At 37.0% G+C, this 63,810-nt stretch overlaps 5 protein-coding genes across 7 annotated transcripts; 1 reads left to right on the top strand and 4 right to left on the bottom strand.

Annotated features, from left to right (window-relative positions):
* Positions 1–4,246: 4,246 nt before the first annotated feature.
* Positions 4,247–8,992, bottom strand: LOC148584219 (uncharacterized). Its single transcript, XM_088518803.1, has 4 exons — positions 8,924–8,992; positions 8,468–8,841; positions 4,588–4,884; positions 4,247–4,493 (listed from the first exon to the last, which is right to left on the bottom strand). The coding sequence occupies exons 2-4, from the start codon at positions 8,836–8,838 to the stop codon at positions 4,247–4,249; spliced, it is 915 nt and encodes a 304-aa protein (XP_088374929.1). The 5' UTR covers positions 8,839–8,841; positions 8,924–8,992.
* A 60-nt stretch (positions 8,993–9,052) lies between these two features.
* Positions 9,053–16,662, bottom strand: LOC132163471 (uncharacterized). The gene is made up of 11 exons (XM_059573770.2): positions 16,352–16,662; positions 15,589–15,795; positions 15,206–15,474; positions 14,956–15,041; positions 14,687–14,850; positions 14,333–14,514; positions 13,901–14,170; positions 10,635–13,798; positions 10,411–10,519; positions 9,698–9,778; positions 9,053–9,346 (listed from the first exon to the last, which is right to left on the bottom strand). Exons 1-11 carry the CDS (start codon positions 16,551–16,553, stop codon positions 9,266–9,268), a joined length of 4,815 nt encoding a protein of 1,604 aa, XP_059429753.2. The 5' UTR covers positions 16,554–16,662; the 3' UTR covers positions 9,053–9,265.
* Positions 16,663–18,264: 1,602 nt separating this feature from the next.
* LOC132163472 (Transducin/WD40 repeat-like superfamily protein) lies at positions 18,265–21,481 on the bottom strand. Of its 3 annotated transcripts, none has more exons than XM_059573771.2 (6): positions 21,196–21,481; positions 20,334–20,585; positions 19,770–19,913; positions 18,987–19,676; positions 18,631–18,897; positions 18,265–18,470 (listed from the first exon to the last, which is right to left on the bottom strand). In XM_059573771.2, exons 1-5 carry the CDS (start codon positions 21,301–21,303, stop codon positions 18,649–18,651), a joined length of 1,443 nt encoding a protein of 480 aa, XP_059429754.2. In that variant the 5' UTR covers positions 21,304–21,481; the 3' UTR covers positions 18,265–18,470; positions 18,631–18,648. The 3 variants fall into 3 exon arrangements, with proteins under 3 accessions (XP_059429754.2, XP_059429756.2, XP_059429755.2); XM_059573773.2 differs by having other exon boundaries at positions 18,265–18,534; positions 18,647–18,897; XM_059573772.2 differs by having other exon boundaries at positions 18,647–18,897.
* Positions 21,482–24,493: 3,012 nt separating this feature from the next.
* Positions 24,494–48,270, bottom strand: VHA-A1 (vacuolar proton ATPase A1). The gene is made up of 18 exons (XM_059574317.2): positions 47,892–48,270; positions 46,575–46,619; positions 38,535–38,657; positions 38,234–38,341; positions 37,225–37,335; positions 36,954–37,127; positions 36,604–36,741; positions 36,218–36,325; positions 35,971–36,078; positions 35,690–35,838; positions 35,417–35,570; positions 34,526–34,686; positions 33,102–33,308; positions 32,808–32,991; positions 32,631–32,714; positions 25,922–26,115; positions 25,772–25,831; positions 24,494–25,087 (listed from the first exon to the last, which is right to left on the bottom strand). The coding sequence occupies exons 1-18, from the start codon at positions 48,033–48,035 to the stop codon at positions 24,883–24,885; spliced, it is 2,457 nt and encodes an 818-aa protein (XP_059430300.2). The 5' UTR covers positions 48,036–48,270; the 3' UTR covers positions 24,494–24,882.
* An 8,779-nt stretch (positions 48,271–57,049) lies between these two features.
* LOC132164127 (Cysteine proteinases superfamily protein) lies at positions 57,050–62,116 on the top strand. Its single transcript, XM_059574554.2, has 3 exons — positions 57,050–57,151; positions 59,162–59,255; positions 60,997–62,116. Exon 3 carries the CDS (start codon positions 61,018–61,020, stop codon positions 61,702–61,704), a length of 687 nt encoding a protein of 228 aa, XP_059430537.1. The 5' UTR covers positions 57,050–57,151; positions 59,162–59,255; positions 60,997–61,017; the 3' UTR covers positions 61,705–62,116.
* Positions 62,117–63,810: the final 1,694 nt, after the last annotated feature.

The raw sequence follows: 63,810 nt of genomic DNA, 5'->3' as shown, positions 1-63,810 counted from the left end.
ATCAATTAACATTTCTTCATGTTTACTTAATACATTTATTTTTAGTTTTGTTTTGCAGCATGAATCTTTACATCTTAATTCTATTTCTGAATAAGCCATTAAGATTCCATCCATATAGCTTATCAAAAGAGACAGAGAATTGGTTAAAAACATTTCTTTCTTCATATTGGATATCTGGAGGTGTAGGTCTAGGTACCAATTTTGTGTGTGACTTGTAGATCTAATGATTATATTTACTTGAAATTTACTGAATTATTGCTCAATTTTTTGTATTTCATTATCAGTGGTTTGTTCAGATTATGAACTTTGGGTTTCACTTGTTGTTTCATACATGATTATTTGTTTATCTTTTTTAATGACTTGGATAGTTTTAGAGGCGGAGGCTTCATGTTTGACATTTTCAAGGGTTTTTAGCATGTTATTGACCTTTTCAAGAAAGGTTTCTTTATTTTTGAGATTTAACGCTTTGGGTTGTAAAATTTTCAAGAGGGGTTGTTCATAATGGGTTTTTTTCTTTTGAGTTTTAGTTGGAGTTGTAGTTACCTTAATTTTGTCTTCTATTCAGTCTAATTGTTTTCCTATGGTTATAAGACTTTGGTTTGTATAATTGTTTTGTTCCATTAGTTTTTTTTATTTCTTCATCTTTAGAAGTTTTAAAATGAGAGGCGAAAATTTGTGATCCTTTAAAATTCACAAAGATCGGTTCTTTTGGAGGGTAACTTACTTCTGTTATGGTTTTATCTTCTTTTTCCCACTGAGTTAACATGTTTAATTTTTTATTTTCATAAATTTTGAAAAATTCAAATAATTTTATATGTAACATATGTTCATTCATAAATTTTTCTCATTCCACAAAAATTTTTATTTTTTGTTCTTTTGTATATTTTAACTTATATTTTTCTCTTTTTTTCTGCATTCTTGGTAGAGTTGTAGTTTTTTATTAAGGGTTGGAGCTTTAAAGTAAATGGTTTACTTATAATCATTAATTGTGGGTGTAAAGGGGGTTCTTCTATATCTGTTTGTGTTGGGGAATTTTCTCCTTCTTTTTCAAAATTTTCTTGATTAGCTGTATAACATGGAGAGCTTATTTGCGATTCTATTTTTATACCTTTTAACTTTAAATTTTTATTTCTTCTCAAAAATTCAGTATAAATAGAGGACGATGTAGAATTTCTATCGCTTGTTACTGTATCTTGGCAAGTTGTTTCTTTTATCATGAAGAGTGTTTTATTGAGTTTCGATCTGTCAAAACTTAACCTAACAGTACGATCTAAGTATTGTTGTAAACAATTTAAATCAAATGCCGTATTTTCCATTTTTGTTGGAATGTTTTCATTTTCTAATAGCCACTCATATGTGAGTTCTATTTCAAACCAAACTACTAATTTTGGTACTCTAATGTTTGCTTCACAAGAATGTGTCTGTATCAGTAAAGTTCTATCTTTGGGACTTTTAACAAGAGCATGAATATTAAGATTTGTTTTCATTGACTTGTAATAAAATCTGTAAATTAATGTTAAATGTTAGCTTCCTTCTAACATATCATAACATGTTGTTTTAATGTTCAATGTTAAAGCTTTTAAGATCTGTAGATCGATTAAACTTAAAGTGAAGTCAGGGAAACAATCAAAATGAATTGGCCCTTTATGAAGACTTGATTCAACGATTCCTAACATGCTAGTGCTGTAATCTTTATGTCTTGCATCTCTTAAACACAAAAGTACAAAGGCATTAATTCCTAGACAGATTAAGAGTTTTACTGCAACTTGAATTAATCCTATGTGAAGGAATTCATTTTCTTTTCTCTGAGTTTTTTAATTACTTCTTTAGAAAGTAATTGACATGTATTATGATGTTTATTTAAAGCATAGACTTGTTCAACTGTTTTTACGCTGTAATCATTAGTAAATGGCAATGGTGAAAAACTTGATTTATAGATTTCTCTGGTTGGGACCTTGGGTATGTTCCAGTCATGTGAATCTATATTTGCTTCAGAAATGTTGTATTCTCCTTCATTAACTATATCAAGTAAAGAAGGTAAACTAGATCTAAAGCTCATAGAGGAAGTGGATCTAAACAACCTAAACAAAATTCAAAATATTTTTAAGAACAAGACAACAAGATTAAAAACTTTCTACTTCCAAATGTTTTTCCCTAACGGGTCTTTAAGGGTTCTGGAATATGTATATTGTGTGTCCTACTGTGTGTCCTCCCGACTTACAAGCCTATCCGGCCTAACTGCGCTGACAGCACATTGACGACACAATATCGTACATCCCATAGAACTTAAAGATTAGCTAAAGATAACACCTGAAAATATACTTGTTTGAACACTGTTTTCTGGCTTACAGAATTCTATCCATGTATTACAGAATGTTTCACCTGAAAATATATTTGTTAAACCCAGAAAATACAGCTTTGATACTAGAAGGCCGGGGACTCACCAAGTGAGTTAGCATAAGCGGAAGAATTAAAGACATAGTGTTGAATTTAAATAGAGACTGCTTGAAAGAATCTAGTTGAATATGAACATAATATGTAGAAGGAGACGCAAAGATATAAACATAAAAATGAATATGAAATATTGAAGATACTTCAATTGGAATTATAAATTCATAAATCGACATAACGAAAATAGGATATATGAAAATAAGTACTTACGGAAATATGATGCTTTAATGTGCCACAAAAACTTGTGTATAGGAAGTTGGGCATACTAGATCGAAATATATGCCTGAACAATATACTAGATCAAAAGAAAAAGCGGAAAATATACTTTAGTCCTGAACTACTATCACATTTTCATTTAAACAGGTTTTCAAATTTTAAAAAGTGATATTACAACTCCCATATATACTACCATCGCTAATCACATTTTCATTTAAACCGGTTTTCAAATCTTAAAAAGTGACACTACGGCTCCCATATATACTACCATCACTATGGAATTAAATAGTACTTTTGCATTTGTTTTTTTTTTCTCCTAAATACTCTTAAAGTTATTAAAAACATAAAAAAATAACTATTTAAAAAAAAAAAAAAAAAAATTAAAGGGGCTAAAATGAAAAGGGCCACTTTTTTTTTTTGTTTTTGTTTTTTTTTTGATATTTTTCAGTTTCTCTTTCTTTTTGTTTAATTTTTTTAATATTATTTTTCTTAAGGGTAATTTGGGAAAAAGAATGTAAAAGCATATAGCTTGATACGTACGTGCAAGTGGTGGTAGTATAAGGGGCTCGATGTAACATTTAAAAGTTTGGAGGTGCAAATAAAAGGTGATGATAGTTAAAGAGACTAAAATATATTTTCTAAAGAAAAACTGAAATTTTTAGTGTCGCGTCCATTAACCACACACCATACACAAACAATATTATCTTAAAAAAAAAAGCAGACAAAGGAATCAATGCCATTGAATTTCATCATTCTCCCTTCAAATTCTCCACAATTGTCACTTCAAAATAAATGAAAAGGTTGTCAAATAATAATTAGTGGCACAAGGTTGTATTTTCTTTTCTTATATATTCAAGCATCTAATTCTATAAAGAGAGAGTTGCTCATATGATTAATCCTGCGTACATACATAATGACAAAGTGGAGATGCCTACTACAAGTTTCAGGTATAAATTTTGGTGACTTGCGTAAAAACTTATATTATAAGAGAAAAGAAACAAAAGAAAAAGCGGAAAATATTATATATACTTTAACCCTTTGAACTATTATTCCATTTTCATTTACGCTGGCTTTCAAGCTTTAAAAATTGACATTTGGACCGTCATCACTATCATATTAGACATTTGCATTTTGTTTTTTCCAAAATACTTTTACAGTTATTAAAAGTCACTCGAAAAGTGGCACTAATATATAACTGTACTAACCGTTTTTAAAGGCGGTTACAGTTAGTAGTTTTAAGTTTTGAAAAAACCGCTAATCGTTAACTGCCCATATATATATATATATATATATATATGTATGAAACGGTGTCGTTTTTGTATTTAAATATATATACAAATGTATAAAAATTTAGAAACAAGTCAAACTTAACTATCTAATACTAAGAATACTAAGAACGGGGAAAGTTTCTATCTAAATTGTAAGATTGCAATCAGTTTGGAACGACAATTAATACATATTCCCGGGAAAATCACTAGTTATCCAGAACGTGGAAAAATAGTCGATTATTATCCTTTATTTCATCAATACAGGTAAAGAAGAATTTGGACTATTCTGTTGAAGAAAAAGAAAATAAAACCTATCTGCTGCTGCTGCCGCTGCCGCCGTTGTTGGTAGAGCGATGAACCGGATGAGAAGAATGAGTCAAGCCGGAAAGGAGTTTCATCCAAACATCTTTTCCATTAACTGAGAATTTAGCAGCACTACTTTTGTTTCCTCCAAGAATTCGTTCAACGTCTGAAGGGGAGCGAACCACGAGACATGCATACACGTGGAGCATCTTCGGCGGCTCATCCATATACGTTGTCTCTAAACAATTCTTATACCTACAATATTCAAGAAATTAAGCATAAATAAATAAACTGAAAACCGTTGATCTGTTTTGACAGAGTGAGAGATAATTGTACCGTACGTACGTACCTTGCAATGAACTCTTGAACTTCTGATGGTGAAAGAGGATTGTCCGGAGAGCCGGTAAGCAAGAAAGTAGTGTCTCTAGGGAGACCCCCACAGCCACTAGGCTTCGCCGGAGAGAAACGGCCGGCCCCGGGAGCTTTTGGAACAAGATCGGGGGCCTGAATAAATTGCCTTGGATTGCTCGAATTTGGCGGAAGCATATGATGATCGGTGGTACTGGTGAAGAGTGTTTCGCACACATAGTACTTGTTGAATGCTGTCATCTTGGATTGGCCGCTCTTTCGCTCCTCATAAAGGTTCCTAAAAGACAAAGTTCCTCTAAAAACAGCAAGCGTTAATGGGATACATCGATCAATCTGATCAAAAGGTGGTGGTGAGGATCCTTCTTTACGCAAGTTAAATAAGCACGTAACTGCCTCTTTGCATACCAATTTGAGATTGGCATCTGGCCAGGATATGATCCTAAAGAGAAAATGGTGGTTTCCGGGCCGAAGTTCAAGCCAATTCCAAAAGGAGATGGCATCATAGGATTGAGTAGGGTGAATTCTCAGGTCCGTCACTAACCGACCGTATATTGTGTTAGAGGCTAAGAGTGTTTGAGCGCTAAACATGGAAGCCATTAATGTGCTTAATTGGAGTTGCTGAGTTTTTGGAGCGGGAAAGAGCCCAAGGAGAAGATGAGAAACCCAATCTTTAAACTACAACTGCCTTTACCTCCGCTTTTTATACCGCTCAACAATATTAACTGAAATGCTGACACGTACGTGCACATTAATCATCAATATATATATATAAATCAATCGACGTGTTACATATTCATAGTAATTATACGATACAAAAATGAATGGAAAATTAATGCTCAGAGTAATTAAGAAAGAGTATTATGAAAAACAGTATTATGAATAGTCACAACTCCAAGCATATAGTTGTAGCTCTAATCACTGGATTAAAGTCGGATTAAGTGTTTAATTAACCATTTTATTTGAAAATTAATTGGTGTTTAGAGAGCCAGAACATTTTATGACATTTGAAATCGTACCATGTAAGGCATGTTCTAAGAGTTGCTTCCCCGACTCGAGCCCATGACCCTGACTTCGATGTTATTTGTTGGATCGGGCTTTTAATTATCTCATCTGAAATCCAACTGATGTCTAGTGAGGGAAGCAAAAGCTTTTTCTATGGCATTCGAAATCGCACTCCACATAGCATTTTCTAAGAGCTGTCCACGTCATCAATAGACCGACACTATTCCATATAACAGTAATATGAAATATTTTCATGTGATTGTTGAATGTAATGCATGGCTTCTCTAATCACTGTTTGCCTCACAAACATGACTAATGTGGAGCTCACAAGTTTGGACTCCATGCAACATAATATATACGGTGATTTATACGAGTGAAAATGAGGTTACAGTTAGTGGTTATTGGCTAAAACCGTTAATCGTAACCGGCGGTTAGCGGTTTTAAAGAAAAAATTAAAAATTAAAAAATTTGTGCTTGACTCGGCTTGCCATTCTCCATGGCTAGCCGAGCTCGCTTGCCAGGCAAACCGAATACTCGAAGCTTAGCTCTTGGCTCACCCAGCTCAAGTGCTTGACTAAGACAATATTTAGAGGATTAGGGAAGGACATGTGCTATATAGATGAGTGAAGGTGGAAGTGGTGGGTTTTTTTTTTTTATGTGGGACAAACAAGAGGCAATTGAAAACACTTGTAGACTTGTAGTTGTCCGTGTGGGAGTCTGAGACAAGGCCAAGAGGCAAATTAAAAACTTCACTCCCCATGCGTCCGTGTTCTTAGCTTCATGCCCAACTCATCTTTTTAAAAACTTAATATTATATTATATAACATACAAACAATTAATGCATATTCACTAATGTTACTTAATAAGTAATATATATATATAAAGTGGTTACGGTTTTGAAAACACCACTAACCACTTTTAAAAGCAGTTAGAAGTTAGTGTAATTAGTGGTTTTGGCGATTAACCACCCATCTTTTCACCCTTGGTGATTTAGCTTGCGAGAATTGCATGTGGTTGTAATTTATGTTGTATTTAAACCTACTTATTGCAAAATTCAAACTCAATTTATATTCTAAATTAAGTTTTCCTTGGTGTATGACCTTTGAAGATAATCTGTGTTATCAAAATATTTCTTTAATTTTTTTGATATTTTTCAGTTTCTCTTTCTTTTTGTTTAATTTTTTAAAATTATTTTTTCTTCAGGGTAATTTGGGAAAAAGAATGTAAAAGCATATAGCTTATAGGTGGTGATAGTATAGGGGGCTCAATGTAACTTTTAAAAGTTTAAAGGTGCAAATGAAAAGGTGATTAAAATATATTTTCTCTAAAGAAAAACTGAAATTTTTAGTGGCGCCCATTAACCACACACCATTCACAGACAATATTATCTAAAAAAAAAGGAATCAATACCATTGAATTTCATCATTCTCACTTCAAATTCTCCACAATTGTCACTTGAAAATAAATGAAAAGGTTGTCAAATAATTAAATTAGTAGGTTGTCAAATAATTAAATTAGTGGCACAAGGTTGTATTTTCTTTTCTTATATATACAAGCATCTAATTCTATAAAGAGAGAGTTGCTCCTATGATTAATCCTACGTATATACCTAATGAGCTTGACGAGATCTCTCAACTGATCAACTAAGGTTCCTGAACCACGCAGCACTAAAAACTCAAGGAGACACCAACTCAGACAGCTCCATTGCAAAACCTTGGAGGCTATAACTCGGCCACGGGTACAATGCACTAGCCACCGGGGCATGGTTGTGGCAGCTCCCATAAATTTTAGGTGGCTCAGACTCTGGCTCGGCATGGCTCAAACCCAGTGGCGGATCGATCTACTTGAGGACCTGAAGGGGCTGTAAATTAAAAATTTTGAAACCAAATAAAGAATGAATTTCTTACAAATAATTTAGTTGTTTATATTGAAAGTAAAATTGTGAAGATGTTCAATTCAGATTTGATATTTTATGATTTTGTTTCTCTAAAAGAGTGCAATTGCAATTTTATATAAGAAAATACTAAGTGTTATCTTGGGCCGAAGCCATGCCTCAGGGTAGTTTGACAGTGGATAGGGTTTGTTTGGGTTGTGGGAATGTGTAGTACAACCCAAACAAACCCTATCCTGGAAAATGGTCGCTTATTATCCTTTATTTCATCAATACAGCTAGAAGAATTTAGATTCTGTTCAAGAAACAAAAAAAAATAAAAATAAAAATAAAAACTAAGAAAGAAACTAAAAGTATCTTGTCATGTAGAATTTTGGTCTCTATAATTGAAAATTTTTCGATGAAGAGACTTGCTTATCTGCTGCCGCAGCTGCTGGCAGGGATCAAACGGCTGTGATGAATCAAGGCGTCTCACCCAATAAAATTTTCCATTAGCTGAGAATTTAACTAGTAATTTCTTGCCTCCAAAAATCTCGTCAACATATGAAGTATAGCGAAAGACAACACTTGCAGACAGAGGGTGCGCCAGTGGCGGCTGATATTCCATATAAACTGCCTCTACACAATTCCCAAATTCCCTAACATTCAAGAAAACACAAAGATCAACCAACAAAAGTAATTAAAATGGCTGCATGCATGCATGCATGCATGCATGAGATCAACTACGTACCTTGCAATGAGATCTTCAAGTTCTTCTTGGTCCATATTGGCGGAAAGCAAGAAAGCTCTGTCTCTAGGAAGAACAGTAAGTATATAATGTGAGGAATATTGGGGACAAAATGCGGATTCTTGGGGCTGAAAACAATATTGCCTTGTAATATCGGTCAAATTTGGTTCAACTATATCGCAGAACGCTATTTCGCACACATTCTGTATGATTCCTTCGATGCTGCTTATCGCGCTTTGCCGTTTCTCATAAAGAGAAGTAAAAGAAAAATCTTTGCTTAAAAGCTGACGCATTAATGGGATATATTTGTCATCAGTAGTAATTAATGGCGGTCCAAGTCCTTCTTGCAACAAAAATAAGCACCCCATTGCCTCTATGGCTAATAAATGGAGCGATGAATCTGGAAGAGCAAGCAAATTATAGACAAAATGGCTGAAGCCATCTCTTTCAAGCCAAATCCAAAAGGCTATGACTTGCTTGGATCGAGAATGGTCAAACCCCATGTTGATGACCAACCGAGCGTATATTGTGCGATCGATTGTGTGAAAGGCTTGAAGCTCTTGAAGCGTAAGCCCGGACTCCATTGCATGCAGGTTGGAAGGTTTTTGCATGTTCTGTAAAAGTTCTTTGATAAATATCGGGAAAGGCAAATTAAGCTTGAAAATATAATTTGGAAATAATGGAAGCTGCCTTTACCTCCGCTTTTTATACCGGCCAGTTGTTCCGCAGCAAAGCCCGCCACAGAACAGATACGATAACTGAAATGCTGACACGTACACAAAAAAAAAAAATATATATATATATATATTAATCTAATTGCCAGCCATTTATTGAATGTTAATATGTAAAATTCTGTAGATGAATCATCAAACAATGAACTACAGATCAATTGTGCTGAATTTACATTCAATTAGACGTTGTACAAAAGGAATTTCTTTGACGCATTTTTTCAAGGCAATTATTTTTGCCCAAAATTAATATTGTGAGATTCTAAATCAGTCAAGTGGTGTTAGTGAACCATGCATCGTACCCCTTGAATTATTGGGAGCTAGAAGATGGGATATTGGTGTGTTTAGTACAATCAAATGGTCCGATCCCCTGGTTATTTTTCTTTTTCACCTGCAAAACACCAATAAGAGTGATATATGTAAGTGAAATTAATTCCATATATCAAATAAGTTTCCTCCTCATTGTAAATTAATAGGAAAATGCAAAGTAGAATATGCTTGCTTGAGCTTAACATATTTCAAACTCAAATTATATTCTAAATTAAGTTTTCCTTGGTGTGTGATCTTTGAAGATAATTAATCTCGATCTGTTATCAAAAATATTTCTTTAATTTTTTTCATCTAAAACAATGTAATTATGATTGTAAACAAATCCTTGTGATTTGATTATATGGGAAATATATTGTAACAAATCCATGTATGTGACACAAAAACAACTGGTATCAAGTAAGTTGGACCATACCGGGGACCAAGGGCCAGGTTCATGTGGACACTTGTCAGGGGGTGAATTTTGTACAGCACCACTTTTCATTGTTAGAATTTCCTGCAGAGAACTCTGTATGAGACGACCATTATGAATAAGATCACAAGCAATGAATAATATGAATTTTCAGACAATGGAAATTCTTCAACTGCATGCATCGCTCTTTAGACAAGTTAGCGTCACTAATACTATTCAAAGACAGAAACTATTATCTGAGACTACTCTTAATTTGGCACACCAGCTGGTAAAGAGCAATAAATAACTTTAAAATTTCATGTCAGGGAAACAACCAACTTCAATTTTATGGTCCTTCACAACCTGGTAATAAAATGATCAAGCATTCTTGGTGATAGAATGCTTTGACTTTGATCACTTCTCATTTCAACAAATTTACACTAAAAGAAAATTGAACACATGATGAGATTATTATATAAAAGTCAAGTATCAAACAACAATAAGAAAATAATAATGGCCTAATTTAATTAGGCAAACTTTGCACTTTTTGGATCCAATTTTTCAAAGCAACACGATAATAGTGGAACTAATAAGCCCATGTACATTTAATTTCAGTTGAGTGCTATTCATCAGTTTTAAGATACAAAACAACTGAAAACAAGGTAATCGAAATAAAAGAATCATAAATAAATGTAGTCAGTTTATCTGTGCGTGTGCATGGAAGAGAACTAGTATACCTCTCCGGCAGCTTCGAATGCAGCCAACCATTCATCAGAGAACGGAACAGCATGAGGCGGAGGTTTTACCACAAGAGCTTCTTCCTTCTCATAATCCTCAGGTTTCCTCCTGCCATTAAAACCCGTCACATTAAATCTTCTTGCTGGGTTTTGAATGAAGGTATTAAAGAAAATAAGAAAACAGAGAAAACAGATAAAAATTAATTCAACCATACGAGACTTACAGCTGTACTGTTGCATCCTTATCTTCTGTGGCGTATGTGGCCTGGTCCAAGTCTTGCTGCATCTCACAGCTCTGGGAGATACTAGTTTCAGCTTCCCTTTCTGATGCATGAACACTTATGACAGATAAACCTGATTCTTCATTCAAAGAACAAAAGGGCTTAGAGTTGCAAGTGGCCAATGCCCCTGAAATTTGATCTTTACTCAATCTTGCAGCTTCCAAAGAAGATGCTTGACCGCTGAGGCCATTGTCATGCCAGAACTTTTCATCACTATAATGTTCAGGATTCTCAACTAATGGCTCAAGGTTAACAGAACCTGTCACTGCATCGTCCATGTGTAAGCACTCAGCCTCCTGATCTGCATCCAGACCATTGTCTTGCAAAGCAGGAGTCACATGAGAAAAAAGCTTGACACTTTTTGATTCACTTCCATAAACATCAGATTGTTCTGAGACACCAAAATCATTTTCCTTGTTGAGTTCCCCGGAAGTGGTGTTTGCAAGCAACAAGGCATCCTGCTGGAAAACTCGCTCTGCTACAAGGATAGAATTTGGAAGCTCAGGATGTCCAGATTGGTCATTGACATCATCAACCACCATTTGACTCTGACTATTTACTTCTAAAATACTTGCACCACTGTTGCAAGAATCGACTAATATACTGCCATCTGGGGACTGCACTACATGTGATTCCACTTCTTTAGTTGCTTGATCCACGTGTTTATGTTGAGATAGACCATGAGGACTTTTCAATCCACTTCCACCAGAACCATTGACTTTTGAATTATCTGCCATAGTCCTGCTATTGAGTTTCATGGACCCTCCAAAAGACTGGCTCTTCGCAAACAAAAGGCTATGATATGTCTCCGGACTCGTATTCTCCTCATAAGACATTGTATCAGCTTCACAAGGGCAAGGCAAAATCACTTTTGCTCGTTCCACAGAGTCTTCGTTGGTGCTGTGCTTGCTACTCAACAGATCAATGTGCATAATTGAAGTGTCAAGATAACTGCTACCACTGTCATCTCCAGTCTGAAACTCAGAGATGGAATGGGGATTTTTAGTTGACAAAGTGCATTTTTTCTCTTCCATATCTTCTCGCTGAATTACATCATCTATCCCAGAACCACTCTCAATGTGCAATGCAGGGCTCGTTTGAGGATTTTCCACTTCACTGGCGCTATAATCTCCACTTTTTGGACAATCATTACCAGGCATATGATTTTCAACCGTCATATCCAATTCCATTGAGCAAACTTGACCGTGGAGCTCCATGTCATGTCTAAACTGTGTATCAATAGAAGAATTATAATTTTCAACCACTGGCTCGCAGTCCACAGAAATTGATGGAGCATCGTCCGCATATTGGCACTCCACTGTCTTAGCCATGTCATGACCACAAGTTTGCATTGCAGCTGGTATCAGACAAAGACCACCTGAACTTTTTGAATTACTTTCACAAGCACCACTTGCCTCCAGTTTAACAGACTCAATACTCTGGTGGAGCTCCAGTTCCTCTCCAAATCTTTTATTTGCTTCATCAACAACCACTATTACCTGATTATCCCCTGTTGAAGTGCTCAGGCGACTTCTGCTGATAGCATCTGACATATCACCATCTAAAGACTCTGCATGCACATCTCCCACAGGTGATTTCCTGCTGGTTTTATCATCTTTACTACCATCATCTTTTGCCTGCTCCATATGCATATAGAGAGACTGACCATGAGATCTTTCCACTTCAGTTTCAATACAATCTTGGACTTTTGGGCTGACATCTGCCATACAACTGAATTTCTGGGACTCTTCGGGAGCTCCACTATCCTCCAGGAGACTAGCATCATTTGCCCAAAACCTCTGAGTCTCACTAGACATTTTGTCATCTTTACAGGTGAAAGGCTTCTTCAGCTCAGCTTGTTCCCCAGATTGTTCCTTGACCTTATGGGAACCGCTTGACCAATCATCATTTGCTTTTAAAGTACTCCATGTATTGTAACTGGCAGCTCCAGAGTTTGACCCTGAAAAGGCACCACCGTTCGTAATTGCCAAATTATATGGTTGGTCTTCTACAGCTTGGTGATCAATCAAGCCATTTGTCCCAGAAACACCTATATCTTGTACTGCGGGACTAAGACAAGAAATTGAAGGGTGATTTGCCAATTCCGTCCCACTTGAATCTCTATTTCTCAGGAAAACATCAGCGACCTTCTTGTTGTCATCAGATTTGTCCAACTGTCCACAGGTTGCTCCCTGTAAGGGAAATTTGTCATCAATTTTCTGTAATTCTATATCCTCACCATGAGAAATCATTTCAGTTTTATATGGTTCTGCGCATTCCAGAACTGGCTGATCAACATTATCAATAATGTTATGAAGCTGTTGCTGATTTTTTACTGCTTGACATGGGACCTTTTCTTCTGAAGTACTCCATGTATTGTAACAGGCAGCTCCAGAGTTTGACCCTGAAAGGTCACCACCGTTCTTAATTTCCAAATTATATGGTTGGTGTTCTAAAGTTTGGTGGTCGATCAAGTCATTTGTCCCAGAAATACCTTTATCTTGTACTGCAGGACTAAGACAAGAAATTGAAGGGTGATTTTCCAATTCTGTCTCACTTAAATCTCTATTCCTCAGGCAAACATCAGAGACCTTGCTGTCATCAGATTTGCCCAACTGTCCACAGGGTGCTCCCTCCTGTAAGGGAAATTTGTCATCAATTTTCTGCAATTCCATATCCATAGTATGAGAAATCATTTCAGTTTTATATGGTTCTGCACGTTCCAGAACTTGCTGCTCAACATCATCAATAATGCTATGAAGCTGTTGCTGATATTTTAATGCTTGACATGGCACCTTCACTTCCACCTTCTGCCTATTATTCATTTTCAAGACAGATTTCATCTTTTCATCTTGCCTATTATGTGAAGCAGGGTTAACAGTAGATGGATCCGAGCATTCCAAACTTGAGCATAAGACCTCCTCCATATTTCCTCCGATTGTTCTCACATTGTTGATCACATTGGGAATTTTCCCTGGGTGAGTTGGGGGCCTCAGATCATGAATGTGGTTTATGGCATCAGGTTTTCTGAAATTAGGAATATTAGACTCAGACTTGTGTGGTTGAGAACTTCTCTGTAATGGGCTACGCAAAGAAGAAGCTTTTGACTGCAAACATAAAGAATAATCAACAAGATAACTTCAATGGAACACTTCAAAACCACTTGCCTTGCATCCAATTTACCAATTACAGTAATCCTAGTGACATACCTGGCCAAAAAAACCCAGTGATGGTGATGGCATACGTAAACCTGAGGGTTTTGCTGTCTGCAGTTGTGGGTGATGCATGTTTCCACCAGAATAGCAAGCATTTTGAGGGAGAGAAACTGCAGTTTTATTGCCTCCACTATCATGACTGTTTGGCTTATGACTAGTGGAAGGACCTAATGGATCTCGAATGACCTCTAAACCTTTAGTTACTGCAGTAACCGAAGGACATTGTAAATTAGTTGATGGATGTCTTTCCGATGCTGAACTGACCTGTTCTTGTTTTAATAAAGAAAAGAGGGAACATAGTTAATAAGAAAATGATGATGGAGTATAAGAGATTATTAGCCTAGTCCCACAAGTTTCTACTATGCCATAGATTGGTACTATGTTGAATAATAAATGCCACTACTTCTAAGAACTTCAGGTTCTCACCACATTTCTCCTAGGTTGTCTAATCGAAGTTCCAACAGTTGAAGACGTGTTAGCAGGGCGAGCTTTTGAATTCTTTTGAGCACTTCTGGTATTGCCCGAAGAAGCCTTTGATTCAATCTTCCTCTGAACACTAACTGCTGCACCTGAGAATTCAATCTTCCTCTGAACATTAACTGCTGCACCTGAGAAGGAAAAAACAAGATACAGCGAGTGAAAATTAGAAAATTTATATAAATGCTTCGAACACAACAAATTTATCTGAAGAGGGTGAGAAATTTAATTGTACAATTATTCTATAAACACACATCACACATGTCCAAACTCCATCAGAAGAAAAAAAGAGTCCAAAACTACCTGGTTGAGCAATCTGATTACGCTTTGAGCCGCTTGCATTTAGTGAAGTACCCTTTGTAGTCCTAGAAAGCACAGAGGAATCTGGCTTTGGAACAGGTATTTTAGAAACCTTAGATGCTTTAGTTGCTGCTTTAGTTGTGCTCAGATTAGCAGGCCTTTTCAGAGTTCAAAGAAGTTAAGGCCAACTCTACTACAAACTAAAATAGGTAAAGGACATATTTACTCAACTAAAACACTGAAAACAATCGAATTTCTATTAGCAAGGATATGAAGAGGAAACCACCGGTCGCGGGCATCCACTGCGTTTAGACCCACTTCTATTAATCTCATGGGCTGAAAGCACCTTTGCCTTGGCCTGGAGATCACATAGTCAACACAACTGCAATAATTAACTTCCCCCTAGGTTTCATCCAGTAAGAATATGTCAAAACAGCAAACATCCAACAGCTTAAGCTATTAATCAACATGCCCATAAAAAGATGAAAAGAATACTAATGTTCAAACTCGAGAAAAACTAACTTCAGCTGCTGGGGACACATTATCTCTAGCACTTGAACCATGCTTCGGCAACAAGCAACCACCTCTCTTTCTATCTTTTTTCATAGAACTTGACGACAATTCCTTGAACAAGTTTTCTTCAAGTGCTTGCAGATCTGCGGAATCATGTGTACAATCCAATATACCAGACAACGATTCTCTCCCTTCTTCAGGGATACAAGGCAACATTTCCTCACCAACCTTGCTAAAACCTCCACTAATCATAGATAGCTCTACGGGATCCAAAACACCTGGACATAAAGCAATGAATACGTTCATCTACAAGTATCCGAGCACCAACTTTTCCAAGTAAAAATAAAAAATAAAAAAATATCAACACATCTAGTCAGAGAAATTAGAAACACCTTTTTCAGTAAAAAAGGCTCGGTCCCATGCTAAACTTTTCCGCAAATTGTATCCTCCACCCTTTTTCCTCCTCTTCATTTGCTGCGGCTCCATACTGAGTTTTGGAGCTTCTGATTTGTTTGCGTTAATGTTCTCTTTGTTAATACCATCTGTTAGCAATGAAGAGCAGGGTTTTTCAGCATTCTCACCGCCTACCTTACTCTCCACTGTAAAACAAGCCACTACTAATTATCACAAGGGTCAGTAGAATCTTAATCACTGTGTTACAACAAAATAATTTCCTTCTCGAGTAGTATTAACCAAAAAAGTTTCTTCAATTATAGATTAGAAACTAAAAATTTAAGAGCAAAATTCGGTTATATTTGACTAGATTTTCTCAAATATGAAGAAGTCCAAATTATTCGAACAGATTTTAAGCCCACAAATTTAAACAAACTTGCTCATACGAAAGGAGTAAATGCCAAAGCCACAACAACGGAACCATATAAAAATCAACCAATAATTACGGAGCACAATTGGAAGTAAAAAAAAAAAATTGAGAAACCCGCATTCTGAGTAAAATTGCTCGAATCTTCTAAATCTTTATGAATAAGAAGAAAACAAAGCTCTAAATGGTTAACAACCAAATGCAGATAGCAAAGCTATATAAACCTGGGCGAAATTATAGCCTAGAGAGAAAAAATGCTATGAAAAAGAAAATTTAGAGAAAAAAGAAAAATCAATCGTTTGAATCAAACTTGAAGAAAGAGTGAAAAGCCAAACCAAGTGGAGGGCCAAGAGGAGGAGGATGAACGGAACGCTTGGATCCGTGGATTTGGAGAGGCGAGCACAAGAAATAGTTGTTGTTATTGCCTTTGTTGTTGTTGTTGTTGGTGCTAAGCATCGAAGCGTCGTCGTTTGGAATCTGTAGCAGCAGAGAATCGTCTTCGTCCGAGATCTCCAGGAGCGAGAGATCCGGATCCATCTCTGAAACTCTCTCTCTCTCTCAAAAGTTTTTTTCTAGAAGAATCCAATGGTGGGGTTCCAGTAGAAAATGAGGAAGTTTAAACGGTTGCTTTGGACCTCGTTTTGATTTTCGCTTTTGCTTTTGTGCATTGTGTTTGTGTGTTTGTGCGTGTAAATATTTGAAAAGATTGGCAAGCGGGAAGTGTTGGTGGATGAAGACAATGACCACGTGATCGGATTTGGGCCGCGAAAGTGTAATTACAATAGTATCCATGTGATAGTTACATATTTACAATAGTAGCCATGGCCGCCGACATACAATACTACGGGCCTGGCCCAGACAGTTCAGGAGGTTGGACGGGCTTGACAATGGCCTTAATTCAAGGAATTGGATCTTCTCCAGTCCAGTCATGGCTAAGATTTTTTCTTAGAAATCCTATAGTCACAAATAAGACACGTCTCACTACAAAAATATAATAAAAAAACAATATTTCAGATTAAAAAATAAAAAAATTAATTAATTAATAGAAAAATAAGGGGTGGCTGGTCACCCCATTTTGGCCATAGGAGGTGGCCGGACCACCCCATTTTAGATTTTAGATGGGGGCGGCTTGAGAGCCACCCTAATGGCTGGTCAGGGGTGGCTGGGCCACCCCATGGCCCTTGGAGGTCGTTCAGCCACCCCCTAAAATAAAATAAATAAATAAATAAAAAAATAAAAAATCGTTTGGCCCTTGGGGGTGGTATGGAGGGCCAAACATTTTTTTTTTTTTTTTTTTTTTTTTAGATCTGGCCCTTGGGGGTGGTCTAGCCATCCCCAAGGGCCAAACAAATTTTTTATTTTTTTTTTAGATTTGACCCTTGGAGGTGGTCCGGCCACCCCCAATGAGGTTGGACGGGCTTGACAATGGCCTTAATTCAACGAGTGCCTCTCTTGGTGCTTGTCAACATTTAATTAATGGAGCCAATCGAATCTCAACCATTGGATCCGAAATTGCTGTGGTATCGCTTAAGAGATATGATAAAATTCATTCTATTTTTAACTATCTTTATAATAAATGAATAAACCCACTATTAAATTTGTATAGGATTCACATGAATCCACAAATTTAATAGTTTATATATTAAATTTATAAGATGAGATGGAGAAAAGATAAAAAAAATACTAGCTTGAATCATTTCTCTTTGCATAAAGTAGCTTTAGAAATAACCATGCAAACCCATTTCGAGGAAATTAGTGCTACTTGCTTTAGTAATCATTCTTACAAAAAAAATAAAAAATAAAAAATAAAAAATAAAAGGGTAAAATTGCAAAACAATTAGTTTAGCTTATTTACAATTAGCTCATTGTACTATCAAAATGAACTCAAAAATCCCTTATGTATGCCAAAAAAAAATTTACTCTCTACAATCAAATTTCATTCACTAATTTAACATATTCTATTAGTATGACACTTACTTAAATCGGACGTGTGTCATAATTTTATTAGTTCTAACATTTTGTGTTATTAGAATCTATTAAGCCAGTTGACATAAATTGCTTGTAAAGATTAAATAATTTTTTTAGCATATCTCGGGAACCTATGAGTTTATTTTGATACCACATGAAGCTAATTGCAAATTTGATAAACTATAGGGACTAGTTTTGCTTTCTCCCCCACACCACCCCCCCCCCCCCCCCCCCCCCCCAAAAAAAAAAAAAACGAGTGAAACTTGCACTACATTGTACAAAGAGTGAAATATCATCGCCATATATAGAATGCAGTTGGTGTACATATTCAGGACATTTGGACCGAAAATTGTGTTACACCAGCTCTTGCCCCATAAATTGGGCATTCAGAAAGTAGAAAACAAATATGTACACCCCTTTAACCTCATCCATCACAGCAAAAGTCAGCTTCTTGACTTCATGGTACTTCCGAGATCGCTAGATTTCCTGTCACATATAATGAAAAGGTCTTACCATTAACCTCAAAGAAGATGATACATAGCCAAAATTCCTACTTTTTTTGGGCAATGTATCATCTTCATTGCCCAAATCCTTGCTAAAACCTCACCATGACAGATTGCTTGATGAATATGGTAAGTTTGCTTACTTAGTAAGTTACAGACCTCTAGCTTATGTTGCAGTCCGTGGAATTTGCTGTAGAACCCTCGCCGGAAGATGTGTTACCGTCTGAGAATATCGAGGCATAATAAGACTCTCCATCTTCTTCATCGCTCTCAATATCAGCTCTGCTGTATCTCCTTTCAACATAGGCCAATGTTTGTCGCCTCTGCAGGCGCAAGACATGCATGATAACATCAGGGCTAAGAGTTACCCGTCTATGATCTTCTCTGCCTTGTCTATTAGACTCCATAATCTATTCACAGCCACAAGTATCAGACAATTTATGAGTAACAACAACATAAGGAAACGGAAGACGACGTTGGTAGACGTTAAAGATTGTACCTTTTCTACATTGTCAGGCAGTGGAGGAGCATCAGTCGCCATAGGAGACCAGACCTTTATATTTGTTTCAATCCCACAAGTAGCAAGAATAGGTATATGTGGATGTGGCTCAAGATGATTTACAATATGGCGATCGCCTTCCATTAAACGCACTAATTTAGCTGTCTTCTTCTTCCAAATAAATATATGGCCGCAATCAGACCCGCTCATGATATATTCATCACTGGGGCCAAAGAAACTCACTCCTTTAACTGTCTGCGAATTTCTATGGCCCATGAAAACCTGTGGCTCTTCAACTTTCAATAATTCCTCAGGTGGAGCAGATGATGGTAAGGGACCCAACCCCATGTTCTTCTGAAACAGATAAATGAGTTCGTCGCTGTAAGAGACAAGCAATTCACTTGTGTTAGAGTAAGCCAATCCCGTGATGTGAACATTGTTGGCCCTGATCAGGTGATGGGGACAAAATGTGTTAACATGTCTATCTAGATTACTTGATGCTTCAAATTGGCATTTTCTCAAGTCGTAAACACGTGCATATTCGTCAGATCCTCCAACAGCAATGTAATTTGGATTTCTTGGGTCAATTACGATGGTATTCAACATTATGCTCTTCAAAGGCTGCTTACTATTTTCTGTCAATGAGGAGCAACAGAAAAGTTTTCTAGCAGAACTACTTCGCAAATCAAACTGAAAAAACAAAAACAAAAACAAAAAATAGCTCACAAAATAGAAGGGAGAAAAGAGAGCACCAACAAGGAGCATATTATAAATTTAACCCACATGTTGAACAAAACCATCTTCACCACAGCTATATAGTATGTGTGGACTTCCTGGCTCCACAGCAAGCTTGTGTACAGGGCCTTGGTGCCTCCCCAACCTTGTTGTATCAACTCGGCCATCCTCCCAGACCTGCCCAAGCCTTACCTGCAAAAGGGAAAAACAGTTCAGAATGGTTGGAAAATAAGCCAAATAGAGACAGGATATCTGAAATCCAAACTGATAAGATGGAAAACTTCTAAAATTCATTTACTTCGGCGCCAGAAAATAGCAGACAAAATGATTAAGAACAATCACAATCAGAAAAAACTTCTGCAGGCAAACAACTTTCACATTTTAAGGCTTAGTTTCTTTAAACTATTTTCCAAACAACAGCCTATCACATTGGACGTGCATTTAGACAAAGAGCTTGGAGCATTTTTTTTTTCCAACTAAAAAGCAAATTGATAAAGAGACCTCAATTGACTGGCAGAAGCATTGCAGCTAAAAAGACATAAATGGGAGAAGCAATTCATGCAAAATGTATAACAAAATGGAGGAGATCGAACAATTTATTTACAATTTCACCTTGCCATCACGGGAAGAAGTCACTATTCTCCTATCATCAGTGAATGGCATAATTCTGGTCTGGAATATGTTCTCCAAGTGGCCAGAAGCATATGAGAACCGCTTAGTTTTAGTTGCCCAATTCCAAAATATAACTTCTTTGTCATCAGAACCCGATACAAGGAGGTCACCAGTGGAGTTGAATTCTAGGTCGTTTACACAACCTCTATGACCATTTAACTTCCCATAAAGATTTAATTGCTTTACAAGGACCTGCACTGATAAGCAAACTCATGTAAAGGCAAATCAACCATCATAATGGTTGCATACCAGTCTTTCTACATAGAAGACTATGACATGAAGGATGGATGAAGATGATTACCTCTCAATTGACTCAAAAATCAGATGTTAACAGAAAAAATAAGATTAGTATACAATATTCCCCACGGAACAAAATTCAAAAAAAATAAAATAATAAGGAAATATGGAAACAAAATTCCAGATTTTAACAACATAAACTTCAAAACAAATTACTTATGATTTTAAAATATTGTATTCCTCACGTCCCTCAATAATTAATATAATTATAAAAGATATGTTAAGTAAGTCTTCTCATATTATCACACCCTTTGAATCAAGAAATATGGCTTAACATTTCTCCTTTGAAAATGTAACTCTTCCATGGTTTCTTAAAAAGATACTAAATTTACTAAGTCTTAATCTGTACACCGATTGGTTTTATCCAGCTACAGTTGCGGTGCTCTTCACATAACCTAATAACAGTAGAATTAAAGCATAGAAAGAAGCATCAACAGTAGCACCGTTGTCAATCGATTACTATATATGGGGGAAATAAAGAAGAAGAGGACCAAGAATTGAAAACCTCAGAAGCAGAGAGTCGGCGAGCGAAGCATCTGGGTCGAGTGAAACCCATCTCTCTCCTGCAAATCTCTGCAAACCCATCCTGGATCAGCTTATTCCGATTCTCCATTTTTTGGCAGAATTGTCACGCTATGCATTCAGAGCTTCAAAACTTTTGGCGGAGGATCTCTAGTGACTGATAAATTCAAGGTCGAGGAATGAGATTGTTGTTGTATTTGCCATTTTGGAACGTCAATGGAATCCAATTAATTTTATGTCTTCTGCAATTCCCAAAAAATACTTGAGAGTAAAACAATAGGTCGGATTTTAAATGAAATCCAAAAAATGTATTGTTTCTTTAAATGCTTCCAACGATTAGCTATATTTTTATTTATATTATTTAAATGTTATTTTTTTATTTTTTATAAGGATTATATTTTTCTAAATACCCTATTTTTCAGAGAAAAAAGAAATGTGAAGAGAGAAATAATAAAAAAAAAATTGGAAAAAGAGAGATGTAGAAGTAAAATACCAGGAGAAAATTTTAGAAAAAGAGAAGACAGGTGAGAAATAAAAAAAAAAAAAAAAATAGTTCCTGAGAAAAGTGCCGCTACATGTAACATTTTTTTTGGCTAATCTAATAAAATATCTATTTTGCATTATTTTTGGCTAATCCAATTTGGGCGGTTTTTTACAAATCTAATTAGCTACTTTAAATAAAAGTACAATTTGGCTTCTCCATTGGAAATGCTCTTCGTTTTTAAAAAATTGTGATTTGAAAAGGTTTTATAATGGTACATTTAAAAAAAAAAAACATAATTTTAAAGGTTAAACTGCAATTTTAACAAATATTTAATTACTTTTTTTAAATCATGTTTTCAAATAATATGTTTTAAAATCGTTTTTTTTTAATAGCATGTTTCAAAATTTAGAACCCAAATGGACCCTAACTCTTTTACAACCGGCTTATTTGTGTCACTTCAATCACAAATAATAATAATAATAATAATAATAATAATAATACCTCCAATCACATGATTACACATGTAAACAGATAAAAAAGTTATAGGTCTAACATCTTTTAATTATACATATGTGACTTTTTTCTTGGACAACCTTTAGTGAATATTGAGTCACCCTACACTTATATAGTTATATAACTTATATACCCTCCCAAAAGGGGTGAGCAAATCCTTCTCAATTTTGCCAACCAATAAGGATAATGGGTGAATTTTTTTCCTATTGCCTCGGCGTGAGCAGAAAGGATTTAAAAAATCTAAAATTCCATGTATTAAATTAATATTTTTCCTTAAAGCATGTAATATTTAGGACAAAGTTTTCCTCCAAACTAGGTTGGAGGAAATTCCTCCAACCTAGTCTCTAAAATTGACATGTGTCCTCAAACATGTACTTCTCACATGTTTTTTTTAATACCCTAATTTCCACAAATTATAGTTAACTCCACCGTTAGTTTCTCTCTCTCTCGCGTTCTCTCTCTCTCTCTCTCTCTCTCTCTCTCTCTCTCTCACGTTCTCTCTCTCTCCTTCCCCTCCCACACGAGACCAAGCTGTCTTTCCAACCCAAAAAATCTCTCCGTCTTTAAGGAAGAGTGTTTTTTAAAAAAAAGAAAAGATTTTTAAGAGGGTTGATTGGGTTTTCTTAAAAATTTAACAAAAAATAACAATTGTACTTTCTCTTTTTTTAGTCGGAAAAGATAACAAAAAATGCTCAGATTGAAGGGATCATCAAAGATTGAAACTTTTCTGGAAATTTCATAAATTTTTTTTACCATGCTCAGATTGAAGGGATCATCAAAAAATGCTCAGATTGAAGAATAATCTTTATTTGTTAAATAGATGGTTTTGAAAATTTAAGAAAAACCCAATCGCCCCTCTTAAAAATCTTTTCTTTTTTTAAAAAAAAACCTCTTGGCAAAGTTTCAATGAAGAGATTTTTTTGGTTGGAAAGACAGCTTGGTCTCGTGTGGGAGGGGAAGGAGAGAGAGAGGACGTGAGAGAGAGAGGGAGAGAACGTGAGAGAAAGAAACTGACGGTGGAGTTAACTATAATTTGTAGAAATTAGGGTATTAAAAAAAACATGTGAGAAGCACATGTTTGAGGACACATGTCAATTTTAGAGACAAGTTTGGAGGAATTTCCTCCAACCTAGTTTGGAGGAAAACTTTATCCTAATATTTATATGTTTTTTTTTAATAGAATATGTAATTCTCACGTGTATTTTTTAATCATATGCTCTAAAAATGAATATAAGTTTAACAATTTGAAAGAAAACTTTGTCCAGTAAATCCAATGGTTTCTAGGTCATTAAGTTTTATAAAAGTATTCGACCAATTTTTTATAAAACTAATTATGATCTTGTAGTCCATCGTTATTTTACAAGGATGAGAGAGAGAGAGAGAGAGAGAGAGAACCATCTACAAAGGAAAAGATGTCATCCACCGAGAAAAGTAGTAAAAGTCTGGAGCTCAATGAGTTATAGAAAGAAATTTGGTGGGTCAAGAGATTATTCAAATGTTTCAAGCCATCAAATTCTAGGGTTTTTATTGGTTTTTTTTTTTTTTTTTTTTTTTTTTTTTTTTTTTTAAATCCTTTTTATCCCAAGAACATTTTAGATTTTGGGATTATTTCAATGAAAATTCCTGAACTTCCACTCGATTTGATAAACCTCCTCAAACTTCAAAATCTCTCAATTTAGTCCCCTGAATTTTCAATTGCTATTAATTTGGACATATCCGTTAGATTTTAAACGTTAAATGATATTTATACCCCTAACTTTTTTATAAAATTCTAATTTTAACCTTAATTTCAAAACTTTCTTTATTTAAAAAAAAAAAACAAAAATCAAGAATATTTTTGTCTTTTTTGGTATTTCTAACCGCTAAATTTAACGGAGAAGTTCAAATTGAAAGCAATTGAAAGTTCAGGAAACTAAATTAAAAGATTTTGAAGTTTAAGGGGAATTTGTCAAATCAAATAGAAGTTCAAATGGTCTTCAATAAAGTTACCCCTTAGATTTTAGATGCCACATGTAAATGTCCAAATTTAAGATGACTTTATTTAAAAAAACGAAGCCCTTCTTATCACGAGATTAAAGTTGAGACCACAATTATGATTGATCGGCAGAAGATGGTAATATCCCGTCAGTATCAAGCAGGTTGAGACGCTGATGGAATTAACTTGGAATTCTCTAAGTAACACACCCTTACAAAAATGGAACACTGTAGAACTTTGATTAGCCATTAAATAATAATAATAATAATAAATTACAAAACAAAAAAAAAAAAACAAAAAAGAGGCCCAATTCCTAGTAAAACCCACACTAGCTTTTGTACGTGTGTAAAATTTTGTATCCAGAAATGCTACATGTATTACCCAGCTCCTCTTTACAAAAACGCTTCTCCCTCAACCCCCACCCCACCCCACAAAAAAAATAAATAATCTTGTTATTTGAAAAAAGAAGAGAGAACGCATAATTTATCTCTTCAAGGTAAGGTTACCCCTTTATACCCAATACATCAAAAAGAATAGGAGCCAGGATTTATATATATTTCTACGTCAAAATTGAGCAGTGTGGAAAAGCAAAGCAGCAGCGCCAATTCTTTGCCTGCCTCTGTCTCTCTCTCGTTCTATACTATATTTCTTTCTTTCTGGAAACTGAAGCCAGTTTCATATATGAGTGAGTGGGTGGACTAATCCTCATCCTCAGTCAAGGAGGCAAAAGAGAAAGGTTTGAACTTGTAGCCATCGCCCTGATAGAACTTGTTTTGAAATTCCACCCAATGAAGACGCAGGGAATGAAGAAAAGCACTCAGAGACTCCATCATGAGCAGTATAAAGGCAGTTGCAAAGGCAAAAACTGTTAGCCCCACTAACCGGACGACGAGGTTGTCGTACCTGTCATAACCATATCCTTAAAAGTAACATCACTGATAAAAAGAACAAGTAACACTAGTTGTGCCAAGGACAATAGATGGGTATGCAAGTTGTTCAACATGAATGTTAACATGAAAATGTTGTGGATCAATTAGATGCTATAAAGTAACTTGTATAGGAATTTTGAAGCTCTGTCCATTTCAGAAAAGACATAAATCAACAAATCCAAAACTACCTTTAACTATACAACAAGGAATTGGTTTAAGTTATTCAATCAATCCTACAACGAAATGAAACCTGTACTGAGGCTACCGTTTTGTCTATGCCATATTTTGTATTTTACATATGGCCTGAGTAAACCGGGAGACTGATTTGCAATATAATCATGCAATAGCTCAAGGGTTGTAATTAGTCGGAGGAAATGAGTACAATCAGGGACAGCAAAAAAACTAAATGTTGGGGACCATGTAGACCTGAAACTCCCTTATCCCATGAATTGCAAATAACCCCCCAGGCAAAGCCCCCAAAAATATAAATTTTAGCTACATAGGATATGCGTATATACTATGTCGAATTAGCATAGTATACAATAAAGAATTAGCACAGTATAAGTGAGTCTAATGAAGGATTAGCATGTGTGTATATAATAAAGAGAAAGGCAAAAGAATAGTGTGTTATGCAACAGTATTAAGACTTGAAACTCACCCCCAGGCAAGGAGAAGAACTTTCTCATAGAAAACAGTTGACAATTCCGAGTGGGCTAAGCTGTAATAGCAGTAACAGACATCAGTTACACAATTGTAGTTATAGAGAAGAAAGAAACTAATGAAGATGTGAGGAAAATCATGGCTGCACCTTAAAGCCCAAAGTCGAAGATATGATGCCGTATTTGAAACTGCACCCAGAACAAACTCTATGGAGTGTATCATTTGGTGCACAAAGACCTCACTGAAATTAAAATCCTCATGATGTTGCCTTGCAGAATCGGGTTCCACCTCAAGATCCATCTCAGATGTACCAAGCATCCCATAGGTCCGACCTTGAAATCTCTGGCAATGTCATCAATAAAACTCATTATGTAATCTCTCCTTAATTACAGCTATTGTCTACACATACGAGTTAAAACTAGAATAAATATTGTAACATGCTTCAAATTTTTGAATTTGTATTTTGATGATTGTAATTTTCTTTACTGAATTGAATTGGAAATAACAAGTATCAACACTAACCCTAATTGTCTATCTAGCACTGCTCCTCCCAATTACCACTCTCTCATTAAAGTGCGAGGCATGTTAACTTACACCTGGCGTAAAATAAGCTATTCTTACAGCCCCTCAACAATTTATCAATTCACATACCGCCATAACTTAAAATAAGTACTTGTCTCATACTTATCATGCACAATATTGAACCAAGCAAAGAGCTCCAAAATCAGAATCTCATGTACGACTTACGAGTTCGTGGACAAATGTCAATTCATATCCTACATGTATGATACTGAGCACGCGATGAGCATGATATAGGTATCTAATACAAAAGCGGGAGATGAAGTAGGCCCAATAGTTGCAGGATGCAAGAACAACTTCCTTTTACATCAGAGAAATGAGCTCCAAAATCAGAATGACATACAAGTTTTTTTTTTTTTGATAAGTAAATGAATTATAAAGAAAAGGCGCAAAGGGGCGCAACCCATTTACACGGGCGGTATAAAAAGAGAGCGCCTAAGAGGGAGAGAAATGAAAAAGAAAATCAGAAAAGCTAATCTCTATAGGAGCTAGCCAAGCGGCCGTCCAAGAGTAAAGAGTAAAGAGGAAAAAATGGGTCAGTTCCTCTATAGTCCTAGTGGAATTATCAAAACATCTAGCATTTCTTTCATTCCATATACACCACATAAGACACAGAGGGATCATCTTCCACACAACTGCGCTCCGGGATCGTCCTCCCGACCACCAACTCTCGAACAAAGCTCTCACCCTGCAAGGCATGACCCAATGCAAGCCAAACCGACTAAAAATCGAATGCCATAGAGCACTAGCGAGCTCACAATGTAGAAGAAGATGATCGACTGTCTCTCCGGACTTCTTGCACATACAACACCACTCCATAACCACTATATTCCTCTTACGCAAATTATCATGTGTCAAGATTTTGCCTAGAGCCGCTGTCCACCCAAAAAAAGCCACTCGCAAAGGAGCTTTAGTGCGCCAAATGCTTTTCCAAGGAAACACCTCTTGACTGGATTGGGACAAAGCCTTGTAGAGCGACTTAACCTCAAACTTTCCTTTCTTAGATGAAATCCAGCACATACGATCTGCCACTACTATGGAAATCTTGCAAGAATACAACCGATCAAAGAAAGGAGAAACCATATCCATCTCCCAATCTTGGACGGGCCGAACAAAAATGACATTCCATTCAACTCTCCCACTCCTCCAAGTAAAATTATCCTTCACCCAAGCTTCTTTGTGTCTGGCGATATTAAATAAGGACGGAAAAGTTTGCTTCAAGGGACTCTCCCCACACCAAATATCATGCCAAAAACGAACTTTCGAACCCTCCCCCACCTCGAAACGAATCTCTTTGGCAAAAAGATTCCAACCTTGACGAATGTGCTTCCATAGGCCCACACCATGGGCACCCGACACCTCCTTAGTGCACCACCCTCCTTCCTTGTCTTCATATTTAGCTTTGATAACCTTACTCCAAAGAGCTTCACTCTCATTCGCATATCTCCAAAGCCATTTTCCCAAGAGAGCTTGATTAAAAAGGTGTAACTTCCGAATGCCAAGGCCACCATAGCGAAGGGGACGACACACTTGATTCCAACTTACAAGATGCATCTTAGACTCCTCTCCCATTCCTCCCCACAAGAAATCTCTTTGGACTTTCTCAATCCTTTTAGCTACACTTATAGGAAGCGGAAACAGAGACAAAAAGTAAGTCGGAAGATTAGCCAAAGTGCTCTTAATAAGAGTTAGGCGACCTCCTTTAGAGAGGTACATCCTCTTCCAACCCGCCATCTGGCGCTCCAACTTTTCAATCACTTCATTCCACATAACCGTATCCTTGTACGACGCCCCAAGAGGGAGACCCAAATACTTCATAGGCAGCTCGGCAACACTACACCCAAGGATACTAGCTAAAACCCCCATATTCTCCACCTCTCCAATAGCCACAATCTTTGATTTTCCCAAATTTACTCTCAAACCCGATACAGCTTCAAAACATAAGAGGATGAGACGTACATACCGGACTTGCTCAATGGACGCTTCACAAAATATCAAGGTATCATCCGCAAATAAAGAGTGGGAGACCATCAGCTCCGATAACACCCTATTTCCCACCGAGAACCCAGTCAAGAGGCCTTGTTCTACCGTCGTATTCACCATTTTACTCAAAGCCTCCATCACTAGCACAAACAACAAAGGAGAAAGAGGATCCCCTTGCCGGATTCCCCTCGAACTATTGAAGAAGCCTTCCGGAGAACCATTCACAAGGATGGAGAATCTTACCGACTTAATACACCACTCTATCCACGCCCTCCACCTCTCTCCAAAACCACACCTATGCAGCAAATACAAAACAAAATCCCAATTGACATGGTCATAGGCCTTTTCCAAATCCAATTTACAAAGAATACCCGGCAATCCTGATTTCATGCGACTATCCACGCATTCATTGGCAATGAGAATGGAATCAAGGATTTGCCGACCCCCGATAAAAGCATTTTGAGAATAGGAAATAACCTTTCCCAAAACAGTTTTCATCCTATTGGCAAGCACCTTAGAAACAATTTTATACACCCCTCCCACCAAACTGATAGGCCTAAAGTCCTTCATCTCCACCGCTTCCGCCTTCTTCGGAATCAAGGAAATAAAAGTTGCATTCAAACTCTTCACCAGATGACGTCTTCGGTAGAATTCAGCAAAGACCGCCATAACATCTTGTTTAATAACCCCCCAACAAGCTTGAAAGAAAGCCATAGAAAAGCCATCTGGACCCGGGGCCTTATCACCATCCATGCCCTTAACCACCTCCCACACCTCCTTTTCCTCAAAATCTCTTTCTAACCACCTATTGTCCTCCTCCTCAATAGACAAAAAGGGCTGGTTATCCATTCTCGGACGCCAAGTGCATTGTTCCGAGTATAAACCTTGATAGTACTGAACTATGTGATCTTTTATTACAACTGGATCCTCGGATAATTCCCCATTTATACGAAGCACTTCTACCCGATTGCCCCTACGATGAGAATTAGCCATCTTGTGGAAGAAACGAGTATTTCGGTCCCCCTCCTTGAGCCACAAAGCTCTCGATTTTTGTCTCCAATGAATTTCCTCACATAGCAAGGTGTTCTCCAATTCTTTCACCAAGTCTGCCTTCCGAATCTTCTCCTCCTGACCTAAACCTCTCGACTCTGCCACCTCATCCAACTCTTCAATACCTCCCAACAACTCCTTCTTCTTCCTCCCAATATCCCCAAACACCTCCTCATTCCATTTTTTCAAGTCCACTTTAAGTGATTTCAATTTATTAGCAAGCACATAACTAGGTAAACCCTCAAACGAATACGTCCCCCACCAAGAAGAGACCTTCTCCACAAAACCCTCTGCTTTAAGCCACATATTTTCAAATTTAAAAGACTTATTACCTCCGCAAGGGGTCCCACAATCCAATAATAAAGGAAAGTGATCGGAAAGCAAGCGCTGAAGTCGCCTTTGTGACACTGCTGGGTAATGATCTTCCCATTCCGGGGAAAGCAAGAACCGGTCAATCCTCGACCAACTCTCATTTTCTTGATTATTAGACCAAGTAAATTGACCCCCCATCATCGGAATATCCACCAAATTGTTCTCTGAGATGAAATCTGAAAAATCCATCATGCCCGAGGAGTAATACGAAGCGCTAGATCGCTCGCTTGGAAAGCGTACAATATTGAAATCCCCACCCAAGCACCAAGGGACCTCCCACACACTCATTAAACCAGCCAACTCTTCCCAAAGATCCCTTCTCTCTCCTTCCTCATTTGGCCCATACACCCCCCCAAACGCCCAAACCCAATTATCCTCCACATTTTGAAAAGAACAAGCCAAAGTGAAATTCCCCACCCACTCCTCCTTACACTCCACTACCCTCCTATCCCACATCATTAACATCCCTCCCGACAAACCATTTGAGCCTTTGTGCTTCCACCCTACATGTTGACCTCCCCAAAGACTATGAATCACCTCCCGGGACAAAACCTCCATCTTAGTCTCAATCAAACACACTATATCCACTTTCCATTCTTTCAAGAGCCCCCTTATTCGTAACCTTTTTTTGAGGGCATTCAACCCTCTCACATTCCATACTACAATGTTAAGCTTCATGATCCACCAAGTCTCCCCTCTCACCTTCCTCTACCTCCTCTCTTCCATTGGATTCAGAAACACTGTCCGAAATGTCTCCCAAATCAGAATCCTGCTGCAATCTAGAAGCTTCAATGGCGTTAAACAAAGCCTCCAGCTCCTCCTTTCTCCCCTCATCCGAGATACCAATTTTAGGACAAAACCTTATACAATTATTCACTACCCAACTGGATGAAATCGAGTCTGACCCTAAATCCTCCAGCCCTCCTATATCAGAGCAATTGTCCTCAATCCTGCCTGGGTTCTGCCTCACAATCTCCAATTCCTGAAATTGATCCAGCCTGCCCTGACCCACTTGGCTCTTCTGACCCAACTTCATGGCCTCCCCCCGACAATCCTCCTGATCATCACCCCCCACTACCGTTCCTGCCTTCCGGCGAGAGGAACTTCCCCTCAGAATCTGACCAGTGGCCAAACCCATGACTTCCCCAGCCTCGCCGATCTCCAGAGGGTTCTTCGGCGACCTCTGACCATTTCCCTCCGACGGCAGCGTCTCCGGCACCCTCTGCGAGACTTCCGGTGTCGGGCCCAGGATCCCTTTCGTCTGCCCAATTGCCGAAATTGCAGCTTCTAGCGCATCCACCTGTGCCACGTTCCATTTCCGCAGCCCCACCTTCCTCCTTCTATAGGTCATCAGGTTCTGCCCATTACCAGAAAGCTGAAACTTCCTCACCGGACTTATGGCCTTTTTGTCTCTGGTTCTCTCTCCGGCCAAGACAACTCCCGCATCCCGTACAGAAGTGCCGCTAACCTCCCTGGAATTCCTTTCTGTTGCTGACCCAGTCCCCCTATCCCCCAAAACTTCTCCTACGACCAGTGGCGCACTCGCCGGAATCGCCGAATGAAAACATGGACCTTTCATATCTTTCTCAGTGGCCTCTGATGAGACCAAGGTAGCTGGAAAACTGAATCTCGGTCCAGCTTTGATTGGGCTAGAACTAGAAGCCACGCCTGAGCCCACAATTCCTTTGGATTTGAACACCATTTTTTTTTTCACCTTTAGCCTGCTAATGGGCTTCCATATTTTATCACCCGGCCCAATTTTCTTCTTCCCTTTCATTCCTGTCATCCCCTGTTCAACAGCTTGCTTAACTTCCGGCCCAGTCTCCTTGAACCCCATCTGTTTAAACACTTTATCTATCCTAGTCAACCCCATATCACATTCCCTCTTCAGATGCTTCAGCAACTCCTTCACGTTAAGAAGCTCGAAGCCTACCTCAGCATAGGTCTGCCCAGCATGGTGCCCCATCCCCTCACGTCTCTTCGTGTACTCAGAACCTGACATCAGCGCTACCTGCTCCGCTGAATTTCCTGTACCCCTCGCCGGACCTGGATTCGAGGATCCCACGCAACCTCCATGCTTTGCCGGAATTTGCAGAGACTTCGTCGGCCATAGAATCTTCGTCGGCAACCCCCCACCGCCTCCCTGAGCTAACGCCAAGTCTTGGGTCTGCTTTGGGCAAAACGCATTCTTGCCATACTTCTGATTCCTCTGTTCCAGATTACTTCGCCGATCCTGAGCATGGCCGAAGATGCAATCATCCTGTGATTTCTTCGACTGCAATACTATCTCCGCGTAGCTTCTCTTATTCTTCTCCTCATTATTTCCTTTTCCTCCCCTAAGCTCTCTATACCCAGTGGACACTCGGTTTTCCCAGAGAGATGCATTAGCCATTTTCATTTCCTTCATGAACCTCTCCCACCCAAATCCTCGGCGTCCTTCAGGAATAATGATCGAGCCACACCTGCTTCTTCCATCAAATTCCTCCACTGTCAAGAAGCAGCCATGCCTATTTGAGCACTTTTGGGCTATTATTCTAGGATATCCAGCCCTGGATTGATCCCAAAATACTTCAGAGGTGTCGACTGCCACCAGATCGTCCACTATACGCACCAACCAAGCTAATACGACTGACATACAAGTTCCTGGACAAATGTCTGTTGATATACTATTCATAATACTGGATGAAACAATTATAGGTAGCTAACCCAAGAGTAGGCAAAAAAATAGACCCAACGGTTGAGGGATGTAAGAACAACTTCTTTTACATCAGAGCAATGAGATCATGAGTCATACAAGGGGACATAGATATTTCTAAACTTCTTTTAAACAAGCACAATAAAATAGATGAAAGGCAAGTAGTCGATGATAGTACCTCGGTGTGAAGCCTCTTCAAAATAAAAGGTTTTGGAAAAAGCATCCAGGGAACTGCTATTATAGCCAAAAGCAACAAAATGATCTGCGATCATTGAGGATAAATTACAATATAGAAAAATGGTAAAATTAATTAAGCATACATAAACGCTTAGAAAAAATAAAGTGGAGATCATACCTGAAGAGGTCTTTGGCCCCAAAATAACTGATTCTCACCAAGATCCTCAGTGGGACTCAAAAACATGTAAATCATTACATGATAGAGGTCTGCCTGAGAACCAGTGCACCACTTTATGATAATGAGAAGTGAAAGATACCCGAAAAGGCTGTTAAGAAATATCAGCTGTGGCACAAACTGGTACCTATCAACAAGATGCAAAATAAGTTCCACGCTTGATTTCCCCTTGGAAGTTGCACAGATAGAGAGAGAGAGAGAGACAGGGGGGGTGAGATACAGGAGCAGGAAACGCACCTTATATCCAGCGAGCTGCCAAAGAAACGTGCATTGAAGTAACTTAATATGATTCCTAAGTTCATATGGGCCAAACCCAACAAAATAGACATCTTCATTTTCAGAGAATTCAAAAAGGGCAGCTCTGAACGACTTCCACGCCAACTGGGATCTACACCAAATGGGTATGGATCTTGGTATTTAACTAAGCCAGCACTGTATGCATCACTGAACAGAGGAACAAAAGTTGACCATTAAAAATCAGACAGCTGCATAACTAAATTCCTTTTAAAGAAAGAAATTCCAAACAGATGCACTCAAATAGGAATTTAAATGCAGGAGATGCAGAGTAGATCAAGAATAAATTTGAGAACTAAGAACCTATATAAAGTTGAGAGGTGGGTATGAAGAGATAAAGGCAATGCAAAAGAATGCACATGCCTAATAACTAAATAAGAATATTTCAGAGTAGATCAAGAATATGAGAAAATTGAATTGTGAAAAATTCTGAAAAGCATTCAATCTAGTTTTCTCATTAAACTTAATGATATCTAGAGAAGCTATCAAACTTAATAAGTATCACTACCCAGTACCAAACTTAATGATATTTAACAATGCCCTTGTTAAGAATTAAATATCAGTGAGTTGATGATCTGCGGTATTACAGCAATAGATAGATTAGAAAAACCCCAATCTCCCATCAAAAAAAACTAAAAAAACAAACCTATCTAAAAAAAACTCAAACTTTCTCTCAACAAGAGTCTCTCAACAACATTTGAAAGATGTCCAGGTATAAGATTCAACACACTAATGCAACTCAGCACCATCTGCTTACAAGTTCCATGGCATCAAAGTCAACATCAGAAGACCCTACATTATGATGGTGCACACACCCTAGGCAGATACTGTATAATTGTTCGGTTTTCCACAATTTTTTCCATTCCTTTGTGTAGATAACCCAATATTGGTTCACAGTCAACAAGATTGGCCTCTGCTTTACATGCCTGGGATGTTGGGTTCAGGGGGAGGGTAGAGTTAGGGAGAAGGGGCGACAGGGAAGACTCAAGTATTTCCAGACCATGAGAACAGCACCATGTCATCACTGATGCGACTCCATTTACAAATGATTACATATATATTTATTAACAACACTCAAACCTAGGAGCACATCGACCAAGAAAAAACAAATTCTAACAGGCCATTTCTTACAAAATTAAGATGCAACCGCAACAACATTAAAAAAAATAATAATAAATAAAAAATAAAAAATAAAAAATAATATTAATTCTGCCCAAGGATTGATCCTGAATATGAATAATACCAGATATATTTTGATTTAAGCAATCCAAAGGCTTAGACAAGATACCGATTTAAAAAAATGCATCAGTGGTACCAGATAATTTTGATTTATTTAGAGATTTGAGGAAGAGATAGATAACACATGCCTGCATGTAGTATCTCGGCATTTGTAAGCAGATCCACCAAATATGTGGTAAGGAACAGAGAAGAATTCATTGTAAATCAACCCACAATAAATTGAAAATAGTGACATCAAAAGAAGTATATAGCGCCCGCCAAAGAGCATCTCCATAAAGCTTCCAAGTTTCTGCAGGAGGCATATATGAAAATTGGAACTAAGATTCACACGGTTAACAGAAACATACAAAGTATATGACTACACTTTCTACACAAAAATTGTATATCCCGAAAATAATATGACCACATAATTACTTCAAGTATTAGGTTCCTCTCAAACAAGAGCTACCACCCATCAAAGGAGGAGAGGGTTAAAAGTTGTTCAGTAATTCAACTTCCCCACGAATGAAGTAGTGTTCCTCCTCCTGCTACCATCAATTTACATATTATCATTTTTAGCTTATCAAAATATACATGGATATACATATTAATTTGCATGCTGCATCTCTCTGCTAAATCTTCCCAGCATCATAAATCAAGGCACAACTAAATCCACCTCAAAATATTAAATCTCAGCCACCAAAGCCATTGTCTCGGTGCTGCTTAGTTATAACAACCCATGTGACAAACATTTTACATACTCTTACCAACTGGAGTAGTACCACTGGTAAGGGTGATCTGGTGGAGGCTATGACCGTCATAGCTGGGGTTGTAGCATATTTTTAGCATTATATGGTGAAAATATGACCTGCTATATTCTTATCAGCCTCAATAATCCTTCACTTGTAATACAGAAAGATTACATAATGCAAGATCTTGAATAAGTTCCCTTTCATTGGAGGAGGAAACTAATTCACCTACATAGCCAAGATAGTTACTTTGAAAGAACACATTCTGTTTAAACTCATCAGAGAGCATACCTGTGCACTAAGCTTACTTTCACGAGCTATAAGAACTAATGCTCCCAGCAACAAGCATATTCCATGACCCCAATCTCCAAACATTACAGCAAAAAGAAATGGAAACGTAATAACAGTGTAAACAGCAGGATTTGCTTCCTGATATCTTGCAACACTGCCAAACAAATTGTTTTATTAGGTCTCTGATCAAAATGGGAAAAGACCTCCATATAAATGATAGCAGCATAATTTTAACTCTTTTTTTCCCCTTGATAAGTAGGATATTTGGCTCACCCATATGCATCAACAATTTCCTGAAATGCATTTGTAAATTTGTTGGTTCGGAAATATGTAGGAGGTGATTCCACAGCATCCATCAAATGAAAAATTACGCCCACTTGTGAATTGCTATCAATTGTTGCACGTTGCAGTGCAGCTTGAATCTGTTGAATCATTTCAAAAAAAATGGAAGTAACTGTAAGCTTGTAAAAGTCTTCAATAAATAAAAGCTTACGAAACGGGAGCGCATATATTTAACCAAAAAAAATCAATATAGCAAGAGCAAAACAAGTTACCTGAGCTTTTGCAAAGATAGGACACCAGCCCTCTCCAACAAGACATTTTTTTGTAACATCGAAATTTAGCATGTTCAGTGTGTCATAGACAGCTTTCTCCATTCTTACCTGGGAAAGAAGGGGATGCATGAAATGGTTATTAGTATCACAAAAATGCTAAATTCACTCATGCAATGATCACATGTGAGATCAAAAATTACATAAAAGTGGAAATGACAGTAAACAAGACATACAGTCTGAGTCTTACCATGTTGGTCCATTTAGCCAGGTGGATACTCACAGAAGTAAGAGCCTTATTTCGGTGACGGATCCCAGCATCCAAAGTGGCCTCTAATTCAGCAAGACGTGATGAAACCTGTAACCAACATAAGCAATGTTAGGTGATAAGGTAACCGCAAACTTGAGTGTGATCATTAACTTCTAAATACTCCTGAATAATATTATTGAATAAAAATTCAAGAGTCCGGGCATCCTTAAAAATAGCAAATCATTTTCATGAGGGTATACTCAAATGAAAGTGAAGAGGAATGAGAAGTCGTCATTGGTGAAGAAACAACAAGCATGTCACTGTGAGCTGTTAATTTTCTTCTAATACACGGAAAGATAGAGTCAATGTCCCATCAGAATACTTACTTCTCTAGTTATTTGCCTCTGCTTAGTTATGTCTTCAGGAACAGGGTAGCAATTTGCCCCAAACGCTTCACAAATTTTAAGAATCTTTGCTTTTGCCTGCTCACCAGAAAAAAAGACTACAAATGCTGTTTTCTCAACCTGCAAAGGTCAACTCATAGAAATTAGTAGGGCTGCACAAGATGATTCAATCACTTCTTTCTAAAAGGAAAAAAATCAACCAGCTCATGTAAAAAGGGACACGTATGAAGAAAGCCAAGTACTAAGAAGTGGAATGACATTTTTTGCAGATAACAGAATCAAGGGGAACAACAATTTTCAAAACAATCATCAGTATTGAGAAGGAAAATAACCATTTCATATGATACAGGATCCATGATCTCTTCATCAGCCGGTGCCTGATTGAAAAGCAAATTACCCCTCGTAGCACGAAACAACATCCTTTCAAATCTAAGAGCTTTGGATTTACATATAATCCCACTAATAAATCTCAAACCAGATTGGTCTGATCGTCCAGGTCTCATCTCCTGCAAAATGAATAATAATCTATGATAAATGCAACCATAGTAATTGCTTCTACACTTTAAAACAGATCAAGTGTTATAAGTCATAATGAACATGTACCTGCTCAAGAAGCGATGCTGTCTCAACATAGTCATTATTTGAGTATACATTCTCATTTAATTCTCTTTCTGAAACTGCATGACTACCGCTTGATACAAGAAAGCCTCCTGCCTAAAATTGCCCCATAAAATCCATATATAAGAAGACATAGGAAAAGGCATTTGAGATTAGATTTCAAATGTAAAAGTCGTAAATTATAACTTCTCAAAAAGATGACTTTAATATATGGGGGAGGTTACATAAACCAGTAAATAAAATAGAATACTAGATGGAGGATAGAAAAGAGATTCTACATCATAGTACTAGTACATGACCAGTAGAACAATGAAATTAAACAACACCCTATTCTTAAGAAGAATGCTTGTAAATAAGCACCACTGCATCATGTAAACATCTAATCCAACAAGAATATTCCAAAAGTAGCCATTGCAAAAAATGAATTGACAGAAAAAAAACTTACACTAAATAATGGCAGGATTTCTCCCACTATAAACCTCATTTGTGGCTGCAAATTTTTTTCGAAGAAGTGTGGTTGGGAAATATTATTATTCAGATAATAAACAGATAGGCCACTGGGCCATGTAGCCTAGTGGGTCTGCAATACCCAATAAATGATGTCAAGGGATTGGGTCTTTGTCTGGAAAAAATAGGGTTGGAGATAGAGTGGCAAAGGCCAGGCTACAGTCAACTTAGGCAAACCACAGTGGACAGGATCCCCAAGCACATAACTACTACAGGGCAGAACTACACACAAGGTTGGGGGGCAGTAGCCCCACCCCACCCCCCACCCCCCTGCCCACCCAAATTTTAAAATTCCCCCAAAATTATACGTTTTTATGAGATAACCCCTCTAAAATTAATTTTTTATTCCCCCACCCACCCCTACCTAAAATTCTAGTTCTCGCTAAATATACTTCTTTTTTTATAAGTAGTTCTAGCTAAATATATGCGTACACTATATATATATATATATATATATATATATATATATATAGGCCAATAACTTTACCTTTTGCAATACTATCTTGAACTCCAGGAGCTCATTATACGATTGTTGAAGTTTCTCACTATTAGCATTCATTTCAATTAGCTCATTCTCATGCTCAGCAAGTTGTATCTGGAACCAAGAGAAAGAACATATAATACACATCATTAGATTCCAGCACAATTCATACCCCACATTAAGCAGCACTTGTCAGTGCCTCTGCTAACAATAACTTACAGCTTCATGTTCTGACTGACACCATAAAAGATCAAAGGCCAAGCTAGGAATTAAAAACACTTCTCAGTAGAACAAGAGCAGTAATAACCTCTAATTCCTCCAGCTCAATATCTGGTTGCATAACAGGACGAATGGAAGAGAGTAGACCAGCTTTGCTGATTTGATCTTTAAAGAATCGTAGCTTTCTTGACATCTCTGCACATCGCTTCACCTGTGAAAAAGCCCGATCATTCTCAACTGTAGAAAATAAAACTAGTAATAATATCCAAATTGCAAGGCTTTTTTATTGATATGTGTCGATTACTTATAAAAGAAAAAAAAAAAAAGTATATCCAGATTGCAATGACTTGAACAAATTCAATAATATTACTATGTTGCATACATCACTTCCGGACGTACAGATTCCAGAGAGCAAGAAGGCTAATAGAAGCCTCTTTCCAAAGGTACATTTTAGGCTTTTATCTTAGTTTGCGTTTGGATTTGAGAATTTAAAAATCAAGGGATTAAAAGAACAAATGCTAGCGTAAATTGCTCATATCAATTATAACAAAAAATGATGGATTTGAGATTTACGGATAGTAAGAAAAAAAAGGGAGGTATTCCTATTATTTTCTTTCTTTTTTATAAGTAATTGGCAATAAGGGGAGGGGTTTTCCCTTTTCATTTTTCTCCTTTTAGGTTGAGTCTGGAGCAAAATCAAAGTAGAAACTTTCATACAAAAGCTGATGGCACAGTCATCACCATAATCATTGGATGAAGACACCATCACAGTTGTGATTAGGTGTTTTCATTGTGGTTGCCGGAAATATTTGTGCCTTATGGTGGTGGAATCACCACATGTAGTGGTGTTGCAGTGATTTTCCACTGACATGCAGTAGTTTGTGGTTGTAGCTTTGATGTCCTTTGTCAATGTTGTAATCTTTGGTTGCCTTTGTAGTTGTTGTCATAAATGTCGGTGACAAAATCAGGTTATTGCCGGCACATCTCCAACAAGATTTGAAGAACACTGGTGTTTGGTTGCAGCTGTATCCTGTCACCATCTAGGATGAGGATAACCTCAATGCAGTTTAATCTCTTATCCTGGAATACCTTTATTCCACTTTCACTCTTGGACCGAGTCTAAGCCCAAGCCCGTACCCATATTTAAATATGAACTGCCGTCCAACCTAATCAAATACATTCCAGCCCAAAAGACCCACCCAAACACCAACCCATTCAGGTCTGGTCCAATCAACTCAAGTCGAGCCTGATCAACTAGGTCAGGCTGGGCACCGAAACCCAAACCCCTTTTTTCAAGCCCAAACCTGTATCCAAACTGGATCAACCCAACTCAGAGTTGACCCCAATGGAATCATTTTCAATCAATATTGGTGTTTTCCAGTGATCTTCAGCCGGTATTGATATTTGCCGGTGAGCTGTGGCCAATTTCTCCAGCATATTAGACCGGAATCGGTATTTTCCAACAAGCCTCCGCTGGTTTTGGTGTTTCCGACGGCGGTTCAGCCAGTTTGGAGGTCTCTGGCAACATTTCGGCCAGTTTGATGATTTCTAGCACTGGTTTGGTGGTTCCTAGCACTGGTTAGGTGGTTCCTAGCAACGTTTTGGTCAGTTTTGGTGGTTTCTCGGCCATGTTTAAGCCAGTTTCAGGTTTCCCAGCGATTTTCGGCCTTGTTTCAGCTTATTTTGGCCTGTTTCTGCTTGGTTTTCACCTATTTCGGCTAGTTTGGTACTGTTTAGGATTGTTTTGGCCTATTTGACTCTGGAGAGGTTCATATTCTGACTCTAGCCGATTTTATAATTTTTCGGCCAGTACATCTTATTTTTTGGCCAATTTTGTCATTTTCAACCAATTCCAACCATTTTCCAGCCAATTCAGTGAATTCTTAGCTCGATTCTTGCATATTTTTGCCGCCTTATAGATTTTTTTTATATAAGTAATCAAAATTCATAAAAAATAAAAAAAAAAACTAAAAGGTGCACCCATGTACATAGGAAGTATACAATAAAAACATATAACTAAAAAAAGATAGAAGATAAAATAAAAAAATAAAATAAAGTCATGAAAACTAAAATATGAAAACAATCAAAAGCAGCCATCCAATAGAAAAGGATATTGAAGAAGAAGGCCTTTAACTCCACCATTCGACAAGTACAACAGCTTCCAACCGACCAAACAACGCTCAATTTTTTCAATAATGCCATCCTAAATAGATTTGGCTTTAAAAGAAGCACCCAATGGAAGTCCTCGGTACTTTATAGGCAATGAGGAGACCCTGCATCCCAAGATCTCAGCCAAACCTTCTACATTACTGACATGACCAGCATGAACCAATTTTGACTTAGTTAAATTGATCTTCAAACCCGAGACAGCTTCAAAACATAAGAACAACCAATGCAAATGACAAAAGTGTTCTAGGTCAACCCCACAAAAAAATTAAGTGTCATCTACAAACAGAAGCTGAGAGATATGAATCTCAGCATCAGACAAGCTAGACAAACCCCAACTCACGGCAGTAGAGATCATCTTGCCCAAAACCTCCATAACAATGACATACACCAATGGAGACAAATGGACCCTATCTCAAGCCACAAGAGCTACTAAAAAACATTGGGAGTTTTGTTAACCAAAACAAAAAAGCACACCAAGTAGATACAATGAGCTATCCATGTACACTATTTCCCCCAAAACTGCTCCTCCTCAGTATGTACAACAGCAAACCCCAATTAACATAATCATAAGCCTTTTCTATATCCAATTTGCAAAGCACACCCGGCTCCCTAGATCTGATTCTACTATCAAAACCATTCCTTAGCAATGAGAACGGGATCTAGAATCTGCCTTGCCCGGATGAATGCGTTTTGAGACTTGGAGATAATCTTCTCCAATACGATTTTCAACACGTTAGCTAGAACTTTGGCAATGATTTTGTAAATTCCACTCAATAGACTAATTGAATGAAAATCCTTAAGATCAACAGCTCCTAAAATCTTCAAAATGAGAGCAATGAATGTAGCATTTAGGCTCCTTTCAAACTTGCTTCTAGTGTGGAAGTCATGAAAGACCTTCATAATATCTTCTTTTAAAATATCCCATCAAGTTTGGAAGAACGCCATAGAGTAACCATCAGGGCCTAGGGCCTTGTCACAATTCATAACTTGCACTATCTCCAATGCCTCCCCATCCTCAAATGCTCTCACCAACCAATTGGCATCAACCTTACCAATAGAATCAAAAGAAAGGTCGTCCAACTTAGGCTGCCAATTAATTGCTAGGCATACATATTACTATAAAATTACACAATGTGCTCACTGATCTCATCTTGATCGGTAGAAAGTGTGCCAACAACTAACAACAGAGATTCAATGGAGTTATTTCTTCTATTAGAGTTGTCCATTCGGTGAAAAAAACTTTGTGCAATTGTCACCTCCCTTAACCACAAGGTTCATTGTGAGTTTAAGGCATGACTAAAAAGTTGGATTATTTGACAATGACCAGACTAGACATTTCTTATGCAGACAATGTAGTGAGTTAATTCTTGGAGACTCCTAGAGTCCGACATTGGGATGTTGTTTCCACGTATCGTTCGTAATCTTAAACAAGCTCTGAGTCTTGGTATATTGTATAAGCGAAATGGGCATATCAGGGTAGAAGGTTTCTTCATTGTCTCTCTTGTTGGGGGTTCCTTCACTTGGTCGATTTCTCATGATCCTCCTATGTGGTCAAGGATTGATCGCTTTCTTGTTTCCCCTGATATGGAAGCCTGGTTTCCGAGGGTTCTGCAGAAGAGGCTTCCACGCCTTTGTTCGGATCGCTTCCATATTATTCTTGATCTGGGGGATGCGGTAAGGGGGAGAAGGCTGTTTAAATTCAAGAACATGTGGCTCAAAGCGAAAGGGTTTATGGCCCTAGTGAAATAGTGATTGGACTCTTATGCGTTCCAAGGCACGCCTAGCTTTGTTCTTGCTTGTAAGCTCAAGGCTTTGAAGATGGATTTGAAGACTTGGAATGAGGAGGTGTTTGGCAATATAGGTAGGAATAAGAGGATCCTTCTTGAAGATCTTCGGGTGTTTGATATGCATGAAGAAAGTAGGGTCTTGGATGAGGATGAGTTATTAAGGAAGGCTAAGCTTGTTCGAGAGTTAGAGAGGTGTACTCTTATGGAGGAGGTGAGTTGGAGGTAGAAATCAAGGGTGATGTGGTTAAAAGGAGATAAATGCACTAAATTCTTTCACTCCATAGCCAACTCTAATAGAAGGCAAAATTCTATAGACACCCTTATGATTGGAGATAGCCCTTCTTCCAATCAGGAGGAGATCAATGAGCACATTGTTGAGTTCTATCAAAAGCTCTTTTTTGAGCATTGCAGGTGGAGGCCCATAGTAGATGGTATTTCCTTTGACTCCGTTGCGGAGGTTGAGGCTAGTTGGTTGGAGAGAGACTTTGAAGAGGAAGAGGTAAGAAAGGTAGTGTCAAAGATGAATGGCAATAAGGCGTTGGGCCCCAATGGGTTTTCTATGGCTTTTTTCCAAGCTTGCTGGGAGGTTCTTAGGGAGGATATTATGAAGGTGTTTAGGGATTTCCATGACGGAGGGATGTTCGAAAAGAGCCTCAATGCTACTTTCATTTCGCTCATTCCGAAGATTCCGGGTGCTATCGATCTCAAAGACTTCTGCCCAATTAGTCTTGTGGGGGGTATCTACAAGATCATTGCTAAGGTTTTAGCAAATAGGTTGAAGATAGTTTTGGATAAGATTATCTCCAAGTCCCAAAGTGCTTTCATCAAAGGTAGGCAAATTCTAGACCCTATTTTGATTTCTAATGAATGCCTTGATAGTAGGTTGAGATCTAGGAAACCAGGGGTTATTTGCAAAATGGATCTTGAAAAAACTTATGATCATGTGAATTGGGATTTTTTATTGTACTTCCTTAGGAGGTGTGGTTTTGGGGGGAGATGGTGCTCATGGATAGAACATTGCATCTCTTCGGTGCGGTTTTCGATTATGGTCAATGGCTCTCCTAATGGGTTCTTTAGTAGTTCCAAGGGCCTAAGACAAGGGGACCCCCTTTCTCCTTTGTTGTTTGTTTTGGTGATGGAGGCTTTGAGCAGGATGATTATGGCAGTGGTTCATGGGGGGCTGTTAGAAGGTTTCAATGTCGGTAATACTACTTTCTCTCATCTTCTGTTTGCAGATGACATGATTTTTTGCAATGCTATGCCCGGCCAATTGCGTTATTTGCGGAGTGTGTTTTTGCTTTTTGAAGCTGCTTCCGGTTTGAAGGTTAACTTGGCTAAGTTGGTGTTAATCCCGATGGGGAATGTGGAGCAAATTGGAATGCTAGCCGGTATTTTAGGATGCGGGGCTGCTACTTTGCAATAAAGTACCTTGGTCTTCCATTGGGGGCCTCCTGTAAGGCCAAGCATATTTGGGATGGAGTTATTGAGAAACTAGAGCATTGATTGGCCAATTGGAAAAGGATGTATTTGTCAAAGGGCGGTAGGGCCACCCTTTTTCAAGAGCACCTTTGCTAACCTGCCCACTTATTACTTATCTCTTTTTCCTATCCCGGTGAGTGTTGCTAAACACATCAAGAAGTACAACACAATTTTTTATGGGGCGGGATAGGTGAAGAGTTCAAGTACCACTTGGTAAAATGGTCAAAGGTTTGCACTCCGATTAAGGAGGGAGGGCTGGGTATTAGAGATATAAAGGTGTTTAACTGCACTCTTTTAGAGAAATGGTTGTGGCGCTATGGAACGGAGAAAGAAGCTTGGTGGAGAGTGGCGGTAGACTCGAAGTTCGGAAGCTTATGGGATGGGTGGTGTTCTGTGGAGCCTAGAGGAGCTTTTGGGGTGGGGTTGTGGAAGAATATCAAGAAAGGGTGGGATACTTTCCAAGGCTTTACGAGACTTGTGGTGAGGGATGGGACTCGGATTAGCTTTTGGCATGATTTGTGGTGTGGAGATACGGTTCCCAAGGTAGCTTTTCCTGTTTTATTTGGCATCACTTGTGCTAAGGATGCCTCGGTTGCGGTTAATATAGAGGTATTGGGTGGTTCCAATCAGTGGACTGTGAGTTTTTCTAGAGAGGCACATAATTGGGAGGTGGAAGTTTTTGCCTCCTTTCTCCAAGTGTTGCATTCAGCTAGAGTGAGACGAGGGTGTGAAGATAGATTATGGTGGAGTTCTTCAAAAAGAGGCCTTTTCCAAGTTAAGTCTCTCTTTTACTCCTTAGCTTGCACCGAAGGAAGGAGATTCCCTTGGAAGAGTGTGTGGCAGATGGAGGCTCCTCCAAGGGCGATTTTCTTTGTGTGGTCGGCGGCTCTGGGCAAAATTTTGACCTTAAACAACCTCAGGAAGAGGCATGTTATTGTGATGAATAGATGTTACATGTATAAGAGAAGTGAGGAGACGGTGGACCCTCTTCTTCTTCATTGCAAGGTAGCTTCTGCTTTGTGGAGTACTATTTTTGGTAGTTTCGGGATGTCTTGGGTGATGCTTAGACGGGTTTCCGAGTCGTTTGCCAGTTGGAGGTCTGCTAGGAGGAGGGGGAGTGCCACGGTTTGGAAGATGATGCCTACTTGCCTTTTTTGGTGTTTATGGAGGAAAAGGAATAATAGGTGCTTTGAGGACTTGGAGAGGTCCATGGAAGACATTTTATCCTCATGTTTTCATACTTTGTATCATTGGACTATAGCTTTTGTGTCCCCGTTGTCGATTAGCTTTGATGATTTCCTTGTTCGTTTTTCTCTTTCTAGTTAGGTGATCTCTGTTGTATACTCCCTATGTATTTTGGGGCGCCTTATGCTTTTAATAAGACAAGTTACTACTTATCAACAAAAAAAAAAAGTTTTCTTCATTGACGTAGATCGGGCAAGTTCTCCCTCAAATAGAAGATCTAACACATGGTGTTGTACATTCTAAAGGGGTAATCTAGGCGCATGGAAAAGTAAGAAACAAACTATGATGGCATGATCTAGTTGCAGACGCAGAATATAGAGCAATGACTCATACTGCAAGTGAACTAACATGGTTTGCAACATTTTCTTCAAGAAATTAGTCTCCCAACTCCTGCTCCTATTCCACTGTTTTGTAGTAATCAAGTTGCTCTGCACAATGCCTATAATCATGTGTTTCATGAAAGGGATTAAGCATGTTGAGGTTGACTCATTTCACTCGAGTCGAGATATATCTATGTAATTCGTGAAGTCAGAAAATCAACTCGCTAATGTGTTTACAAAGCCTTTGTCGTAATAAGTTTATTTGTTCCAAGCTATATAGGTGCCAACTTGAAGGGGAACGTAAGAAGGGAAGGGGACATGTGCTCCTATTCTACAAGATGAGTGAGGTGCCCTTATTCTAGTTGTCCCTACGAGGTTCCCTTATTCTAATTGTCCCTAAGAGGTGCCCATATTCCAAAATCTTGTATGTTTGCCTATATATATCAATGAATTCTGAGGGCTAGTGATAGAAAACTGAGTCTCTCTTTCGTAATTCTCTATTTCATTAACAAAGGATTTTGCTCCAAGAAAAATAAGCATTGTGACTTTGAAATAACAGCTTACACCTGATTATTTTAAATCCACTATTAATAAGCCTTAAATCTATCCATGAATTTCATCAGTAAAATAAAATTTGCACTTCATACTTTATTCAAGCCATTTAAACTAAAAATTTAAATCCCACTCATTTTCTACAAATACTTCCATCCAAGTGAACCATTGCAAAAATCATTAGGAAATTTTTTTTTTTATATAAGTAACAAAAAAGCGCCCAAAAAAAAAATTCTTAATGATTAGGAAAATCATTAGGAAAATATAAAGATACAAAATCAATTTTTGAAGTTAAAATGGTTCTTCCTGCCAGTTCACCAGTGTAACATCAACAAGAAGCATGTAAAACTAGCACACATTTTGGATCCTATTGACTGGAATTACCAAGCCGTATATAAGACGCACTTAGACTAAGAATTGGCTTCATCAGATGTCTCTAGAAGACCTACTTGTGTGACTAAACTAATGTTTTACACTTTTTGAGTTACCAACATGCACCACAACTGCTCGGGAAATATTTTAAAATCTAAAGCATGCAGATTTTAATAGTAGTTCTAATCAGTGATAAGCTGATACCTGATTAACAAATGTTCTCTGGAAAGGGCTTTTATCAGCATTTAACTGCCAAGAAAAAGAATATGAGAATGAGTATAATGATTAATAATTACATGAGTACACATAAATTTCTTCCAATATGAACACACCAATGATCCTAAAAGAAAATTCCCAAAATTTGTTCCACATGACTATGTATAGCAGGAAACAAAAAGTTGTGAAAACAAAACCCATTGCTTCAACAATGTTTTTGCCAGTATCTCAAAGAGCATTTATCCCAATCAATGCGTACTTATCCCAATTTTAAGTTACCCAAAAATATAGATTTACATGATAATCTTATATCAGAAAACGAAAACTTCAATTCTGTGTTACCAAGGCTATCATATAAGGCAGCCACTTAAATAATCAGGAAGTGTTTTATGGCAATCCTTAAGTCCGTCGGGACATGTGTCAACCACCTTCAAGAAGTGCAATAGATGTCTCCATACCCACATCTCATAATTAAAATTAAGCTTGTTTCCATTCACTCGACAATGGCGATTTCAAATGCAAAGAGATTAAGGGTGCGTTTGGGATTGCGATTTCGTAAGAATAGTCTGCATTTTTTCAAAAAATATAGTAAAGACGATTTAAAAAACACTTAATTTAAAATAGAAAAAAAATCTGCGATTTCAATAAGCAGGATAGGGGCGTGCTTATTTGCAAAAAAGTACAAATTTAAACTAAAATCATGAATTCACATAACAAATATTTAATAAAAAAATATTTTTTTAACATGTTTTATCAAACGTCTTTAAGATTTTAAAAAGTAGCAATTTCAAAAACGCTATTTTTAAAATCGCACTTATTAAAACCGCAATTCCAAACGGACCCTAAGTCATTGTAACCTCCCATTGCCTTCGAGCAAACCCCGGATACTACTTATGCAACCCCAAAAATAATACTACCTAGAATTCGTGCCTCTATTATCATAACTAGATCCAACAAAATATGAATTCCTAGAGAGAAATAATCTTCAATTCAGAACTTGCCTTCAAAATGCGCCGACCAATCAAATCAACATCATTGATATCCACTCAACAGTAAATTCAACTATATATATATTCAACTCTAAATTCCAAACTCCTGTTTGGTTTCTAAGAAAATGCAGTAAAGCAGAGTAACCAAACGACTCAACACCCGAACTGAACCAGAACGACGTAAACCATTGATTCTAAAATTAAATTTATTCCACGTTTCCTCAATTCTCTCAGCAACCAAAAAAAAAACGTAAATGCCAATGCCAAATCTAACACAACTCTCAGAAGACCCAGTCGGATCTGAGTCAAAACTTACGTCTCGGAATTGGACGAGGCCGAGTTCGCCGAGGTATGAGAGGGCTCGGTGGGCGGACTCGACAGGGATGATGAGCTGCACGAGGGTCATCTTCTCGGAGCGCATCAGATCCATGGGTGGCCAGTTGTCTATGAACCTCTCCATAATCCCTTCAATTTTGTATTTCCCGGGAACCAAACAGAAACTACTTGTTATTTGGAATCTGATTCCAGATCTGAAGCCGTCCCTTTCTCTTGTCTATGTTGCCCTGTGTCTGCCTATGGTGTGCGAGTATGTGTTTGGTCGTGTTTATTTGGAGAACTTCGGTTTCAGTCTTCCCTGGGCAACTGCCACAGATTCGGAAAATTCCATTACTTTTACGGCATTCTCCACTTGCCCCTTCAACTTGATGGAACTTCGACAAATAACGCTTTTTGTTTATGAAAGACTTTTTTTAATAATAATTAATAAAACCAAATAGAAGGGGGTTAGACTTACAAATAAATTTTACAGAAAAAATTTGGAATAATATGGTTGAATATAAAATAAGTTCAAATTTTGAAAAATTTAATCATATTATGTCTTATCAATTTGTAAAATTTTTTCTGTAAAATTTATTTATAAGCCTAGCATATCTCAAAACAAATTGACAATCAATCCTATCAAATTATTCACAATTTTTTATTTTTCGTTTCCATTAGCATTTATATAAACTTTGAAAAGAAAAAAACAAAAAAACCATTGAAATTATCCCTTATATTCCAACGTATTTTAAATTTATATATATATATATATATATATATATATATAAGGCATGATAAAGGCACAATTTTTTCGTACAACTTTGGCCAAAATTTTCTCTTATTTTTTATTTTTTTTTAAAAAATTGAAGCAATATCATCAAATGTGGTCCTTTTTTCATTTTGTACTTTTTATTAAAAAAAATGGTATTTTTCTTCGTAAAAATAGTGAAGAAAAAGACCTTTTAAAAAAAATCAAATAAAAAAATGACCACATAGGATGTTATTGCTTAAGAAAATTTTTTTTATTTTATTTTGTTTAAAAAAAATGACCACAAAAGAGAAAAGTTGGGTCAAAGTTGTTCATTTATCATTTCTCTATATCATGATAAAGTCACAACTTTTTGGCACAACTTTGGCTCAATTTTTTTCTTATTTTTTATTTAAAAATAAAATAAAATAAAAATTCTGAAGCAATAATATCCTATGTGGTCCTTTTTTTATTTGGTATTTAAAAAAAATGTATTTTTCTTCATAAAAATGGTCAATATTATGAAGAAAAAGACCATTTTAAAAAAAAATAAATAAATAAATAACAAATTAAAAAAATATCACATAAGATGTTATTGCTTAAGGAATTTTTTTTATTTTCTATTTTGTTTTTAAAAAAATGACCACAAAAAATTTAATCAAAAAGTTGTGTCTTTATCATTTCTTATATTTATATATATTCACTCCGCTCCATAATTATGTACGGCTCATGTCCGAAGACTTGGTCATGGACCATGGTCTCTATGACTTCATGACTAGACACGCACACACCAAGTGGTAGATATTAGGCTTATTTTTTTTTTTTTTTTTTTTTATTTTATAGAATACAACTGTATTTTCACATATTTGATATATGATATAATGGAATGGACTATTGTAATCATGTTTGGTTGCTTGATGTATTTTTTCCTCGGAATTAACAAAAAAATGCTAGCGAAGGAAGTAAACTAATAAAAGTGTTGAATAGTTTGAATGAGTAAGTTATCTATTCCACCCTTAGTTTAAAGGGATAATTGTATAAATTGTATATATTGATTGCCTACAATCCGTTGACAAAATTGCAGACAATTCCAACGACCGTCGCAAAGGTGACAGGTGCGATACTTACTTGTTCAAGGCATCCCAAGGTTTAGGGCGGGACAAGGAGTTTCACACACACACACACACATATATATATATATATATATATATATATATAAGTGCATCTCCCTTATATATAGAGTTACTTGAATTACAGGCGGGTGAAACAAACAGTAAACAATATACGACAATAGTCCTTGAGCTTCGAATTCTTCGTCAAAAAGTTTTCGTGTTTTACACATCGTGTTCCTTCCAAATTTTAAACTTGCACGACTTTTTGACATTCAAGTTTCCTTTCGGTGCCTAATTTCAAACTTCCCTGTTTTCCTGACGACTTTGCGTTCTTGCGTGAGCAGCAGAATTAAATTGACATGCGAACTCGTATCACGCACCTTTGTATACGCTCCAGAATCCATCATATATATTCAGTTCCCTTTTCTCCATTGCAACAGCAAATCGATCGGCCTATTGCAAGCAATCTCAAGTAGAATAAGTGTAATTTTCTTTATTTGTGTCAATTGACAATGGGTTATGGTCGAAATTGGCATTGTGACTAACCCAATCTTACAAAGTGTCATGGTCGAAATTGGCATTGTGTGACTAGCCCAACCTTAGAAAGTGTCCTTGTTTTATACATATGTATAGTGGTTGTGGAGGTTAAACCATGGTCCAATTCTAGTGGATGTGGTCCAAGTTCGTTAACAGTTACACCATACCAAAAAAAAAAAAAAAAAACTCACATTAATTAGTATTTTTTTTTGGGGCCCATGCATCTTCCATAATTTCCTTCTTTTTTCTTTTTTCTTTTAAAATGAAGAGCAATTGGAATTAATTGTTAGATCTTGGCAACTGGGGGGAAGAAATCAATATTCGGGTATTGAATAGGGACCCAAGCAAGAGTTCGATGAATTCTTGACCAAATAAAATGATTGATTTTTGTTGTCTGGTAGTATTCAAATCTAAAATTTGCCACAAACTCATCATATCCCTTATAATCTAAGCAAGAAGTTCAAGTAATAAATGAACATTATCAATGGATTAAATAGCATTTCAAATTAATCCAGTGTATCTTCATGTTAGTTTCCCTCCACAAAGTTTATAAATCTTCATCGCATCATTGATACCAATCACTGCATTTTAACGTAATGCAATTTTCAAAAAATCGCACTTAAACATTTTGTAAAATCGTAAATATTGTCTTTAAAATTACAGTTTAGTATTTAAAATACAATTCATTGCATGTGATTTGAACATGCATATTTTTTTACGTTTTTAAATCACAAGATTTTTAAAAATACACTTTCAAATAATATATTTTTTACAAATTAATTTAAAACTACACTTTTAATATGCAAAAAAAAATCAGAGTGGCAAGATGGAATCAAATTCCACGATTAAGGCTCTGTTTACTTCGACGTAAAATGGTTTTCGCCGGAAAATATTTTCAAGAAAGCCATTTTCCTTGAAAATATTATATGTCGAAAACATTTTACGGCGTTTACCGTGCACACGGAAAATAATTTTTTTAAATTTTTTTTTATATATACATTTTTTTTTTTCAATAAGGTCGCCGCTGGGACCTACATGGGACTTGTTCGAGACCTCGCAGGGACCCGCCGGGACTTGACCTGGACCTCGCCGGGACCTGCCCGGGACTTGCTTGGGACCCCGCCGGGACCTGCCCAGGACTTGACCGGGACCTAATCGGGACCTCACTGAAACCTGCCCGGGACTTGCTCGGGACCCTGCCGGGACCCGCCCAGGACTTTACAGGGACCCGCCCGGAACCCTCTCGAGACTTACCCAGGACCCTGCCGGGACTTGACCGGGACCAACCCAGGACTTACTCGGGACCCTACAGGGACCTGACCGGGACCACGACAGGACTTAACCAGGACTTGACCGAGACCCAACCGAGCAAGTCCCGGGCGGGTCTTGGGCAGGTTTGGTCAAGTCTCGGGCGGGTCCCGGCGGGGTCCTAGGCAAGTCTCGGGCAAGTCCCAAGCGGGTCCCGGGCAGGTCCGATCAAGTTCCGAGCGGGTCTCAGTCAAGTCCAAGGCAAGTCCCGCCGGGGTCCCGCGCAAGTCCCGGTCAGGTCCCAGGCGGGTCCTAGACAGGTCCCCCCAGGGTCTTGGCGGCATCCTGGGCAAGTCCCGGCAGGGTCCCAGGCAGGTCGCAATTAAGTCCCGAGTGGGTCCCGAGCGAGTCCCGGTCAAGTCCCGGGCAGGTCTCGGCAGGGTCCCGGTCAAGTCCCGATTAGATCCCGGGCGAGTCCTAGGTGGGTCCCGATCAGGTCCCAGGCGGGTCCCGGGCAAGTCTCGGGCAGGTCCCAGCAGAGTCCCAGGCGAGTCCTAGGCGGGTCCTGGCGGGGTCCCGGTCAAGTCCTGGGAAAGTCCCGGCGGAGTCCGAGCAGGTCTTAAGCGGGTCCCGATCAAGTCCCGGTGAGGCTCTGGGCGGGTCTTGGCAAGTTCCATTGATTTAAGAATGAGATGCTTATAGTCGGAAAACAGTTTATAGTTTTGAAAACTGTAAACCATTTTCCGAAAAATTAAAGAATAATTTTCTGTCAAAAGGAAAATATTTTTCGTTAACCATTATTTTACGTCGAAGTAAACACCATAAAATATGGAAATCATTTTTTATAAACCATTTTACGTTGAAATAAACGGAGCCTAAATTGAATTCATTTTTCAATTGAGCTACTCAACCTCCACTATTACTCCTTGGAGGTCATTAGCAGGCAGTCCACATAACCACGCATGTGCATGACCACTCTAAAGTTATTAATTAATCATATAAAAATTCTTGTTATGAAATGAGAAATGATTGGCGTCAATAATTTTTTTTTTTTTTAATTTTATATTCTTGTACAAATTCAATAAATGAACTATTAGATTTAGGGGTGTTCATGCGGTTTTTATTAACCGCTAACCGCTTTTTAATATAATATATATTTTTATTATTATTATATATATATATATATATATATATATATATATATATATATATATAATATTTTTATTATATATAATTATATATAATATATAATGTAGAAGACCAAATGGTGATGGAAGTAGAATTGAATATGTTTATGTTTGTGTTCCTTGTTTGGGATATCTATTCTAAGGCTTTTTAACAATTGGGTTTTCCTTGATTTTCATATTTATATTACTTTGGGTTATGAATTTTTTTTTTTTTTTTTTTTGAGAAGAATAGAGTGATTTTTATAGAATAAAAACCAAAATTAAGAACATCGCTCTACAGAGATAATATCCAAAATACAATGGGGGACTTCCTCAATAAGGCCTTGTTCCGCGGTGAGACAAAGAGCTTCTTTCGCAAGACAATGTGCTGCACCGTTGAGATGTCGTCTAATATGATTGACCTCCCAGCTTTGTAGACTACTTAACACCCCTCGAGCTTCCTCAATAATATGTCCATAGTGGCTCCAACTTCTGTCATCTTTCCTAAGTACCTGCACCACTTGAAAAGTATCGTCTTCCAAAACCACCCTGTAAAACCCAAGCTCACGACATAGATGGACTGCTCTCAAAGCCGCAATTGCCTCTGCAACATCTGGCTCAATAATATGATCTCTAGGTGACGATAAAGTTGCCAAAACCTCTCACATCCCATCTCTATCACACCTATACCCATCTTCATTCTATGTTTATCCACAACAACATCCCAATTTACTTTAACAAAGTCATTATTAGGAGCTTCTTATCTGAAATCGTTTATACTCCCCCTAATACCAATTCCCTATTTCCGAGAATTTGCTTCGCGATATGCCTCTAGCGACTCCACAACACACCTAACCACTGTGCTAGCCGGGCTGATTTTATTCCCATAAACAAAGGCGTTACATCATAACCATAATTGTCGAGCAATCACCGCCATGAATTCCATATCCTCTTTACTCAAAATTCTTAGAAGCTCCTCTTATATAAACATAAATTCCTCATGATTGACACTTCTTTTCTGAATGTGTTTATCACACCTGCTCCATATATCCTTTGAGGCCGGACAACTCCATAGAACATGCCCCATGGTTTCCGCCTCTATACAACAAATTGGGCATAAAGGGTCCTATGTGATTTTACGTCGATACAGATTTGACTTCGTAGCTAGAGCCTAGAGCATTATGGCATGCTCGCCACATAAACATGTTCACGACATTAGGAGTATTCATCTGCCATATCTAACTATGTGTTTTTATTTTTTATTTTTTATTTTTTTATGCTGGTAGTATTTGGGTTTTTTTAGGTACTCTTTACATTTTTTTTATATGAGCTCATTTTGGAGCAAGCCCAATGTGGTATATCGCAACCTATATACTTGTTAAATAGTGCATATTTTGATGCCAAAAAAGTACATAAAAGGCCAAAAAGGGCAAAATAAGCCAAAAACTGAAAATTGGACCAAAAGGCACAAAAAAAAAAAAAAGTGGAAAAAAACATTTAAAGTGAGCCAAAAAAAAAAAAGCCTAATTCTCAAATTTGGCCCAAAAAGAAAGCCCAAACAAAGCCCAAAAAAACGGTTAGTAAAAAAAAGCGGTTAGCCGGATGTGGTTAACCTCTAACTGAGCAGTTAGCGGAAGCGGTTAGTAAAATGTACTAACCGCTTAAGCGGTTGTGGTAAGTAAAATGTACTAACCGCTTAAGCGGTTGCGATTAGCGGTTTTAGCCATTAACCGTTAACCGCAACCGCATGATCACCCTTAATTAGATTTGTGATTCATTTCATAAAAAAAAAAAAAAAAGATTTATGAGATCCACTATTGACTTATGTAGAGTCCACATAAGTTCATAAATCCAATAGTTAATTTGTAAGATGATATGGGAGAATATTGGCAAAATATTGACACCAATCATTTCTCATTATAAATTTATTTAAATATACTTGCTTATTGTAATTGAATAATTTTATTAAATTTATAATAATGACATACTTATTAGGGAGATCAAATGGTTGAAATCTCCCCATTTCAAGTAAAATTGGTAGAAATCATTTCATAATTCATATTTATTTTTACCAAAAAATCTAGTTTTAACAATAAAGGGTAAAGTCCACGTACTCCCTCAAACTATCACCCAATTGACAATGTCCCCTCAAACTTTCAATTATAACAATGTCCCTCCCCAAACTATCAAAACATTGTCAATGTCCCCCTCCCCCCCCAAAACTAGCAATAAGACATAAATGCCCCTATAAATTTATCAATAAGACAAAAATACCTCTATAATTTTTTTTTAAAAAAAGATTTTTTAAAAAATGAAAAATTTTAATTTAAAAATAATATTTTTTAAAAAAACATTTTTTTAAACTAAAATTTTTAATTTTTTAATTTTTTTAACTGAAATTTTTATTTAAAAAAACAAATTTTTTTATTTAGTTTAAAAAAAAAAGAAAATTTTCATTTTTTTTTTTTAAAAAAAAATTGATTTTTTTTTTTAAAAAATTTTTTTTTCTTATAAAATGAATTTTTTTTAAAAAAAAATTGCCCACCGCTTGGATTTTTTTTTTTTTGTTAGTTTTAGGTTTTTTTTTTAGAAGTTTTAGCATTTTTGTTTTTATTTTACTATGAGTAATTTCGTCATTGGGGAGAACATTGACAATTTTTGGTAGTTTGGGGGGGACATTATCACAATTGAAAATTTGGGGAGAACAATGTCAATTGGATGGTAGTTTGTGGGAGGTATACAGACTTTTTCCAACAATAAAATTGGTGATCTCCATTTCACTTAAAATAGAGAAAATCTTTATCATAAATGTACCGGTGTTTCGTCTAAATAAGAATGAAAATACAACAAGAGGAAATTATTTACAGTTGCATCAATTTGCTTTAACTTATAAAACCAGCTTAAAGCTTATTTTTGGATAACTCAATCGTTTAGGGTTGAGTTTCAACCAACCAATACTACCCGCAAAATGACAATCTTAAATTTTGTTTGTTAATTGTTAATGTGTTTTGAGAAGTGTTCTCATACTATATAAATGTGAAAATTATTATTATTATTTTTTAAAAAATTATTATTTAAAAAAAAAAAAAGAATTTTTTGTGTTTTAATTGTTTGTTAATAAAGACAACAAAAAAAAAAAAAAGTAAAAATTTTAACAAGAGAGTCCTAAATTATGTGGGGGAGGGGCGCGGGTCTTCGATATTAAAAAGGTAAAATTGTCATTTTATATATATTTGAATAATTTTATCCTGATCGGCTCCTCTTCAATCAATTTAAAGCCATCATAGTGGTTAACCCTCGGTGTTCCATGTAAGTTATTGCCCATTTAAAGCTGTTGGAAATTAATAAGCCAAGTAATTAATGAAATGCCTTAATCACAAATTTTTTTTTTTAAAAAAAATTAATGAAATGCCTTAGCAGTGGATTAATAAGCTAAGTAAGTCAAATATTACATAGGCCCCTTGTTAAATGTGGGGATCTGATTTGGTGAAAGAAAGGCCAAATCTAAGTCAAATCTTTTCTTTTTATAAGTCAGTCAAATCTTTTTAAACACCCTTCTTAATTATGAAGCAATGATTTGCGTAACAAAGGTCTGCATCTTAGTCAAATCTTTATATGCACCGTTCATGTCATGATTATATAGATCTGATTTAGTGAATCAAGGGCCTAGCTGGTGAAGGTTGGCTAGAGCTCACCTCGGCCAACTCCAATGGCTCAGACTCAACCCATGGCTAGCCCGAGCCCTAACAAATTTCAATACTTTTAAAATATGTTTGAACTTGTGTTAAAGAGCTTAAAAAAATATTTTTAACGTTTAAGAAGTCATGCCAAACAAGAGTTTGGCTGTTTGGTACAAAATTCCATTTAGTTGGTTTTGGAGACTCAGTATTGAGGGCTTAGAGGTGGGTATGGGTGGTAGGCGTTGGGTTAGAACAAATGAAAAAGTTCATGGAATTGACTTGAATTAAAAATACAGTTTTTTCATCTTTGTATTTAGTGTTTTTATCTGATGTCTCAAATTTTTATTGAAGGTGTAAAATGAGATTTTATACTGCATTCTAATACAATAAGCTCTATTTTTAAAAAACGCACAATTTTAAAAGCTAAACTGTGATTTTAAAAGTCAAACTGCAATTTTGCTAAACACTTAACTACCTTTTTAAGAATCACGTTTTTCAAATTGTACATTTTAAAATTGCATTTTTTTTTTTGAAATAAACCAAAGACTAGTGCCCAAAAAGTTATTATTAATTATTTTTTCTAGAGCCATCAACGATCATTTCATCTAGGCCCATTGGGCCATGTAACTGTGAGCGGGGCCGTGCCCCCAAAGATACCACAACCACAGGCACCCGCGAACCTCTTGAGCTTCGTCAGAGGCAGGTATAAATATCTGTCAGTCAAAGTTGTGAGAGCTTCGCTTTGATCTCTCTCTTCCGCTTACTCTGTATGTCTCTTCCATTCACTATCTCAGCCTCTCGTTTTCTCTAATTATTGTACCACTTGCCTGAGATTTAATATTTCCAATTGATGATGCGAAGATTAGAATTGTTCTTCGTTGATGAGAATTATTACTTTTTTCTGTTTTCAGTTTCTTTTCGTCTTTGTATTTTCTTTTTGTTTTGCTTAGTAGTGCGTTTGGTTGCTAGGAAAAGGTAGGAAAACACGTGTTATCCATGAAAATCAGGCAGTATTAAGATTTAAGTGGGAGCTATATGCTCTTGGTTTGATTGGCGCTGTCCTGAATGATGGATTCGTCAATTCGTGCTGTACTGGTGCTACATGGAACGAGTTAGGTCATGCTGTGGGAATAACAAAATTATGCTTCATTTTTGTTCAGATTTCAGCGGTGGGCCAGTTAATATAGACCACTCAGTTCCTATGTCATCATGTGCATTTTCTTTTCATAGTGTATAAGGTTGGGAGTTGTAGAAGATGGTGAGGCTCATATGATAATGAGAATGATTGAAAAGCAGTATTTCTTGTTGTGATAAGGTTTTGTTTGCAAGGCTTTTTTTCGGTGTCCGCGGCCATTGTTTTTTCCCTAACTTTATTATTTTTCTTTTCTTGTGATTTGTATCATGTCAAGGAAATCTTTTTAGTTGTTGTTCAACCCATAGTAAAAGCTGATGAACTATGATTCTCATTATCATTTTCATTCTCTGTACTTCGACCTTACGAAAATTTTTTTATGTAGCATATTAAAGGAGAAAAAACTTTTTTCACCTTTATACAAAGGAAGGATGAAGATGAGATCTGAAACCATGTCCATATTAATGGCAGTTCCCTTTGGATTTTGTAACTAATGAGTGTCCATGTTAGGGTGAGGAAGCCAATCTTGCAACTGTTGGGCTTGTATGTTGGGAATCACTCTGGGTGTTAATGTACGAAATTGACCTGCAATACATTGTATTATATTTTACGATATTGTATTACTCGTACTATAAGTCACTGGGTGTACAAATTGTACAGGCCCATTTATACATATCAATGATTCATGTTGCAACCATCTGAATTCTGATGGTTCTCCACTTGTGAAAAATCTTCTTAGTAGTGCACCCCTCAATCATACTGCTAATGATTCAAATATACATGAGTTGTCGCATAGGCTTCATTTCTACTTCTTCTCTATTACAAATAGTTATCTAGTTTTAAACATGTTTTTAAATTTTCTATTTGTAGAACAACTCTGTGAACTTGGCCTTGAATTACGCTTTGCTAATCAATGTTGTGATATACAAGATCCACATATGGTTTAGGTCTTTCAGACAGGTCATAAGATTGGATGCCTTTTTGAATTTTGCTTCATTTATGTTCCTTTCCATTTTCAGAAGTGACAGTTTGGTGCTTCTTTGATCTCCTTATAGTTCTGGCACTCTTGACTCGGGCATACTTCTCTCTCTTGAGTTTGTTGGTTAGATTTTGTTTTTTAGAGTAAGTCAGTCTTTGTCTTATCAACTTGGGAAACAAACTACTATATCTTTTAGCAGTATTGATTTTGTGTCTTTTATATCTTTTGATTTATTTATTTTGACATTTATGGACTTATAGGGAATTTTGCTTGTTTGTTATTTTTTTTTTTGGATGATTTTTCTTCATATACAAGAATTTACCTTTTGCATAATAGATTCGAACTTTAAAAAATTTATTAGAAATCTAATAAGATGGTCAAAATTTTCTATTTTTTTTTTTTAAAATATTTTGTAAATCTAGCATTCTTCAAGAAAACAAATATCAGTAGATTATTGATTAACGTTGCATAACAATCCTTAATTATCTTTTTTTTTTTTTGGCCTATTTTTAATAATTTATAGGTTTATTCAGCACATATTTTGTGTTTTTTTGTTTGATGTAATTTTTTTCCTTCCTTTTTTTTTTTTTTTTGTACTTAAAAAACCTCGAAGAGTAATTATTAATTATTTTTTCTAAACCCCTTAAACGAATTCATTTCATCTAGGCCCAGCTAACACTGTCCGTACAAGTTTACAACGGAACGACAATAGTGTGAGAGCTTTGCTTGATCTCTCTCTTCTACTTCCATTGATCGCTCTGTAAGTCTCTCTCTTCACATCCAGTATCTCAGCCTCTCAATTTCTCTAATTATTGTGCCATTTGCCTAGGATTTAATATTTCCAATTGATGGTGCGAAGATTCAGTTTGTTCTTCGTTGATGAGAATTATATTTTTGTTTTGTTTTCTTTCTTTCTTTGTTTGTATTTTATTTAGTTGTGCGTTTAGTTGCTTGGAAAATATAGGAAAACACGTGTTCTCCATGAAAAACAGGCAGTATTAAGTGGGAGCTATATGCTCTTGGTTTTACGAGTGAGGTCATTCACAATCTATGGACAGCCAAACACACTCTCTTTGATTTCATTGAGTAGAAAATATTCAATTTTCTCCACAGAAAAGGGTTTGTAAAGGAAAAATTAGGAGAAAGTTTCTGGGTGGTTGAATTTGATCACTTCAATAGAAGTGTACAATGTTTCAGATACGGCATTTGAATCACATGAGAGAGAGTTTAGAGGATTGAGCATTATCTTTTAGCAAATTGTGGGTAGGATGGTGCCCCTTGTTCTTGGTAGGAAACAAGTATTTTTTTTGTTTGAATTCCATTACAATCAATCAATCATGTTTTGGTGGGACGGTATCTAGCTTTGAGGGTCAGTTGGGTTATAGGGATGCCTTCCTGAGAGAGTAGGGAGGGGGTGCCACCACTCCCCTCCTATCCTTTTTATCCTGCTGTAGTGTTTAGATTGGTTAAGGTGGGCTCTTAAGACGGTTGGTTTGAAATAACTGAATATTTATGGAGTGAGAGGGTCATTGCTGTAGCAAGGTAGAGAAAAGGGTAGCTAAATTGTCAACCAGAAGGATGGGTACTCTTGAGTACCAAGATGTTAGAAACATGCTATGTTTTTAGAGTTAGACTGATGGTTCATTCTCGGTCTGGACTGGGATGCTGGTGGGGGGAAGAACTTTTAAGAAATAATGCTGTGGGAATAAGAATATGTTGCTTCATTTTGGTTCAGATTTCTGCGGTGGGTCAGTTAATATAGTCCACTCAGCTCCTATATTGTCCCATGCACTCTCTTTTCATAGTATATAAGGAGGGGTTAGAGGGTGGGAGTTGTAGAAGGCAGTGAGGGTCAGATGATAATGAGAGCAGGGGCAGAACTTTGTTTGCAAGTGTTATATTGTTCGATTGTGCTTGTGCATGGGCTGGGGAGAATGAAGCATTGCTGAATACAAAATGTAGAAAGGGGAGAGATCGATGCAGATGGTAGAGGGAGAGAGGGGGTAAGTTTGGTAACATGTTTGGTAAAAGGTAGTACTTTGTTGGGGAGGGGGGTTAAGTGCAATTTACCATTCTATTCTTGTGAGGATTTTTTATTTAGATGGTAACATGGTTGGTAAAAGGCTTAATTGGGGAGGGGGTTAAGTGCAATTTACCTTCCATTTTTGTGAGGATGTTTTATTTGTCATGCAAATTGCTGTTGAAAACCAAGTGTGCTTCTCCAAGACTTGTTTTTCTCATCAGAAAATATTCAATTTGACTCGTGTAAAATGTTATGTAGGTATTGAAATTATTGTGGAAAATTTAATCAAATTGTTGTGCACAATGTTTTAGATACTTATGGAAGATAGAAGAGTGATTGGAATATGACTTATTTAACATTGGCTTACCTTGGCTGCCACAAGGCTCCAGCTTTAAGCTAATGAAGGAAATTGTATGGCAATGCCATCCAGAAACTATGAAGCTCGACCACTAATTCACTTGGATGTTTATTTGACCAGGAGTACACTGATATCAACATAATGAGAAGATCTGGAGCCGATGACAAGATTCTGAGCTACAATGATGTTGTACTTAGACGATCTGATTTGGACATTCTGAGTGGCCCATATTTTCTCAATGACCGAATTATCGAATTCTATCTCAGTTATCTTTCTTCAAGCTATCCTGCTAATGACATCCTACTTGTTCCGCCTTCAATTGCTTTCTGGATAATGAATTGCCCAGCTGTGGAGTCTCTTGAAGATTTTCTTGAACCTCTTCATTTGCCTGACAAGAAGCTGGTAATATTTCCTGTAAATGACAATGATGATGTGAGCAAGGCCGAAGCTGGGTCTCATTGGAGCTTACTTGCATTTGAGAGAAATGCTAACACATTTGTTCATCATGATAGCAATAGAGGGATAAATAAATGGCATGCTAAACGACTATATAATGCTGTTGTTGGATTTATGAGTGTTTGCAATTCAGCATCAGATGCTAGTTATCTTGAATGCACTGATTCACCACAGCAAGTGAACGGTTATGATTGTGGCTTATATGTTACATCCATTGCAAGAGCTATATGCAGCTGGCATGGAAGTGGTGAAGCCAAAGACAAAGATGAGTTGTGGTTTTCCGCTGTGAAGGAGGAAGTCACTCCATCAACTGTTGCTGGGATGCGAGGTGAGATCCTGAGCCTTATCAGAGGTTTAATGGCCACGAAGTGAAGTCTGCCTGCTGCAAAATGAGGGTATGAAAGAGAGGAGATATTTGGGAAAGTTCTTCACCGCAGTAAGTTGTTCGTTACTCTGAAACTCGAAAACAATCTTAAAAACTACAAATATTTGATGGCGGCTTTAGATTTGTTCGTTTTTACTTCTGTGGGAGGGGTTGTGGGGGTGTAGGATACCCATGTAGACTCTCGTTGGGATAGCCGATTGCCACTACATCATATGCATAGACTGTAAAATTGTTGTGTGTTTAATGAACACATGATGAAACACAAGTTCCCTTTACCTGCCCTAAAATGTTTAGGCTAATACATGAAGTTTGATGTAAATAACTTTCTGACTTCTGTTTGTAGTTTTGAAATATAGTTGGTAAATGGAAATGGATAGAATGGATGTGATGTTGAATGTAGTTGAAATGGAATTTCAGTATTGAATGATGGTGGGCCTCTGTTTAATAGACCAAATCAGTTAGCCTTACTAACCAACTACCAGAACCCAACTATTTATATAGATCCTACAGACTATTTATATGGATCATACTACTCCCATTACATTATTATATGGATCCTATTAAACCCATTTCATTTGAGGCTGTGATAAATAACTTCTGAAGTTTTTAGGCGGTGATAAATAACTTTGAGCGCATCTCCCTTCAGCATAACTCCACAGCCATCCAAGCTGCTAGTTCCTCAGCCACGGACGGATTCGAGGTATATTGTTTTGTTCCACATATTGATGCCAACACTTGTCCTTCATGGTTTCTAGCTATGATCTCCACACCCCATCTTCTTTAAATTTGGATTCAGCCGCATCCCAATTTATTTTAATCATTCCTTCCCAAGGCTTTTCCCATATTACACACCCATATTTGATTTTCCTATATTATGAGAATTGATTATCCTATATTATGAGATTTGGTAAATTTCTATGTTAGAGCATATTTGATTATCCTATATTATGAGATTTTGATTGTAATCTTGTTATCATATTTGAAATATGGTAACCTAAAAGTAGAAGATTACAATTAAATCCCATAATATGCATTCATGCGAGTGTTGGGGGTTACCATAATGATATGATATGAACGAACTTTAAATCTGGTAAGATTCCAACTAATCAAAACAAAAGTGGTTATTATTCAATATCAGAAATAAATAAATAAATTCATGCACATATTGATGCAGAATAAGATTATTGGAGTCCTTCAAGATTGTTAGAAGTTATTATTTTATCTCTGTTGTTATCTTTCTAGTTGTTGTTCTATCACTTATTAGTAACTTTAATTATCTGCTACTTTCCAAACAATGCACAAAATACCAAGGGAGAACAATAATACAGGAAAAAAAATGCCATTATTGTAAAAGACCTACTATTTTAATAAAAAGGGGTGGCTTTAAACAGTCAATAACAATAGAGTAATGCTAGGTACCATATTTTTATCCTCTTAAAGTTAATGTGGCTTTTAAAATCACCATTAAATTTTAAATGAATTGTACTTGAATTTTAATCTAATGGTGATTTTGAAAGACACATCAGTTTTAAGAAGATTTTAAGAGGATAAAAATATGGTACCTAATATTACTCATAACAGTATGTCATATATATAATAATTTAAGAACAAGTGATCACTAGCCAATTGTAAACAATAGACAAAATAATAGGTGGTGTTCATGCCCTACATATATTTAATGATGTCAAAGTTTTAATCATCACTAAGCTGATAATGAAACAAACATTGAAAATTAGAAAAACCAAAAGAAAAAAAAAAAAAAAAAAAAAAAGCATTAGGGCATTGTAATCCAAAAACATGTATATATTAATCCACCAGCCACCAGCTATGTTTGGAGAAATCTCAGATCAGGCTAAATCATCACTAAGATAATCATTCAACAAAACACTAAGATGTAAAGGTACATTCTACAAACTCCTTTATCTCTGGGATCCTTAATGAGAGTAAACTAAAAATATTGACACCATACTATCATGTGATCAATGCAATCACTTCAGACATGAGCAAATTCTCCAAATTCAACAAAAACGCACATAATTCAACAAGCCTTAAGTAAAGAGCAGCGTACAAAGAGCTATGAAGAGTCCACCATT

Source organism: Corylus avellana, chromosome 8 (genome assembly GCF_965113065.1).
Source record: "Corylus avellana chromosome 8, dhCorAvel1.hap1.2, whole genome shotgun sequence".
In the NCBI taxonomy this organism is placed as follows: domain Eukaryota; kingdom Viridiplantae; phylum Streptophyta; class Magnoliopsida; order Fagales; family Betulaceae; genus Corylus; species Corylus avellana.
This window is presented reverse-complemented; position numbering and strand designations above follow the sequence as displayed.

What these genes read in the sequence shown, in the direction of transcription:
- LOC148584219 (XM_088518803.1), bottom strand. Translation starts at nt 8,838, where the DNA reads ATGCAAAAACCTTCCAACCTGCATGCAATGGAGTCCGGGCTTACGCTT. An exon ending in ACTTCTCTTTATGAGAAACG is followed by an intron (nt 4,885 to 8,467) that starts GCAAAGCGCGAT and finishes TTTGTCTTTTAG; the next exon opens with GAACCTTTATGAGGAGCGAA. An exon ending in GTTCAAGAGTTCATTGCAAG is followed by an intron (nt 4,494 to 4,587) that starts GTACGTACGTAC and finishes TGAATATTGTAG; the next exon opens with GTATAAGAATTGTTTAGAGA.
- LOC132164127 (XM_059574554.2), top strand. Translation starts at nt 61,018, where the DNA reads ATGAGAAGATCTGGAGCCGATGACAAGATTCTGAGCTACAATGATGTT.
- LOC132163471 (XM_059573770.2), bottom strand. Translation starts at nt 16,553, where the DNA reads ATGGATCCGGATCTCTCGCTCCTGGAGATCTCGGACGAAGACGATTCT. An exon ending in AGCCTTTTTTACTGAAAAAG is followed by an intron (nt 15,475 to 15,588) that starts GTGTTTCTAATT and finishes CTTTATGTCCAG; the next exon opens with GTGTTTTGGATCCCGTAGAG. An exon ending in AAGGATGCAACAGTACAGCT is followed by an intron (nt 10,520 to 10,634) that starts GTAAGTCTCGTA and finishes TTTTAATGGCAG; the next exon opens with GAGGAAACCTGAGGATTATG.
- VHA-A1 (XM_059574317.2), bottom strand. Translation starts at nt 48,035, where the DNA reads ATGGAGAGGTTCATAGACAACTGGCCACCCATGGATCTGATGCGCTCC. An exon ending in TTGAGCTGGAGGAATTAGAG is followed by an intron (nt 38,342 to 38,534) that starts GTTATTACTGCT and finishes TCTTGGTTCCAG; the next exon opens with ATACAACTTGCTGAGCATGA. An exon ending in GGCAGCTCGCTGGATATAAG is followed by an intron (nt 32,992 to 33,101) that starts GTGCGTTTCCTG and finishes TCTTGTTGATAG; the next exon opens with GTACCAGTTTGTGCCACAGC.
- LOC132163472 (XM_059573771.2), bottom strand. Translation starts at nt 21,303, where the DNA reads ATGGAGAATCGGAATAAGCTGATCCAGGATGGGTTTGCAGAGATTTGC. An exon ending in AAGATGGTTTTGTTCAACAT is followed by an intron (nt 19,677 to 19,769) that starts GTGGGTTAAATT and finishes TTGTTTTTTCAG; the next exon opens with TTTGATTTGCGAAGTAGTTC. An exon ending in TGCCTGACAATGTAGAAAAG is followed by an intron (nt 18,898 to 18,986) that starts GTACAATCTTTA and finishes GGCTGTGAATAG; the next exon opens with ATTATGGAGTCTAATAGACA.